Source organism: Microcebus murinus, unplaced genomic scaffold (assembly GCF_040939455.1).
Source record: "Microcebus murinus isolate Inina unplaced genomic scaffold, M.murinus_Inina_mat1.0 scaf069_hap2_Mmur4.0, whole genome shotgun sequence".
NCBI lineage: Eukaryota > Metazoa > Chordata > Mammalia > Primates > Cheirogaleidae > Microcebus > Microcebus murinus.
This window is the reverse complement of record NW_027439015.1, coordinates 1-65,346: the sequence shown is the minus strand read 5'-3', so window position 1 is coordinate 65,346 and position 65,346 is coordinate 1. Positions and strand designations below refer to the sequence as shown.

Here is a 65,346-nt window from a genome sequence, read left to right as displayed (position 1 = left end):
AATTCACAAGCAGCTCCAGATGTTAAACCAAGGAGAAGCCAGGGAGTTCCCAACGCCCCAGGTGTCCTCAGCCCACGACTGGCTGCTGTGGGAATGCGAAGCCCGGCTCCTTGTCTCAGAGCGGGGCAACCAGGAGGTGTGATGTCCACCCCGGGGTTCCCAGGAGGATCAGACTGAAGCTGGGACTTGGCCTGAAAGTGTCCCCTCGCATGGCCACCCCCTTCCCCTTCCTGCTCCTCTACTCCTGGTGCCCCTCCATCCAGGGGCCAGACCTTAAAGAGTCACCCGCAAGAGAATCCTGGTCCCAAAGGAGCCTTCTGGGGGACCCCTGCTGAGAGAGGTTGTGGGCATGGCCCGCTGGGGCTCTGCCCGACCCAGGGCTGAGAGATGCAACCTCCCAGCTCTGGGTCCCTGCAGGAAGTGGTTGGCAAGCACAGGGCCAGTCCTCCAAAGGCCCAGGTGCAGGGAGCCCAGGCCAAGCAGCCTGTGGAAGAAGCCACATGCTGTGCCACCCCGGGGAACACGACTGCAGGCCACGGCCCTTCCCACCTCCTCCTCCTCCTCCTCCTCCTCCTCCTCCTCCTCCTCCTCCCACCCCGCCCCCGCCCCCGCCCCCACATGGCACAGGGCCCAGAGACACCTCAGACACTTGCTACCCAAAGTGCAAAGGGCATCAGTTGCTCCTCCAAACCCCCCCCCCAGCCCAGCAGACCGCGTTGTCCAGCCAGCCACCGGGCCTCCCTGGGGTGCCCAGCACAAAAGTGCAGACACCCACCGGACCCTCAATCTCAGTTTTCGGATGTTTTTGCCACTCTAAGGACCCGCAGGCCAGCTGGGCCTTCTGGCAGGACAGAGAGCCCCGGAATCCGACGTGGAGAGCTGGGTGTACGTCCCCATGAGGAGGCGGTCCCCACTCCGCGGCTATCCCTTGCGGGGAGCGGCAGCCGCGGGGCCTCAGAGAAGACACCAGGCTGGGCCCCCACGGCACAGCGGGAGCACGTCCCCCGCAGGCCACTTAGCGATGGCGGCCAGCCGGCGGACGGTTGGGTTGCGCGAGACGCTGCGGCCGCCCTGCTACCGGGTTCCTGGGAGGGCGTCCTGGAACCAGCGTCCACACCAAGCCCTTGGAAGGCCCAGGCGACGGAGGAGCCCCGTCAGGCAGGGGCCGAGGACGGTGACGGCCCGGGCGGGGAGGAGCGTGTCAGGCAGGGGCAGAGGACGGTGACAGGTGATAGGCCGGGCGGGAAGGAGTCAGTCAGGCAGGGGCCGTGGAGGAGACGGGCTGGGTAAGGGTTAGGGTTAGTGTCAGGGCACAAGTCACAATCGCAAAGACCTGGAAGCCACCCGAGTGCCCATCGACCCACGAGTGGGTAAATAAAATGTGGCGCGTGGACACCACGGAGTGCTATTCGGCTATGAGGAGCAGCGGTGAGGGGGCACCTCTCGTGGTTCTCCTGGCCAGAGCTGGAACCCGTTCCAGTAAGCCAAGTATCCCAAGAATGGACACACGAGCACCACGTGCTCGCGCTCACCAGCAAATGGGTACGAACCGATGGACACCTAAGTGGACACAGAGGAATCACCTTCTTCGGGTGGGTGTCGGGCGGGTGGGGGGAGGGGATGGGCATACACATCCATTAGGAATGGGGTGGGTACGCACCGACTGGGGGATGGGCGCACTTGAAGCTCTGACCCGAGGGGGGAGGCTGGGAGAGGGCAACGCACCCGACCTTAACATTGGTGCCCCCACAATATGCTGGAGCAACATGAGAGGTAAATGAATAAGAACACGGGGGGGGAGGGGGGCACGGGCAACACATGTCACCTTAATACTTGGACTCCCATCATCTGCTTGAAAAGAGAGAGAAAAGAAAATGCAATAATAGAGATAAGAGACACTTTTTAAAAATAATGAATCCGGCCGGGCGCTGTGGCTCACGCCTGTAATCCTAGCTCTTGGGAGGCCGAGGCGGGCGGATTGCTCAAGGTCAGGAGTTCAAAACCAGCCTGAGCAAGAGCGAGACCCCGTCTCTACTATAAATAGAAAGGAATTAATTGGCCAACTGATATATATATAAAAATTAGCGGGGCATGGTGGCGCATGCCTGCAGTCCCAGCTACCCGGGAGGCTGAGGCAGAAGGATCACTGGAGCCCAGGAGTTTGAAGTTGCTGTGAGCTAGGCTGACGCCACGGCACTCACTCTAGCCTGGGCACCAAACCGAGACTCTGTCTCAAAAAAAAAAAAAAAAAAATGAATCCGAAGAGAAAAGTAAAAGGAGGCCTGTGGAGCAGGTCTGGGTGTGACTCCGGATCCCCCAACATCAGGTGCCACCACCAAAGATTCCTACGTGTAGCCCATAGAACCCCAAAAGCAACGGGACGAGTTCTGGTCACATACTCCCTCAAAATGACATCCTGGCCTTCTTCTGGAACTCCCTCCCCTCTCAGACTCTCAAGGTTTCCTCCAGCGTGTCGGCTCCCACAGAGCAGACCTTTGGTCTGAGACCTGACTGTCCAGAAGCCACGCATGCTGCCGCGTGGCGGCGGTGTCGCGGCTCGGGACAAGAGGAGGCCCCACGGTGCGGGCTGGGGCGCGCCAGGCACCGCGGCGGACGCTGAGGGTGGGGGTCACCCCCACCCCGGGCCGCCCCCGCACTCCCAGAAACGCGACAGAACCAGAGGCAAAAAAAAAAAGAAGAAGCCTACGGCACCCGGTATTCCCGGGCGGTCTCCCATCCAAGTTCTAACCAGGCCCGAGCCTGCTTAGCTTCCGAGACCAGACGGGATCGGGCGCGTTCGGGGTGGTGTGGCCGTGGACGGCGGAGGGCGCCCCTGCCCCGCTCAAGAAGCCGAGCCTCTCTGCGCTTCCCCGCCGCCGCCTCCCGCCCCAGGCCCCGCGCCGGGTCGGGCCTGTTGAGTTCGCCGGCCGGGTCCCGCGGGCTCCGAGGGACGGGGGTGACAGGCGGGGCGGGCCGGGGTTGGGGGCTGTCTCTGTATACACACACACTCACACTCACACTCACTCACTCACTCACACTCACACAAGATGCGCCTCCACGGCTGGACCCGCCAAGGTGGAGACCTTCAAGCCCCCCTCCTCTCCTTGCCTGGCCTCCTTCACCTCCCCGCCCCCCACCCCCAGCTCGCACGGGCGGGAGGGGCGGGGCGCTCGCCCTTTGACCCCAGCCAGGGGCGGCCCTCCCCCACAACCCCTTTCAGCTGCGCCCCCCACCCTGTGGCCCGGCGGCCGCCTATTCCCCCGGGCCAGGGCTGGGGCACAGCGCACGGGGGAGGGGAGCCAGTGTATGGGGCGTCTCTCTCTCTCTCTCTCTCTCTCTCTCTCTCTCTCTCTCTCTCTCTCTCTCTCTCTCTCTCTCTCTCGGGATGTGTCCCATGGGTGGGGTGGGGTGGCGTGGTTTGTGGGGCGCTGAAGAAATCAGTCCCCTCCATCTCCTCCCTCTGGAAAACACCCAAGCCCTTGGAGAACTGCCCGCACCTCTACCTACCGTGGGGGCCGGGACCCTCCTCTTTGTCCTCCTGTGGCCCAGTCCAAGGGGCCTGGACCTGGCCGGGGCTGCACTGGACCCCAACCACCCTGGCGTGTGGACTCGCTAAAAATCGGCGATTAGATATTGGATTCCAGCGTCATTGAGGTCATTTCACTAATGAGTGCACCGCAAAGAGTTTCCTAATCCATCTGTGAGGGTGGCAACCGAAAGAGAATTTTAGAGCTGACAGAATAGGCGAGGAAAGGCATAGGAGATTTCCACACCCAGTAAGGAAGCCTTTCCCGAAGTGGAAGAAAGAAAGGAGCAAACAGAGACACCGGTAGCCCGCCCGGATCAGAGTCTGCCCCTGAGAGAAAGTACCCTGACCAGGTTCTCCCGTGGGTGGGTCGCGAGCTAGCGGCATTCAGAAGAGCGAGGCCCGCAGTCTGTGCGGAAGACACCTGCACTCGGGTGTGTGTGGCGGCACAATTCACAAGCAGCTCCAGATGTTAAACCAAGGAGAAGCCAGGGAGTTCCCAACGCCCCAGGTGTCCTCAGCCCACGACTGGCTGCTGTGGGAATGCGAAGCCCGGCTCCTTGTCTCAGAGCGGGGCAACCAGGAGGTGTGATGTCCACCCCGGGGTTCCCAGGAGGATCAGACTGAAGCTGGGACTTGGCCTGAAAGTGTCCCCTCGCATGGCCACCCCCTTCCCCTTCCTGCTCCTCTACTCCTGGTGCCCCTCCATCCAGGGGCCAGACCTTAAAGAGTCACCCGCAAGAGAATCCTGGTCCCAAAGGAGCCTTCTGGGGGACCCCTGCTGAGAGAGGTTGTGGGCATGGCCCGCTGGGGCTCTGCCCGACCCAGGGCTGAGAGATGCAACCTCCCAGCTCTGGGTCCCTGCAGGAAGTGTTGGCAAGCACAGGGCCAGTCCTCCAAAGGCCCAGGTGCAGGGAGCCCAGGCCAAGCAGCCTGTGGAAGAAGCCACATGCTGTGCCACCCCGGGGAACACGACTGCAGGCCACGGCCCTTCCCACCTCCTCCTCCTCCTCCTCCTCCTCCTCCTCCTCCTCCTCCCACCCCGCCCCCGCCCCCGCCCCCACATGGCACAGGGCCCAGAGACACCTCAGACACTTGCTACCCAAAGTGCAAAGGGCATCAGTTGCTCCTCCAAACCCCCCCCCCAGCCCAGCAGACCGCGTTGTCCAGCCAGCCACCGGGCCTCCCTGGGGTGCCCAGCACAAAAGTGCAGACACCCACCGGACCCTCAATCTCAGTTTTCGGATGTTTTTGCCACTCTAAGGACCCGCAGGCCAGCTGGGCCTTCTGGCAGGACAGAGAGCCCCGGAATCCGACGTGGAGAGCTGGGTGTACGTCCCCATGAGGAGGCGGTCCCCACCTCCGCGGCTATCCCCTTGCGGGGAGCGGCAGCCGCGGGGCCTCAGAGAAGACACCAGGCTGGGCCCCCACGGCACAGCGGGAGCACGTCCCCCGCAGGCCACTTAGCGATGGCGGCCAGCCGGCGGACGGTTGGGTTGCGCGAGACGCTGCGGCCGCCCTGCTACCGGGTTCCTGGGAGGGCGTCCTGGAACCAGCGTCCACACCAAGCCCTTGGAAGGCCCAGGCGACGGAGGAGCCCCGTCAGGCAGGGGCCGAGGACGGTGACGGCCCGGGCGGGGAGGAGCGTGTCAGGCAGGGGCAGAGGACGGTGACAGGTGATAGGCCGGGCGGGAAGGAGTCAGTCAGGCAGGGGCCGTGGAGGAGACGGGCTGGGTAAGGGTTAGGGTTAGTGTCAGGGCACAAGTCACAATCGCAAAGACCTGGAAGCCACCCGAGTGCCCATCGACCCACGAGTGGGTAAATAAAATGTGGCGCGTGGACACCACGGAGTGCTATTCGGCTATGAGGAGCAGCGGTGAGGGGGCACCTCTCGTGGTTCTCCTGGCCAGAGCTGGAACCCGTTCCAGTAAGCCAAGTATCCCAAGAATGGACACACGAGCACCACGTGCTCGCGCTCACCAGCAAATGGGTACGAACCGATGGACACCTAAGTGGACACAGAGGAATCACCTTCTTCGGGTGGGTGTCGGGCGGGTGGGGGGAGGGGATGGGCATACACATCCATTAGGAATGGGGTGGGTACGCACCGACTGGGGGATGGGCGCACTTGAAGCTCTGACCCGAGGGGGGAGGCTGGGAGAGGGCAACGCACCCGACCTTAACATTGGTGCCCCCACAATATGCTGGAGCAACATGAGAGGTAAATGAATAAGAACACGGGGGGGGAGGGGGGCACGGGCAACACATGTCACCTTAATACTTGGACTCCCATCATCTGCTTGAAAAGAGAGAGAAAAGAAAATGCAATAATAGAGATAAGAGACACTTTTTAAAAATAATGAATCCGGCCGGGCGCTGTGGCTCACGCCTGTAATCCTAGCTCTTGGGAGGCCGAGGCGGGCGGATTGCTCAAGGTCAGGAGTTCAAAACCAGCCTGAGCAAGAGCGAGACCCCGTCTCTACTATAAATAGAAAGGAATTAATTGGCCAACTGATATATATATAAAAATTAGCGGGGCATGGTGGCGCATGCCTGCAGTCCCAGCTACCCGGGAGGCTGAGGCAGAAGGATCACTGGAGCCCAGGAGTTTGAAGTTGCTGTGAGCTAGGCTGACGCCACGGCACTCACTCTAGCCTGGGCACCAAACCGAGACTCTGTCTCAAAAAAAAAAAAAAAAAAATGAATCCGAAGAGAAAAGTAAAAGGAGGCCTGTGGAGCAGGTCTGGGTGTGACTCCGGATCCCCCAACATCAGGTGCCACCACCAAAGATTCCTACGTGTAGCCCATAGAACCCCAAAAGCAACGGGACGAGTTCTGGTCACATACTCCCTCAAAATGACATCCTGGCCTTCTTCTGGAACTCCCTCCCCTCTCAGACTCTCAAGGTTTCCTCCAGCGTGTCGGCTCCCACAGAGCAGACCTTTGGTCTGAGACCTGACTGTCCAGAAGCCACGCATGCTGCCGCGTGGCGGCGGTGTCGCGGCTCGGGACAAGAGGAGGCCCCACGGTGCGGGCTGGGGCGCGCCAGGCACCGCGGCGGACGCTGAGGGTGGGGGTCACCCCCACCCCGGGCCGCCCCCGCACTCCCAGAAACGCGACAGAACCAGAGGCAAAAAAAAAAAGAAGAAGCCTACGGCACCCGGTATTCCCGGGCGGTCTCCCATCCAAGTTCTAACCAGGCCCGAGCCTGCTTAGCTTCCGAGACCAGACGGGATCGGGCGCGTTCGGGGTGGTGTGGCCGTGGACGGCGGAGGGCGCCCCTGCCCCGCTCAAGAAGCCGAGCCTCTCTGCGCTTCCCCGCCGCCGCCTCCCGCCCCAGGCCCCGCGCCGGGTCGGGCCTGTTGAGTTCGCCGGCCGGGTCCCGCGGGCTCCGAGGGACGGGGGTGACAGGCGGGGCGGGCCGGGGTTGGGGGCTGTCTCTGTATACACACACACTCACACTCACACTCACTCACTCACTCACACTCACACAAGATGCGCCTCCACGGCTGGACCCGCCAAGGTGGAGACCTTCAAGCCCCCCTCCTCTCCTTGCCTGGCCTCCTTCACCTCCCCGCCCCCCACCCCCAGCTCGCACGGGCGGGAGGGGCGGGGCGCTCGCCCTTTGACCCCAGCCAGGGGCGGCCCTCCCCCACAACCCCTTTCAGCTGCGCCCCCCACCCTGTGGCCCGGCGGCCGCCTATTCCCCCGGGCCAGGGCTGGGGCACAGCGCACGGGGGAGGGGAGCCAGTGTATGGGGCGTCTCTCTCTCTCTCTCTCTCTCTCTCTCTCTCTCTCTCTCTCTCTCTCTCTCTCTCTCTCTCTCTCTCGGGATGTGTCCCATGGGTGGGGTGGGGTGGCGTGGTTTGTGGGGCGCTGAAGAAATCAGTCCCCTCCATCTCCTCCCTCTGGAAAACACCCAAGCCCTTGGAGAACTGCCCGCACCTCTACCTACCGTGGGGGCCGGGACCCTCCTCTTTGTCCTCCTGTGGCCCAGTCCAAGGGGCCTGGACCTGGCCGGGGCTGCACTGGACCCCAACCACCCTGGCGTGTGGACTCGCTAAAAATCGGCGATTAGATATTGGATTCCAGCGTCATTGAGGTCATTTCACTAATGAGTGCACCGCAAAGAGTTTCCTAATCCATCTGTGAGGGTGGCAACCGAAAGAGAATTTTAGAGCTGACAGAATAGGCGAGGAAAGGCATAGGAGATTTCCACACCCAGTAAGGAAGCCTTTCCCGAAGTGGAAGAAAGAAAGGAGCAAACAGAGACACCGGTAGCCCGCCCGGATCAGAGTCTGCCCCTGAGAGAAAGTACCCTGACCAGGTTCTCCCGTGGGTGGGTCGCGAGCTAGCGGCATTCAGAAGAGCGAGGCCCGCAGTCTGTGCGGAAGACACCTGCACTCGGGTGTGTGTGGCGGCACAATTCACAAGCAGCTCCAGATGTTAAACCAAGGAGAAGCCAGGGAGTTCCCAACGCCCCAGGTGTCCTCAGCCCACGACTGGCTGCTGTGGGAATGCGAAGCCCGGCTCCTTGTCTCAGAGCGGGGCAACCAGGAGGTGTGATGTCCACCCCGGGGTTCCCAGGAGGATCAGACTGAAGCTGGGACTTGGCCTGAAAGTGTCCCCTCGCATGGCCACCCCCTTCCCCTTCCTGCTCCTCTACTCCTGGTGCCCCTCCATCCAGGGGCCAGACCTTAAAGAGTCACCCGCAAGAGAATCCTGGTCCCAAAGGAGCCTTCTGGGGGACCCCTGCTGAGAGAGGTTGTGGGCATGGCCCGCTGGGGCTCTGCCCGACCCAGGGCTGAGAGATGCAACCTCCCAGCTCTGGGTCCCTGCAGGAAGTGTTGGCAAGCACAGGGCCAGTCCTCCAAAGGCCCAGGTGCAGGGAGCCCAGGCCAAGCAGCCTGTGGAAGAAGCCACATGCTGTGCCACCCCGGGGAACACGACTGCAGGCCACGGCCCTTCCCACCTCCTCCTCCTCCTCCTCCTCCTCCTCCTCCTCCTCCTCCTCCCACCCCGCCCCCGCCCCCGCCCCCACATGGCACAGGGCCCAGAGACACCTCAGACACTTGCTACCCAAAGTGCAAAGGGCATCAGTTGCTCCTCCAAACCCCCCCCCCAGCCCAGCAGACCGCGTTGTCCAGCCAGCCACCGGGCCTCCCTGGGGTGCCCAGCACAAAAGTGCAGACACCCACCGGACCCTCAATCTCAGTTTTCGGATGTTTTTGCCACTCTAAGGACCCGCAGGCCAGCTGGGCCTTCTGGCAGGACAGAGAGCCCCGGAATCCGACGTGGAGAGCTGGGTGTACGTCCCCATGAGGAGGCGGTCCCCACCTCCGCGGCTATCCCCTTGCGGGGAGCGGCAGCCGCGGGGCCTCAGAGAAGACACCAGGCTGGGCCCCCACGGCACAGCGGGAGCACGTCCCCCGCAGGCCACTTAGCGATGGCGGCCAGCCGGCGGACGGTTGGGTTGCGCGAGACGCTGCGGCCGCCCTGCTACCGGGTTCCTGGGAGGGCGTCCTGGAACCAGCGTCCACACCAAGCCCTTGGAAGGCCCAGGCGACGGAGGAGCCCCGTCAGGCAGGGGCCGAGGACGGTGACGGCCCGGGCGGGGAGGAGCGTGTCAGGCAGGGGCAGAGGACGGTGACAGGTGATAGGCCGGGCGGGAAGGAGTCAGTCAGGCAGGGGCCGTGGAGGAGACGGGCTGGGTAAGGGTTAGGGTTAGTGTCAGGGCACAAGTCACAATCGCAAAGACCTGGAAGCCACCCGAGTGCCCATCGACCCACGAGTGGGTAAATAAAATGTGGCGCGTGGACACCACGGAGTGCTATTCGGCTATGAGGAGCAGCGGTGAGGGGGCACCTCTCGTGGTTCTCCTGGCCAGAGCTGGAACCCGTTCCAGTAAGCCAAGTATCCCAAGAATGGACACACGAGCACCACGTGCTCGCGCTCACCAGCAAATGGGTACGAACCGATGGACACCTAAGTGGACACAGAGGAATCACCTTCTTCGGGTGGGTGTCGGGCGGGTGGGGGGAGGGGATGGGCATACACATCCATTAGGAATGGGGTGGGTACGCACCGACTGGGGGATGGGCGCACTTGAAGCTCTGACCCGAGGGGGGAGGCTGGGAGAGGGCAACGCACCCGACCTTAACATTGGTGCCCCCACAATATGCTGGAGCAACATGAGAGGTAAATGAATAAGAACACGGGGGGGGAGGGGGGCACGGGCAACACATGTCACCTTAATACTTGGACTCCCATCATCTGCTTGAAAAGAGAGAGAAAAGAAAATGCAATAATAGAGATAAGAGACACTTTTTAAAAATAATGAATCCGGCCGGGCGCTGTGGCTCACGCCTGTAATCCTAGCTCTTGGGAGGCCGAGGCGGGCGGATTGCTCAAGGTCAGGAGTTCAAAACCAGCCTGAGCAAGAGCGAGACCCCGTCTCTACTATAAATAGAAAGGAATTAATTGGCCAACTGATATATATATAAAAATTAGCGGGGCATGGTGGCGCATGCCTGCAGTCCCAGCTACCCGGGAGGCTGAGGCAGAAGGATCACTGGAGCCCAGGAGTTTGAAGTTGCTGTGAGCTAGGCTGACGCCACGGCACTCACTCTAGCCTGGGCACCAAACCGAGACTCTGTCTCAAAAAAAAAAAAAAAAAAATGAATCCGAAGAGAAAAGTAAAAGGAGGCCTGTGGAGCAGGTCTGGGTGTGACTCCGGATCCCCCAACATCAGGTGCCACCACCAAAGATTCCTACGTGTAGCCCATAGAACCCCAAAAGCAACGGGACGAGTTCTGGTCACATACTCCCTCAAAATGACATCCTGGCCTTCTTCTGGAACTCCCTCCCCTCTCAGACTCTCAAGGTTTCCTCCAGCGTGTCGGCTCCCACAGAGCAGACCTTTGGTCTGAGACCTGACTGTCCAGAAGCCACGCATGCTGCCGCGTGGCGGCGGTGTCGCGGCTCGGGACAAGAGGAGGCCCCACGGTGCGGGCTGGGGCGCGCCAGGCACCGCGGCGGACGCTGAGGGTGGGGGTCACCCCCACCCCGGGCCGCCCCCGCACTCCCAGAAACGCGACAGAACCAGAGGCAAAAAAAAAAAGAAGAAGCCTACGGCACCCGGTATTCCCGGGCGGTCTCCCATCCAAGTTCTAACCAGGCCCGAGCCTGCTTAGCTTCCGAGACCAGACGGGATCGGGCGCGTTCGGGGTGGTGTGGCCGTGGACGGCGGAGGGCGCCCCTGCCCCGCTCAAGAAGCCGAGCCTCTCTGCGCTTCCCCGCCGCCGCCTCCCGCCCCAGGCCCCGCGCCGGGTCGGGCCTGTTGAGTTCGCCGGCCGGGTCCCGCGGGCTCCGAGGGACGGGGGTGACAGGCGGGGCGGGCCGGGGTTGGGGGCTGTCTCTGTATACACACACACTCACACTCACACTCACTCACTCACTCACACTCACACAAGATGCGCCTCCACGGCTGGACCCGCCAAGGTGGAGACCTTCAAGCCCCCCTCCTCTCCTTGCCTGGCCTCCTTCACCTCCCCGCCCCCCACCCCCAGCTCGCACGGGCGGGAGGGGCGGGGCGCTCGCCCTTTGACCCCAGCCAGGGGCGGCCCTCCCCCACAACCCCTTTCAGCTGCGCCCCCCACCCTGTGGCCCGGCGGCCGCCTATTCCCCCGGGCCAGGGCTGGGGCACAGCGCACGGGGGAGGGGAGCCAGTGTATGGGGCGTCTCTCTCTCTCTCTCTCTCTCTCTCTCTCTCTCTCTCTCTCTCTCTCTCTCTCTCTCTCTCTCGGGATGTGTCCCATGGGTGGGGTGGGGTGGCGTGGTTTGTGGGGCGCTGAAGAAATCAGTCCCCTCCATCTCCTCCCTCTGGAAAACACCCAAGCCCTTGGAGAACTGCCCGCACCTCTACCTACCGTGGGGGCCGGGACCCTCCTCTTTGTCCTCCTGTGGCCCAGTCCAAGGGGCCTGGACCTGGCCGGGGCTGCACTGGACCCCAACCACCCTGGCGTGTGGACTCGCTAAAAATCGGCGATTAGATATTGGATTCCAGCGTCATTGAGGTCATTTCACTAATGAGTGCACCGCAAAGAGTTTCCTAATCCATCTGTGAGGGTGGCAACCGAAAGAGAATTTTAGAGCTGACAGAATAGGCGAGGAAAGGCATAGGAGATTTCCACACCCAGTAAGGAAGCCTTTCCCGAAGTGGAAGAAAGAAAGGAGCAAACAGAGACACCGGTAGCCCGCCCGGATCAGAGTCTGCCCCTGAGAGAAAGTACCCTGACCAGGTTCTCCCGTGGGTGGGTCGCGAGCTAGCGGCATTCAGAAGAGCGAGGCCCGCAGTCTGTGCGGAAGACACCTGCACTCGGGTGTGTGTGGCGGCACAATTCACAAGCAGCTCCAGATGTTAAACCAAGGAGAAGCCAGGGAGTTCCCAACGCCCCAGGTGTCCTCAGCCCACGACTGGCTGCTGTGGGAATGCGAAGCCCGGCTCCTTGTCTCAGAGCGGGGCAACCAGGAGGTGTGATGTCCACCCCGGGGTTCCCAGGAGGATCAGACTGAAGCTGGGACTTGGCCTGAAAGTGTCCCCTCGCATGGCCACCCCCTTCCCCTTCCTGCTCCTCTACTCCTGGTGCCCCTCCATCCAGGGGCCAGACCTTAAAGAGTCACCCGCAAGAGAATCCTGGTCCCAAAGGAGCCTTCTGGGGGACCCCTGCTGAGAGAGGTTGTGGGCATGGCCCGCTGGGGCTCTGCCCGACCCAGGGCTGAGAGATGCAACCTCCCAGCTCTGGGTCCCTGCAGGAAGTGTTGGCAAGCACAGGGCCAGTCCTCCAAAGGCCCAGGTGCAGGGAGCCCAGGCCAAGCAGCCTGTGGAAGAAGCCACATGCTGTGCCACCCCGGGGAACACGACTGCAGGCCACGGCCCTTCCCACCTCCTCCTCCTCCTCCTCCTCCTCCTCCTCCTCCTCCTCCTCCCACCCCGCCCCCGCCCCCGCCCCCACATGGCACAGGGCCCAGAGACACCTCAGACACTTGCTACCCAAAGTGCAAAGGGCATCAGTTGCTCCTCCAAACCCCCCCCCCAGCCCAGCAGACCGCGTTGTCCAGCCAGCCACCGGGCCTCCCTGGGGTGCCCAGCACAAAAGTGCAGACACCCACCGGACCCTCAATCTCAGTTTTCGGATGTTTTTGCCACTCTAAGGACCCGCAGGCCAGCTGGGCCTTCTGGCAGGACAGAGAGCCCCGGAATCCGACGTGGAGAGCTGGGTGTACGTCCCCATGAGGAGGCGGTCCCCACCTCCGCGGCTATCCCCTTGCGGGGAGCGGCAGCCGCGGGGCCTCAGAGAAGACACCAGGCTGGGCCCCCACGGCACAGCGGGAGCACGTCCCCCGCAGGCCACTTAGCGATGGCGGCCAGCCGGCGGACGGTTGGGTTGCGCGAGACGCTGCGGCCGCCCTGCTACCGGGTTCCTGGGAGGGCGTCCTGGAACCAGCGTCCACACCAAGCCCTTGGAAGGCCCAGGCGACGGAGGAGCCCCGTCAGGCAGGGGCCGAGGACGGTGACGGCCCGGGCGGGGAGGAGCGTGTCAGGCAGGGGCAGAGGACGGTGACAGGTGATAGGCCGGGCGGGAAGGAGTCAGTCAGGCAGGGGCCGTGGAGGAGACGGGCTGGGTAAGGGTTAGGGTTAGTGTCAGGGCACAAGTCACAATCGCAAAGACCTGGAAGCCACCCGAGTGCCCATCGACCCACGAGTGGGTAAATAAAATGTGGCGCGTGGACACCACGGAGTGCTATTCGGCTATGAGGAGCAGCGGTGAGGGGGCACCTCTCGTGGTTCTCCTGGCCAGAGCTGGAACCCGTTCCAGTAAGCCAAGTATCCCAAGAATGGACACACGAGCACCACGTGCTCGCGCTCACCAGCAAATGGGTACGAACCGATGGACACCTAAGTGGACACAGAGGAATCACCTTCTTCGGGTGGGTGTCGGGCGGGTGGGGGGAGGTGATGGGCATACACATCCATTAGGAATGGGGTGGGTACGCACCGACTGGGGGATGGGCGCACTTGAAGCTCTGACCCGAGGGGGGAGGCTGGGAGAGGGCAACGCACCCGACCTTAACATTGGTGCCCCCACAATATGCTGGAGCAACATGAGAGGTAAATGAATAAGAACACGGGGGGGGAGGGGGGCACGGGCAACACATGTCACCTTAATACTTGGACTCCCATCATCTGCTTGAAAAGAGAGAGAAAAGAAAATGCAATAATAGAGATAAGAGACACTTTTTAAAAATAATGAATCCGGCCGGGCGCTGTGGCTCACGCCTGTAATCCTAGCTCTTGGGAGGCCGAGGCGGGCGGATTGCTCAAGGTCAGGAGTTCAAAACCAGCCTGAGCAAGAGCGAGACCCCGTCTCTACTATAAATAGAAAGGAATTAATTGGCCAACTGATATATATATAAAAATTAGCGGGGCATGGTGGCGCATGCCTGCAGTCCCAGCTACCCGGGAGGCTGAGGCAGAAGGATCACTGGAGCCCAGGAGTTTGAAGTTGCTGTGAGCTAGGCTGACGCCACGGCACTCACTCTAGCCTGGGCACCAAACCGAGACTCTGTCTCAAAAAAAAAAAAAAAAAATGAATCCGAAGAGAAAAGTAAAAGGAGGCCTGTGGAGCAGGTCTGGGTGTGACTCCGGATCCCCCAACATCAGGTGCCACCACCAAAGATTCCTACGTGTAGCCCATAGAACCCCAAAAGCAACGGGACGAGTTCTGGTCACATACTCCCTCAAAATGACATCCTGGCCTTCTTCTGGAACTCCCTCCCCTCTCAGACTCTCAAGGTTTCCTCCAGCGTGTCGGCTCCCACAGAGCAGACCTTTGGTCTGAGACCTGACTGTCCAGAAGCCACGCATGCTGCCGCGTGGCGGCGGTGTCGCGGCTCGGGACAAGAGGAGGCCCCACGGTGCGGGCTGGGGCGCGCCAGGCACCGCGGCGGACGCTGAGGGTGGGGGTCACCCCCACCCCGGGCCGCCCCCGCACTCCCAGAAACGCGACAGAACCAGAGGCAAAAAAAAAAAGAAGAAGCCTACGGCACCCGGTATTCCCGGGCGGTCTCCCATCCAAGTTCTAACCAGGCCCGAGCCTGCTTAGCTTCCGAGACCAGACGGGATCGGGCGCGTTCGGGGTGGTGTGGCCGTGGACGGCGGAGGGCGCCCCTGCCCCGCTCAAGAAGCCGAGCCTCTCTGCGCTTCCCCGCCGCCTCCTCCCCCCGCCCCAGGCCCCGCGCCGGGTCGGGCCTGTTGAGTTCGCCGGCCGGGTCCCGCGGGCTCCGAGGGACGGGGGTGACAGGCGGGGCGGGCCGGGGTTGGGGGCTGTCTCTGTATACACACACACTCACACTCACACTCACTCACTCACTCACACTCACACAAGATGCGCCTCCACGGCTGGACCCGCCAAGGTGGAGACCTTCAAGCCCCCCTCCTCTCCTTGCCTGGCCTCCTTCACCTCCCCGCCCCCCACCCCCAGCTCGCACGGGCGGGAGGGGCGGGGCGCTCGCCCTTTGACCCCAGCCAGGGGCGGCCCTCCCCCACAACCCCTTTCAGCTGCGCCCCCCACCCTGTGGCCCGGCGGCCGCCTATTCCCCCGGGCCAGGGCTGGGGCACAGCGCACGGGGGAGGGGAGCCAGTGTATGGGGCGTCTCTCTCTCTCTCTCTCTCTCTCTCTCTCTCTCTCTCTCTCTCTCTCTCTCTCTCTCTCTCTCTCTCGGGATGTGTCCCATGGGTGGGGTGGGGTGGCGTGGTTTGTGGGGCGCTGAAGAAATCAGTCCCCTCCATCTCCTCCCTCTGGAAAACACCCAAGCCCTTGGAGAACTGCCCGCACCTCTACCTACCGTGGGGGCCGGGACCCTCCTCTTTGTCCTCCTGTGGCCCAGTCCAAGGGGCCTGGACCTGGCCGGGGCTGCACTGGACCCCAACCACCCTGGCGTGTGGACTCGCTAAAAATCGGCGATTAGATATTGGATTCCAGCGTCATTGAGGTCATTTCACTAATGAGTGCACCGCAAAGAGTTTCCTAATCCATCTGTGAGGGTGGCAACCGAAAGAGAATTTTAGAGCTGACAGAATAGGCGAGGAAAGGCATAGGAGATTTCCACACCCAGTAAGGAAGCCTTTCCCGAAGTGGAAGAAAGAAAGGAGCAAACAGAGACACCGGTAGCCCGCCCGGATCAGAGTCTGCCCCTGAGAGAAAGTACCCTGACCAGGTTCTCCCGTGGGTGGGTCGCGAGCTAGCGGCATTCAGAAGAGCGAGGCCCGCAGTCTGTGCGGAAGACACCTGCACTCGGGTGTGTGTGGCGGCACAATTCACAAGCAGCTCCAGATGTTAAACCAAGGAGAAGCCAGGGAGTTCCCAACGCCCCAGGTGTCCTCAGCCCACGACTGGCTGCTGTGGGAATGCGAAGCCCGGCTCCTTGTCTCAGAGCGGGGCAACCAGGAGGTGTGATGTCCACCCCGGGGTTCCCAGGAGGATCAGACTGAAGCTGGGACTTGGCCTGAAAGTGTCCCCTCGCATGGCCACCCCCTTCCCCTTCCTGCTCCTCTACTCCTGGTGCCCCTCCATCCAGGGGCCAGACCTTAAAGAGTCACCCGCAAGAGAATCCTGGTCCCAAAGGAGCCTTCTGGGGGACCCCTGCTGAGAGAGGTTGTGGGCATGGCCCGCTGGGGCTCTGCCCGACCCAGGGCTGAGAGATGCAACCTCCCAGCTCTGGGTCCCTGCAGGAAGTGTTGGCAAGCACAGGGCCAGTCCTCCAAAGGCCCAGGTGCAGGGAGCCCAGGCCAAGCAGCCTGTGGAAGAAGCCACATGCTGTGCCACCCCGGGGAACACGACTGCAGGCCACGGCCCTTCCCACCTCCTCCTCCTCCTCCTCCTCCTCCTCCTCCTCCCACCCCGCCCCCGCCCCCGCCCCCACATGGCACAGGGCCCAGAGACACCTCAGACACTTGCTACCCAAAGTGCAAAGGGCATCAGTTGCTCCTCCAAACCCCCCCCCCAGCCCAGCAGACCGCGTTGTCCAGCCAGCCACCGGGCCTCCCTGGGGTGCCCAGCACAAAAGTGCAGACACCCACCGGACCCTCAATCTCAGTTTTCGGATGTTTTTGCCACTCTAAGGACCCGCAGGCCAGCTGGGCCTTCTGGCAGGACAGAGAGCCCCGGAATCCGACGTGGAGAGCTGGGTGTACGTCCCCATGAGGAGGCGGTCCCCACCTCCGCGGCTATCCCCTTGCGGGGAGCGGCAGCCGCGGGGCCTCAGAGAAGACACCAGGCTGGGCCCCCACGGCACAGCGGGAGCACGTCCCCCGCAGGCCACTTAGCGATGGCGGCCAGCCGGCGGACGGTTGGGTTGCGCGAGACGCTGCGGCCGCCCTGCTACCGGGTTCCTGGGAGGGCGTCCTGGAACCAGCGTCCACACCAAGCCCTTGGAAGGCCCAGGCGACGGAGGAGCCCCGTCAGGCAGGGGCCGAGGACGGTGACGGCCCGGGCGGGGAGGAGCGTGTCAGGCAGGGGCAGAGGACGGTGACAGGTGATAGGCCGGGCGGGAAGGAGTCAGTCAGGCAGGGGCCGTGGAGGAGACGGGCTGGGTAAGGGTTAGGGTTAGTGTCAGGGCACAAGTCACAATCGCAAAGACCTGGAAGCCACCCGAGTGCCCATCGACCCACGAGTGGGTAAATAAAATGTGGCGCGTGGACACCACGGAGTGCTATTCGGCTATGAGGAGCAGCGGTGAGGGGGCACCTCTCGTGGTTCTCCTGGCCAGAGCTGGAACCCGTTCCAGTAAGCCAAGTATCCCAAGAATGGACACACGAGCACCACGTGCTCGCGCTCACCAGCAAATGGGTACGAACCGATGGACACCTAAGTGGACACAGAGGAATCACCTTCTTCGGGTGGGTGTCGGGCGGGTGGGGGGAGGGGATGGGCATACACATCCATTAGGAATGGGGTGGGTACGCACCGACTGGGGGATGGGCGCACTTGAAGCTCTGACCCGAGGGGGGAGGCTGGGAGAGGGCAACGCACCCGACCTTAACATTGGTGCCCCCACAATATGCTGGAGCAACATGAGAGGTAAATGAATAAGAACACGGGGGGGGAGGGGGGCACGGGCAACACATGTCACCTTAATACTTGGACTCCCATCATCTGCTTGAAAAGAGAGAGAAAAGAAAATGCAATAATAGAGATAAGAGACACTTTTTAAAAATAATGAATCCGGCCGGGCGCTGTGGCTCACGCCTGTAATCCTAGCTCTTGGGAGGCCGAGGCGGGCGGATTGCTCAAGGTCAGGAGTTCAAAACCAGCCTGAGCAAGAGCGAGACCCCGTCTCTACTATAAATAGAAAGGAATTAATTGGCCAACTGATATATATATAAAAATTAGCGGGGCATGGTGGCGCATGCCTGCAGTCCCAGCTACCCGGGAGGCTGAGGCAGAAGGATCACTGGAGCCCAGGAGTTTGAAGTTGCTGTGAGCTAGGCTGACGCCACGGCACTCACTCTAGCCTGGGCACCAAACCGAGACTCTGTCTCAAAAAAAAAAAAAAAAAAATGAATCCGAAGAGAAAAGTAAAAGGAGGCCTGTGGAGCAGGTCTGGGTGTGACTCCGGATCCCCCAACATCAGGTGCCACCACCAAAGATTCCTACGTGTAGCCCATAGAACCCCAAAAGCAACGGGACGAGTTCTGGTCACATACTCCCTCAAAATGACATCCTGGCCTTCTTCTGGAACTCCCTCCCCTCTCAGACTCTCAAGGTTTCCTCCAGCGTGTCGGCTCCCACAGAGCAGACCTTTGGTCTGAGACCTGACTGTCCAGAAGCCACGCATGCTGCCGCGTGGCGGCGGTGTCGCGGCTCGGGACAAGAGGAGGCCCCACGGTGCGGGCTGGGGCGCGCCAGGCACCGCGGCGGACGCTGAGGGTGGGGGTCACCCCCACCCCGGGCCGCCCCCGCACTCCCAGAAACGCGACAGAACCAGAGGCAAAAAAAAAAAGAAGAAGCCTACGGCACCCGGTATTCCCGGGCGGTCTCCCATCCAAGTTCTAACCAGGCCCGAGCCTGCTTAGCTTCCGAGACCAGACGGGATCGGGCGCGTTCGGGGTGGTGTGGCCGTGGACGGCGGAGGGCGCCCCTGCCCCGCTCAAGAAGCCGAGCCTCTCTGCGCTTCCCCGCCGCCTCCTCCCCCCGCCCCAGGCCCCGCGCCGGGTCGGGCCTGTTGAGTTCGCCGGCCGGGTCCCGCGGGCTCCGAGGGACGGGGGTGACAGGCGGGGTGGGCCGGGGTTGGGGGCTGTCTCTGTATACACACACACTCACACTCACACTCACTCACTCACTCACACTCACACAAGATGCGCCTCCACGGCTGGACCCGCCAAGGTGGAGACCTTCAAGCCCCCCTCCTCTCCTTGCCTGGCCTCCTTCACCTCCCCGCCCCCCACCCCCAGCTCGCACGGGCGGGAGGGGCGGGGCGCTCGCCCTTTGACCCCAGCCAGGGGCGGCCCTCCCCCACAACCCCTTTCAGCTGCGCCCCCCACCCTGTGGCCCGGCGGCCGCCTATTCCCCCGGGCCAGGGCTGGGGCACAGCGCACGGGGGAGGGGAGCCAGTGTATGGGGCGTCTCTCTCTCTCTCTCTCTCTCTCTCTCTCTCTCTCTCTCTCTCTCTCTCTCTCTCTCTCTCTCTCGGGATGTGTCCCATGGGTGGGGTGGGGTGGCGTGGTTTGTGGGGCGCTGAAGAAATCAGTCCCCTCCATCTCCTCCCTCTGGAAAACACCCAAGCCCTTGGAGAACTGCCCGCACCTCTACCTACCGTGGGGGCCGGGACCCTCCTCTTTGTCCTCCTGTGGCCCAGTCCAAGGGGCCTGGACCTGGCCGGGGCTGCACTGGACCCCAACCACCCTGGCGTGTGGACTCGCTAAAAATCGGCGATTAGATATTGGATTCCAGCGTCATTGAGGTCATTTCACTAATGAGTGCACCGCAAAGAGTTTCCTAATCCATCTGTGAGGGTGGCAACCGAAAGAGAATTTTAGAGCTGACAGAATAGGCGAGGAAAGGCATAGGAGATTTCCACACCCAGTAAGGAAGCCTTTCCCGAAGTGGAAGAAAGAAAGGAGCAAACAGAGACACCGGTAGCCCGCCCGGATCAGAGTCTGCCCCTGAGAGAAAGTACCCTGACCAGGTTCTCCCGTGGGTGGGTCGCGAGCTAGCGGCATTCAGAAGAGCGAGGCCCGCAGTCTGTGCGGAAGACACCTGCACTCGGGTGTGTGTGGCGGCACAATTCACAAGCAGCTCCAGATGTTAAACCAAGGAGAAGCCAGGGAGTTCCCAACGCCCCAGGTGTCCTCAGCCCACGACTGGCTGCTGTGGGAATGCGAAGCCCGGCTCCTTGTCTCAGAGCGGGGCAACCAGGAGGTGTGATGTCCACCCCGGGGTTCCCAGGAGGATCAGACTGAAGCTGGGACTTGGCCTGAAAGTGTCCCCTCGCATGGCCACCCCCTTCCCCTTCCTGCTCCTCTACTCCTGGTGCCCCTCCATCCAGGGGCCAGACCTTAAAGAGTCACCCGCAAGAGAATCCTGGTCCCAAAGGAGCCTTCTGGGGGACCCCTGCTGAGAGAGGTTGTGGGCATGGCCCGCTGGGGCTCTGCCCGACCCAGGGCTGAGAGATGCAACCTCCCAGCTCTGGGTCCCTGCAGGAAGTGTTGGCAAGCACAGGGCCAGTCCTCCAAAGGCCCAGGTGCAGGGAGCCCAGGCCAAGCAGCCTGTGGAAGAAGCCACATGCTGTGCCACCCCGGGGAACACGACTGCAGGCCACGGCCCTTCCCACCTCCTCCTCCTCCTCCTCCTCCTCCTCCTCCTCCTCCTCCCACCCCGCCCCCGCCCCCGCCCCCACATGGCACAGGGCCCAGAGACACCTCAGACACTTGCTACCCAAAGTGCAAAGGGCATCAGTTGCTCCTCCAAACCCCCCCCCCAGCCCAGCAGACCGCGTTGTCCAGCCAGCCACCGGGCCTCCCTGGGGTGCCCAGCACAAAAGTGCAGACACCCACCGGACCCTCAATCTCAGTTTTCGGATGTTTTTGCCACTCTAAGGACCCGCAGGCCAGCTGGGCCTTCTGGCAGGACAGAGAGCCCCGGAATCCGACGTGGAGAGCTGGGTGTACGTCCCCATGAGGAGGCGGTCCCCACCTCCGCGGCTATCCCCTTGCGGGGAGCGGCAGCCGCGGGGCCTCAGAGAAGACACCAGGCTGGGCCCCCACGGCACAGCGGGAGCACGTCCCCCGCAGGCCACTTAGCGATGGCGGCCAGCCGGCGGACGGTTGGGTTGCGCGAGACGCTGCGGCCGCCCTGCTACCGGGTTCCTGGGAGGGCGTCCTGGAACCAGCGTCCACACCAAGCCCTTGGAAGGCCCAGGCGACGGAGGAGCCCCGTCAGGCAGGGGCCGAGGACGGTGACGGCCCGGGCGGGGAGGAGCGTGTCAGGCAGGGGCAGAGGACGGTGACAGGTGATAGGCCGGGCGGGAAGGAGTCAGTCAGGCAGGGGCCGTGGAGGAGACGGGCTGGGTAAGGGTTAGGGTTAGTGTCAGGGCACAAGTCACAATCGCAAAGACCTGGAAGCCACCCGAGTGCCCATCGACCCACGAGTGGGTAAATAAAATGTGGCGCGTGGACACCACGGAGTGCTATTCGGCTATGAGGAGCAGCGGTGAGGGGGCACCTCTCGTGGTTCTCCTGGCCAGAGCTGGAACCCGTTCCAGTAAGCCAAGTATCCCAAGAATGGACACACGAGCACCACGTGCTCGCGCTCACCAGCAAATGGGTACGAACCGATGGACACCTAAGTGGACACAGAGGAATCACCTTCTTCGGGTGGGTGTCGGGCGGGTGGGGGGAGGGGATGGGCATACACATCCATTAGGAATGGGGTGGGTACGCACCGACTGGGGGATGGGCGCACTTGAAGCTCTGACGCACCGACTGGGGGATGGGCGCACTTGAAGCTCTGACCCGAGGGGGGAGGCTGGGAGAGGGCAACGCACCCGACCTTAACATTGGTGCCCCCACAATATGCTGGAGCAACATGAGAGGTAAATGAATAAGAACACGGGGGGGGGGAGGGGGGCACGGGCAACACATGTCACCTTAATACTTGGACTCCCATCATCTGCTTGAAAAGAGAGAGAAAAGAAAATGCAATAATAGAGATAAGAGACACTTTTTAAAAATAATGAATCCGGCCGGGCGCTGTGGCTCACGCCTGTAATCCTAGCTCTTGGGAGGCCGAGGCGGGCGGATTGCTCAAGGTCAGGAGTTCAAAACCAGCCTGAGCAAGAGCGAGACCCCGTCTCTACTATAAATAGAAAGGAATTAATTGGCCAACTGATATATATATAAAAATTAGCGGGGCATGGTGGCGCATGCCTGCAGTCCCAGCTACCCGGGAGGCTGAGGCAGAAGGATCACTGGAGCCCAGGAGTTTGAAGTTGCTGTGAGCTAGGCTGACGCCACGGCACTCACTCTAGCCTGGGCACCAAACCGAGACTCTGTCTCAAAAAAAAAAAAAAAAAAATGAATCCGAAGAGAAAAGTAAAAGGAGGCCTGTGGAGCAGGTCTGGGTGTGACTCCGGATCCCCCAACATCAGGTGCCACCACCAAAGATTCCTACGTGTAGCCCATAGAACCCCAAAAGCAACGGGACGAGTTCTGGTCACATACTCCCTCAAAATGACATCCTGGCCTTCTTCTGGAACTCCCTCCCCTCTCAGACTCTCAAGGTTTCCTCCAGCGTGTCGGCTCCCACAGAGCAGACCTTTGGTCTGAGACCTGACTGTCCAGAAGCCACGCATGCTGCCGCGTGGCGGCGGTGTCGCGGCTCGGGACAAGAGGAGGCCCCACGGTGCGGGCTGGGGCGCGCCAGGCACCGCGGCGGACGCTGAGGGTGGGGGTCACCCCCACCCCGGGCCGCCCCCGCACTCCCAGAAACGCGACAGAACCAGAGGCAAAAAAAAAAAGAAGAAGCCTACGGCACCCGGTATTCCCGGGCGGTCTCCCATCCAAGTTCTAACCAGGCCCGAGCCTGCTTAGCTTCCGAGACCAGACGGGATCGGGCGCGTTCGGGGTGGTGTGGCCGTGGACGGCGGAGGGCGCCCCTGCCCCGCTCAAGAAGCCGAGCCTCTCTGCGCTTCCCCGCCGCCGCCTCCCGCCCCAGGCCCCGCGCCGGGTCGGGCCTGTTGAGTTCGCCGGCCGGGTCCCGCGGGCTCCGAGGGACGGGGGTGACAGGCGGGGCGGGCCGGGGTTGGGGGCTGTCTCTGTATACACACACACTCACACTCACACTCACTCACTCACTCACACTCACACAAGATGCGCCTCCACGGCTGGACCCGCCAAGGTGGAGACCTTCAAGCCCCCCTCCTCTCCTTGCCTGGCCTCCTTCACCTCCCCGCCCCCCACCCCCAGCTCGCACGGGCGGGAGGGGCGGGGCGCTCGCCCTTTGACCCCAGCCAGGGGCGGCCCTCCCCCACAACCCCTTTCAGCTGCGCCCCCCACCCTGTGGCCCGGCGGCCGCCTATTCCCCCGGGCCAGGGCTGGGGCACAGCGCACGGGGGAGGGGAGCCAGTGTATGGGGCGTCTCTCTCTCTCTCTCTCTCTCTCTCTCTCTCTCTCTCTCTCTCTCTCTCTCTCTCTCTCTCGGGATGTGTCCCATGGGTGGGGTGGGGTGGCGTGGTTTGTGGGGCGCTGAAGAAATCAGTCCCCTCCATCTCCTCCCTCTGGAAAACACCCAAGCCCTTGGAGAACTGCCCGCACCTCTACCTACCGTGGGGGCCGGGACCCTCCTCTTTGTCCTCCTGTGGCCCAGTCCAAGGGGCCTGGACCTGGCCGGGGCTGCACTGGACCCCAACCACCCTGGCGTGTGGACTCGCTAAAAATCGGCGATTAGATATTGGATTCCAGCGTCATTGAGGTCATTTCACTAATGAGTGCACCGCAAAGAGTTTCCTAATCCATCTGTGAGGGTGGCAACCGAAAGAGAATTTTAGAGCTGACAGAATAGGCGAGGAAAGGCATAGGAGATTTCCACACCCAGTAAGGAAGCCTTTCCCGAAGTGGAAGAAAGAAAGGAGCAAACAGAGACACCGGTAGCCCGCCCGGATCAGAGTCTGCCCCTGAGAGAAAGTACCCTGACCAGGTTCTCCCGTGGGTGGGTCGCGAGCTAGCGGCATTCAGAAGAGCGAGGCCCGCAGTCTGTGCGGAAGACACCTGCACTCGGGTGTGTGTGGCGGCACAATTCACAAGCAGCTCCAGATGTTAAACCAAGGAGAAGCCAGGGAGTTCCCAACGCCCCAGGTGTCCTCAGCCCACGACTGGCTGCTGTGGGAATGCGAAGCCCGGCTCCTTGTCTCAGAGCGGGGCAACCAGGAGGTGTGATGTCCACCCCGGGGTTCCCAGGAGGATCAGACTGAAGCTGGGACTTGGCCTGAAAGTGTCCCCTCGCATGGCCACCCCCTTCCCCTTCCTGCTCCTCTACTCCTGGTGCCCCTCCATCCAGGGGCCAGACCTTAAAGAGTCACCCGCAAGAGAATCCTGGTCCCAAAGGAGCCTTCTGGGGGACCCCTGCTGAGAGAGGTTGTGGGCATGGCCCGCTGGGGCTCTGCCCGACCCAGGGCTGAGAGATGCAACCTCCCAGCTCTGGGTCCCTGCAGGAAGTGTTGGCAAGCACAGGGCCAGTCCTCCAAAGGCCCAGGTGCAGGGAGCCCAGGCCAAGCAGCCTGTGGAAGAAGCCACATGCTGTGCCACCCCGGGGAACACGACTGCAGGCCACGGCCCTTCCCACCTCCTCCTCCTCCTCCTCCTCCTCCTCCTCCTCCTCCTCCCACCCCGCCCCCGCCCCCGCCCCCACATGGCACAGGGCCCAGAGACACCTCAGACACTTGCTACCCAAAGTGCAAAGGGCATCAGTTGCTCCTCCAAACCCCCCCCCCAGCCCAGCAGACCGCGTTGTCCAGCCAGCCACCGGGCCTCCCTGGGGTGCCCAGCACAAAAGTGCAGACACCCACCGGACCCTCAATCTCAGTTTTCGGATGTTTTTGCCACTCTAAGGACCCGCAGGCCAGCTGGGCCTTCTGGCAGGACAGAGAGCCCCGGAATCCGACGTGGAGAGCTGGGTGTACGTCCCCATGAGGAGGCGGTCCCCACCTCCGCGGCTATCCCCTTGCGGGGAGCGGCAGCCGCGGGGCCTCAGAGAAGACACCAGGCTGGGCCCCCACGGCACAGCGGGAGCACGTCCCCCGCAGGCCACTTAGCGATGGCGGCCAGCCGGCGGACGGTTGGGTTGCGCGAGACGCTGCGGCCGCCCTGCTACCGGGTTCCTGGGAGGGCGTCCTGGAACCAGCGTCCACACCAAGCCCTTGGAAGGCCCAGGCGACGGAGGAGCCCCGTCAGGCAGGGGCCGAGGACGGTGACGGCCCGGGCGGGGAGGAGCGTGTCAGGCAGGGGCAGAGGACGGTGACAGGTGATAGGCCGGGCGGGAAGGAGTCAGTCAGGCAGGGGCCGTGGAGGAGACGGGCTGGGTAAGGGTTAGGGTTAGTGTCAGGGCACAAGTCACAATCGCAAAGACCTGGAAGCCACCCGAGTGCCCATCGACCCACGAGTGGGTAAATAAAATGTGGCGCGTGGACACCACGGAGTGCTATTCGGCTATGAGGAGCAGCGGTGAGGGGGCACCTCTCGTGGTTCTCCTGGCCAGAGCTGGAACCCGTTCCAGTAAGCCAAGTATCCCAAGAATGGACACACGAGCACCACGTGCTCGCGCTCACCAGCAAATGGGTACGAACCGATGGACACCTAAGTGGACACAGAGGAATCACCTTCTTCGGGTGGGTGTCGGGCGGGTGGGGGGAGGGGATGGGCATACACATCCATTAGGAATGGGGTGGGTACGCACCGACTGGGGGATGGGCGCACTTGAAGCTCTGACGCACCGACTGGGGGATGGGCGCACTTGAAGCTCTGACCCGAGGGGGGAGGCTGGGAGAGGGCAACGCACCCGACCTTAACATTGGTGCCCCCACAATATGCTGGAGCAACATGAGAGGTAAATGAATAAGAACACGGGGGGGGGGAGGGGGGCACGGGCAACACATGTCACCTTAATACTTGGACTCCCATCATCTGCTTGAAAAGAGAGAGAAAAGAAAATGCAATAATAGAGATAAGAGACACTTTTTAAAAATAATGAATCCGGCCGGGCGCTGTGGCTCACGCCTGTAATCCTAGCTCTTGGGAGGCCGAGGCGGGCGGATTGCTCAAGGTCAGGAGTTCAAAACCAGCCTGAGCAAGAGCGAGACCCCGTCTCTACTATAAATAGAAAGGAATTAATTGGCCAACTGATATATATATAAAAATTAGCGGGGCATGGTGGCGCATGCCTGCAGTCCCAGCTACCCGGGAGGCTGAGGCAGAAGGATCACTGGAGCCCAGGAGTTTGAAGTTGCTGTGAGCTAGGCTGACGCCACGGCACTCACTCTAGCCTGGGCACCAAACCGAGACTCTGTCTCAAAAAAAAAAAAAAAAAATGAATCCGAAGAGAAAAGTAAAAGGAGGCCTGTGGAGCAGGTCTGGGTGTGACTCCGGATCCCCCAACATCAGGTGCCACCACCAAAGATTCCTACGTGTAGCCCATAGAACCCCAAAAGCAACGGGACGAGTTCTGGTCACATACTCCCTCAAAATGACATCCTGGCCTTCTTCTGGAACTCCCTCCCCTCTCAGACTCTCAAGGTTTCCTCCAGCGTGTCGGCTCCCACAGAGCAGACCTTTGGTCTGAGACCTGACTGTCCAGAAGCCACGCATGCTGCCGCGTGGCGGCGGTGTCGCGGCTCGGGACAAGAGGAGGCCCCACGGTGCGGGCTGGGGCGCGCCAGGCACCGCGGCGGACGCTGAGGGTGGGGGTCACCCCCACCCCGGGCCGCCCCCGCACTCCCAGAAACGCGACAGAACCAGAGGCAAAAAAAAAAAGAAGAAGCCTACGGCACCCGGTATTCCCGGGCGGTCTCCCATCCAAGTTCTAACCAGGCCCGAGCCTGCTTAGCTTCCGAGACCAGACGGGATCGGGCGCGTTCGGGGTGGTGTGGCCGTGGACGGCGGAGGGCGCCCCTGCCCCGCTCAAGAAGCCGAGCCTCTCTGCGCTTCCCCGCCGCCGCCTCCCGCCCCAGGCCCCGCGCCGGGTCGGGCCTGTTGAGTTCGCCGGCCGGGTCCCGCGGGCTCCGAGGGACGGGGGTGACAGGCGGGGCGGGCCGGGGTTGGGGGCTGTCTCTGTATACACACACACTCACACTCACACTCACTCACTCACTCACACTCACACAAGATGCGCCTCCACGGCTGGACCCGCCAAGGTGGAGACCTTCAAGCCCCCCTCCTCTCCTTGCCTGGCCTCCTTCACCTCCCCGCCCCCCACCCCCAGCTCGCACGGGCGGGAGGGGCGGGGCGCTCGCCCTTTGACCCCAGCCAGGGGCGGCCCTCCCCCACAACCCCTTTCAGCTGCGCCCCCCACCCTGTGGCCCGGCGGCCGCCTATTCGCCTATTCCCCCGGGCCAGGGCTGGGGCACAGCGCACGGGGGAGGGGAGCCAGTGTATGGGGCGTCTCTCTCTCTCTCTCTCTCTCTCTCTCTCTCTCTCTCTCTCTCTCTCTCTCTCTCTCTCTCTCTCTCGGGATGTGTCCCATGGGTGGGGTGGGGTGGCGTGGTTTGTGGGGCGCTGAAGAAATCAGTCCCCTCCATCTCCTCCCTCTGGAAAACACCCAAGCCCTTGGAGAACTGCCCGCACCTCTACCTACCGTGGGGGCCGGGACCCTCCTCTTTGTCCTCCTGTGGCCCAGTCCAAGGGGCCTGGACCTGGCCGGGGCTGCACTGGACCCCAACCACCCTGGCGTGTGGACTCGCTAAAAATCGGCGATTAGATATTGGATTCCAGCGTCATTGAGGTCATTTCACTAATGAGTGCACCGCAAAGAGTTTCCTAATCCATCTGTGAGGGTGGCAACCGAAAGAGAATTTTAGAGCTGACAGAATAGGCGAGGAAAGGCATAGGAGATTTCCACACCCAGTAAGGAAGCCTTTCCCGAAGTGGAAGAAAGAAAGGAGCAAACAGAGACACCGGTAGCCCGCCCGGATCAGAGTCTGCCCCTGAGAGAAAGTACCCTGACCAGGTTCTCCCGTGGGTGGGTCGCGAGCTAGCGGCATTCAGAAGAGCGAGGCCCGCAGTCTGTGCGGAAGACACCTGCACTCGGGTGTGTGTGGCGGCACAATTCACAAGCAGCTCCAGATGTTAAACCAAGGAGAAGCCAGGGAGTTCCCAACGCCCCAGGTGTCCTCAGCCCACGACTGGCTGCTGTGGGAATGCGAAGCCCGGCTCCTTGTCTCAGAGCGGGGCAACCAGGAGGTGTGATGTCCACCCCGGGGTTCCCAGGAGGATCAGACTGAAGCTGGGACTTGGCCTGAAAGTGTCCCCTCGCATGGCCACCCCCTTCCCCTTCCTGCTCCTCTACTCCTGGTGCCCCTCCATCCAGGGGCCAGACCTTAAAGAGTCACCCGCAAGAGAATCCTGGTCCCAAAGGAGCCTTCTGGGGGACCCCTGCTGAGAGAGGTTGTGGGCATGGCCCGCTGGGGCTCTGCCCGACCCAGGGCTGAGAGATGCAACCTCCCAGCTCTGGGTCCCTGCAGGAAGTGTTGGCAAGCACAGGGCCAGTCCTCCAAAGGCCCAGGTGCAGGGAGCCCAGGCCAAGCAGCCTGTGGAAGAAGCCACATGCTGTGCCACCCCGGGGAACACGACTGCAGGCCACGGCCCTTCCCACCTCCTCCTCCTCCTCCTCCTCCTCCTCCTCCTCCTCCTCCCACCCCGCCCCCGCCCCCGCCCCCACATGGCACAGGGCCCAGAGACACCTCAGACACTTGCTACCCAAAGTGCAAAGGGCATCAGTTGCTCCTCCAAACCCCCCCCCCAGCCCAGCAGACCGCGTTGTCCAGCCAGCCACCGGGCCTCCCTGGGGTGCCCAGCACAAAAGTGCAGACACCCACCGGACCCTCAATCTCAGTTTTCGGATGTTTTTGCCACTCTAAGGACCCGCAGGCCAGCTGGGCCTTCTGGCAGGACAGAGAGCCCCGGAATCCGACGTGGAGAGCTGGGTGTACGTCCCCATGAGGAGGCGGTCCCCACCTCCGCGGCTATCCCCTTGCGGGGAGCGGCAGCCGCGGGGCCTCAGAGAAGACACCAGGCTGGGCCCCCACGGCACAGCGGGAGCACGTCCCCCGCAGGCCACTTAGCGATGGCGGCCAGCCGGCGGACGGTTGGGTTGCGCGAGACGCTGCGGCCGCCCTGCTACCGGGTTCCTGGGAGGGCGTCCTGGAACCAGCGTCCACACCAAGCCCTTGGAAGGCCCAGGCGACGGAGGAGCCCCGTCAGGCAGGGGCCGAGGACGGTGACGGCCCGGGCGGGGAGGAGCGTGTCAGGCAGGGGCAGAGGACGGTGACAGGTGATAGGCCGGGCGGGAAGGAGTCAGTCAGGCAGGGGCCGTGGAGGAGACGGGCTGGGTAAGGGTTAGGGTTAGTGTCAGGGCACAAGTCACAATCGCAAAGACCTGGAAGCCACCCGAGTGCCCATCGACCCACGAGTGGGTAAATAAAATGTGGCGCGTGGACACCACGGAGTGCTATTCGGCTATGAGGAGCAGCGGTGAGGGGGCACCTCTCGTGGTTCTCCTGGCCAGAGCTGGAACCCGTTCCAGTAAGCCAAGTATCCCAAGAATGGACACACGAGCACCACGTGCTCGCGCTCACCAGCAAATGGGTACGAACCGATGGACACCTAAGTGGACACAGAGGAATCACCTTCTTCGGGTGGGTGTCGGGCGGGTGGGGGGAGGGGATGGGCATACACATCCATTAGGAATGGGGTGGGTACGCACCGACTGGGGGATGGGCGCACTTGAAGCTCTGACCCGAGGGGGGAGGCTGGGAGAGGGCAACGCACCCGACCTTAACATTGGTGCCCCCACAATATGCTGGAGCAACATGAGAGGTAAATGAATAAGAACACGGGGGGGGGGAGGGGGGCACGGGCAACACATGTCACCTTAATACTTGGACTCCCATCATCTGCTTGAAAAGAGAGAGAAAAGAAAATGCAATAATAGAGATAAGAGACACTTTTTAAAAATAATGAATCCGGCCGGGCGCTGTGGCTCACGCCTGTAATCCTAGCTCTTGGGAGGCCGAGGCGGGCGGATTGCTCAAGGTCAGGAGTTCAAAACCAGCCTGAGCAAGAGCGAGACCCCGTCTCTACTATAAATAGAAAGGAATTAATTGGCCAACTGATATATATATAAAAATTAGCGGGGCATGGTGGCGCATGCCTGCAGTCCCAGCTACCCGGGAGGCTGAGGCAGAAGGATCACTGGAGCCCAGGAGTTTGAAGTTGCTGTGAGCTAGGCTGACGCCACGGCACTCACTCTAGCCTGGGCACCAAACCGAGACTCTGTCTCAAAAAAAAAAAAAAAAAAATGAATCCGAAGAGAAAAGTAAAAGGAGGCCTGTGGAGCAGGTCTGGGTGTGACTCCGGATCCCCCAACATCAGGTGCCACCACCAAAGATTCCTACGTGTAGCCCATAGAACCCCAAAAGCAACGGGACGAGTTCTGGTCACATACTCCCTCAAAATGACATCCTGGCCTTCTTCTGGAACTCCCTCCCCTCTCAGACTCTCAAGGTTTCCTCCAGCGTGTCGGCTCCCACAGAGCAGACCTTTGGTCTGAGACCTGACTGTCCAGAAGCCACGCATGCTGCCGCGTGGCGGCGGTGTCGCGGCTCGGGACAAGAGGAGGCCCCACGGTGCGGGCTGGGGCGCGCCAGGCACCGCGGCGGACGCTGAGGGTGGGGGTCACCCCCACCCCGGGCCGCCCCCGCACTCCCAGAAACGCGACAGAACCAGAGGCAAAAAAAAAAAGAAGAAGCCTACGGCACCCGGTATTCCCGGGCGGTCTCCCATCCAAGTTCTAACCAGGCCCGAGCCTGCTTAGCTTCCGAGACCAGACGGGATCGGGCGCGTTCGGGGTGGTGTGGCCGTGGACGGCGGAGGGCGCCCCTGCCCCGCTCAAGAAGCCGAGCCTCTCTGCGCTTCCCCGCCGCCTCCTCCCCCCGCCCCAGGCCCCGCGCCGGGTCGGGCCTGTTGAGTTCGCCGGCCGGGTCCCGCGGGCTCCGAGGGACGGGGGTGACAGGCGGGGCGGGCCGGGGTTGGGGGCTGTCTCTGTATACACACACACTCACACTCACACTCACTCACTCACTCACACTCACACAAGATGCGCCTCCACGGCTGGACCCGCCAAGGTGGAGACCTTCAAGCCCCCCTCCTCTCCTTGCCTGGCCTCCTTCACCTCCCCGCCCCCCACCCCCAGCTCGCACGGGCGGGAGGGGCGGGGCGCTCGCCCTTTGACCCCAGCCAGGGGCGGCCCTCCCCCACAACCCCTTTCAGCTGCGCCCCCCACCCTGTGGCCCGGCGGCCGCCTATTCCCCCGGGCCAGGGCTGGGGCACAGCGCACGGGGGAGGGGAGCCAGTGTATGGGGCGTCTCTCTCTCTCTCTCTCTCTCTCTCTCTCTCTCTCTCTCTCTCTCTCTCTCTCTCTCTCTCTCTCGGGATGTGTCCCATGGGTGGGGTGGGGTGGCGTGGTTTGTGGGGCGCTGAAGAAATCAGTCCCCTCCATCTCCTCCCTCTGGAAAACACCCAAGCCCTTGGAGAACTGCCCGCACCTCTACCTACCGTGGGGGCCGGGACCCTCCTCTTTGTCCTCCTGTGGCCCAGTCCAAGGGGCCTGGACCTGGCCGGGGCTGCACTGGACCCCAACCACCCTGGCGTGTGGACTCGCTAAAAATCGGCGATTAGATATTGGATTCCAGCGTCATTGAGGTCATTTCACTAATGAGTGCACCGCAAAGAGTTTCCTAATCCATCTGTGAGGGTGGCAACCGAAAGAGAATTTTAGAGCTGACAGAATAGGCGAGGAAAGGCATAGGAGATTTCCACACCCAGTAAGGAAGCCTTTCCCGAAGTGGAAGAAAGAAAGGAGCAAACAGAGACACCGGTAGCCCGCCCGGATCAGAGTCTGCCCCTGAGAGAAAGTACCCTGACCAGGTTCTCCCGTGGGTGGGTCGCGAGCTAGCGGCATTCAGAAGAGCGAGGCCCGCAGTCTGTGCGGAAGACACCTGCACTCGGGTGTGTGTGGCGGCACAATTCACAAGCAGCTCCAGATGTTAAACCAAGGAGAAGCCAGGGAGTTCCCAACGCCCCAGGTGTCCTCAGCCCACGACTGGCTGCTGTGGGAATGCGAAGCCCGGCTCCTTGTCTCAGAGCGGGGCAACCAGGAGGTGTGATGTCCACCCCGGGGTTCCCAGGAGGATCAGACTGAAGCTGGGACTTGGCCTGAAAGTGTCCCCTCGCATGGCCACCCCCTTCCCCTTCCTGCTCCTCTACTCCTGGTGCCCCTCCATCCAGGGGCCAGACCTTAAAGAGTCACCCGCAAGAGAATCCTGGTCCCAAAGGAGCCTTCTGGGGGACCCCTGCTGAGAGAGGTTGTGGGCATGGCCCGCTGGGGCTCTGCCCGACCCAGGGCTGAGAGATGCAACCTCCCAGCTCTGGGTCCCTGCAGGAAGTGTTGGCAAGCACAGGGCCAGTCCTCCAAAGGCCCAGGTGCAGGGAGCCCAGGCCAAGCAGCCTGTGGAAGAAGCCACATGCTGTGCCACCCCGGGGAACACGACTGCAGGCCACGGCCCTTCCCACCTCCTCCTCCTCCTCCTCCTCCTCCTCCTCCTCCTCCCACCCCGCCCCCGCCCCCGCCCCCACATGGCACAGGGCCCAGAGACACCTCAGACACTTGCTACCCAAAGTGCAAAGGGCATCAGTTGCTCCTCCAAACCCCCCCCCCAGCCCAGCAGACCGCGTTGTCCAGCCAGCCACCGGGCCTCCCTGGGGTGCCCAGCACAAAAGTGCAGACACCCACCGGACCCTCAATCTCAGTTTTCGGATGTTTTTGCCACTCTAAGGACCCGCAGGCCAGCTGGGCCTTCTGGCAGGACAGAGAGCCCCGGAATCCGACGTGGAGAGCTGGGTGTACGTCCCCATGAGGAGGCGGTCCCCACCTCCGCGGCTATCCCCTTGCGGGGAGCGGCAGCCGCGGGGCCTCAGAGAAGACACCAGGCTGGGCCCCCACGGCACAGCGGGAGCACGTCCCCCGCAGGCCACTTAGCGATGGCGGCCAGCCGGCGGACGGTTGGGTTGCGCGAGACGCTGCGGCCGCCCTGCTACCGGGTTCCTGGGAGGGCGTCCTGGAACCAGCGTCCACACCAAGCCCTTGGAAGGCCCAGGCGACGGAGGAGCCCCGTCAGGCAGGGGCCGAGGACGGTGACGGCCCGGGCGGGGAGGAGCGTGTCAGGCAGGGGCAGAGGACGGTGACAGGTGATAGGCCGGGCGGGAAGGAGTCAGTCAGGCAGGGGCCGTGGAGGAGACGGGCTGGGTAAGGGTTAGGGTTAGTGTCAGGGCACAAGTCACAATCGCAAAGACCTGGAAGCCACCCGAGTGCCCATCGACCCACGAGTGGGTAAATAAAATGTGGCGCGTGGACACCACGGAGTGCTATTCGGCTATGAGGAGCAGCGGTGAGGGGGCACCTCTCGTGGTTCTCCTGGCCAGAGCTGGAACCCGTTCCAGTAAGCCAAGTATCCCAAGAATGGACACACGAGCACCACGTGCTCGCGCTCACCAGCAAATGGGTACGAACCGATGGACACCTAAGTGGACACAGAGGAATCACCTTCTTCGGGTGGGTGTCGGGCGGGTGGGGGGAGGGGATGGGCATACACATCCATTAGGAATGGGGTGGGTACGCACCGACTGGGGGATGGGCGCACTTGAAGCTCTGACGCACCGACTGGGGGATGGGCGCACTTGAAGCTCTGACCCGAGGGGGGAGGCTGGGAGAGGGCAACGCACCTGACCTTAACATTGGTGCCCCCACAATATGCTGGAGCAACATGAGAGGTAAATGAATAAGAACACGGGGGGGGGAGGGGGGCACGGGCAACACATGTCACCTTAATACTTGGACTCCCATCATCTGCTTGAAAAGAGAGAGAAAAGAAAATGCAATAATAGAGATAAGAGACACTTTTTAAAAATAATGAATCCGGCCGGGCGCTGTGGCTCACGCCTGTAATCCTAGCTCTTGGGAGGCCGAGGCGGGCGGATTGCTCAAGGTCAGGAGTTCAAAACCAGCCTGAGCAAGAGCGAGACCCCGTCTCTACTATAAATAGAAAGGAATTAATTGGCCAACTGATATATATATAAAAATTAGCGGGGCATGGTGGCGCATGCCTGCAGTCCCAGCTACCCGGGAGGCTGAGGCAGAAGGATCACTGGAGCCCAGGAGTTTGAAGTTGCTGTGAGCTAGGCTGACGCCACGGCACTCACTCTAGCCTGGGCACCAAACCGAGACTCTGTCTCAAAAAAAAAAAAAAAAAAATGAATCCGAAGAGAAAAGTAAAAGGAGGCCTGTGGAGCAGGTCTGGGTGTGACTCCGGATCCCCCAACATCAGGTGCCACCACCAAAGATTCCTACGTGTAGCCCATAGAACCCCAAAAGCAACGGGACGAGTTCTGGTCACATACTCCCTCAAAATGACATCCTGGCCTTCTTCTGGAACTCCCTCCCCTCTCAGACTCTCAAGGTTTCCTCCAGCGTGTCGGCTCCCACAGAGCAGACCTTTGGTCTGAGACCTGACTGTCCAGAAGCCACGCATGCTGCCGCGTGGCGGCGGTGTCGCGGCTCGGGACAAGAGGAGGCCCCACGGTGCGGGCTGGGGCGCGCCAGGCACCGCGGCGGACGCTGAGGGTGGGGGTCACCCCCACCCCGGGCCGCCCCCGCACTCCCAGAAACGCGACAGAACCAGAGGCAAAAAAAAAAAGAAGAAGCCTACGGCACCCGGTATTCCCGGGCGGTCTCCCATCCAAGTTCTAACCAGGCCCGAGCCTGCTTAGCTTCCGAGACCAGACGGGATCGGGCGCGTTCGGGGTGGTGTGGCCGTGGACGGCGGAGGGCGCCCCTGCCCCGCTCAAGAAGCCGAGCCTCTCTGCGCTTCCCCGCCGCCTCCTCCCCCCGCCCCAGGCCCCGCGCCGGGTCGGGCCTGTTGAGTTCGCCGGCCGGGTCCCGCGGGCTCCGAGGGACGGGGGTGACAGGCGGGGCGGGCCGGGGTTGGGGGCTGTCTCTGTATACACACACACTCACACTCACACTCACTCACTCACTCACACTCACACAAGATGCGCCTCCACGGCTGGACCCGCCAAGGTGGAGACCTTCAAGCCCCCCTCCTCTCCTTGCCTGGCCTCCTTCACCTCCCCGCCCCCCACCCCCAGCTCGCACGGGCGGGAGGGGCGGGGCGCTCGCCCTTTGACCCCAGCCAGGGGCGGCCCTCCCCCACAACCCCTTTCAGCTGCGCCCCCCACCCTGTGGCCCGGCGGCCGCCTATTCCCCCGGGCCAGGGCTGGGGCACAGCGCACGGGGGAGGGGAGCCAGTGTATGGGGCGTCTCTCTCTCTCTCTCTCTCTCTCTCTCTCTCTCTCTCTCTCTCTCTCTCTCTCTCTCTCTCTCTCGGGATGTGTCCCATGGGTGGGGTGGGGTGGCGTGGTTTGTGGGGCGCTGAAGAAATCAGTCCCCTCCATCTCCTCCCTCTGGAAAACACCCAAGCCCTTGGAGAACTGCCCGCACCTCTACCTACCGTGGGGGCCGGGACCCTCCTCTTTGTCCTCCTGTGGCCCAGTCCAAGGGGCCTGGACCTGGCCGGGGCTGCACTGGACCCCAACCACCCTGGCGTGTGGACTCGCTAAAAATCGGCGATTAGATATTGGATTCCAGCGTCATTGAGGTCATTTCACTAATGAGTGCACCGCAAAGAGTTTCCTAATCCATCTGTGAGGGTGGCAACCGAAAGAGAATTTTAGAGCTGACAGAATAGGCGAGGAAAGGCATAGGAGATTTCCACACCCAGTAAGGAAGCCTTTCCCGAAGTGGAAGAAAGAAAGGAGCAAACAGAGACACCGGTAGCCCGCCCGGATCAGAGTCTGCCCCTGAGAGAAAGTACCCTGACCAGGTTCTCCCGTGGGTGGGTCGCGAGCTAGCGGCATTCAGAAGAGCGAGGCCCGCAGTCTGTGCGGAAGACACCTGCACTCGGGTGTGTGTGGCGGCACAATTCACAAGCAGCTCCAGATGTTAAACCAAGGAGAAGCCAGGGAGTTCCCAACGCCCCAGGTGTCCTCAGCCCACGACTGGCTGCTGTGGGAATGCGAAGCCCGGCTCCTTGTCTCAGAGCGGGGCAACCAGGAGGTGTGATGTCCACCCCGGGGTTCCCAGGAGGATCAGACTGAAGCTGGGACTTGGCCTGAAAGTGTCCCCTCGCATGGCCACCCCCTTCCCCTTCCTGCTCCTCTACTCCTGGTGCCCCTCCATCCAGGGGCCAGACCTTAAAGAGTCACCCGCAAGAGAATCCTGGTCCCAAAGGAGCCTTCTGGGGGACCCCTGCTGAGAGAGGTTGTGGGCATGGCCCGCTGGGGCTCTGCCCGACCCAGGGCTGAGAGATGCAACCTCCCAGCTCTGGGTCCCTGCAGGAAGTGTTGGCAAGCACAGGGCCAGTCCTCCAAAGGCCCAGGTGCAGGGAGCCCAGGCCAAGCAGCCTGTGGAAGAAGCCACATGCTGTGCCACCCCGGGGAACACGACTGCAGGCCACGGCCCTTCCCACCTCCTCCTCCTCCTCCTCCTCCTCCTCCTCCTCCTCCTCCCACCCCGCCCCCGCCCCCGCCCCCACATGGCACAGGGCCCAGAGACACCTCAGACACTTGCTACCCAAAGTGCAAAGGGCATCAGTTGCTCCTCCAAACCCCCCCCCCAGCCCAGCAGACCGCGTTGTCCAGCCAGCCACCGGGCCTCCCTGGGGTGCCCAGCACAAAAGTGCAGACACCCACCGGACCCTCAATCTCAGTTTTCGGATGTTTTTGCCACTCTAAGGACCCGCAGGCCAGCTGGGCCTTCTGGCAGGACAGAGAGCCCCGGAATCCGACGTGGAGAGCTGGGTGTACGTCCCCATGAGGAGGCGGTCCCCACCTCCGCGGCTATCCCCTTGCGGGGAGCGGCAGCCGCGGGGCCTCAGAGAAGACACCAGGCTGGGCCCCCACGGCACAGCGGGAGCACGTCCCCCGCAGGCCACTTAGCGATGGCGGCCAGCCGGCGGACGGTTGGGTTGCGCGAGACGCTGCGGCCGCCCTGCTACCGGGTTCCTGGGAGGGCGTCCTGGAACCAGCGTCCACACCAAGCCCTTGGAAGGCCCAGGCGACGGAGGAGCCCCGTCAGGCAGGGGCCGAGGACGGTGACGGCCCGGGCGGGGAGGAGCGTGTCAGGCAGGGGCAGAGGACGGTGACAGGTGATAGGCCGGGCGGGAAGGAGTCAGTCAGGCAGGGGCCGTGGAGGAGACGGGCTGGGTAAGGGTTAGGGTTAGTGTCAGGGCACAAGTCACAATCGCAAAGACCTGGAAGCCACCCGAGTGCCCATCGACCCACGAGTGGGTAAATAAAATGTGGCGCGTGGACACCACGGAGTGCTATTCGGCTATGAGGAGCAGCGGTGAGGGGGCACCTCTCGTGGTTCTCCTGGCCAGAGCTGGAACCCGTTCCAGTAAGCCAAGTATCCCAAGAATGGACACACGAGCACCACGTGCTCGCGCTCACCAGCAAATGGGTACGAACCGATGGACACCTAAGTGGACACAGAGGAATCACCTTCTTCGGGTGGGTGTCGGGCGGGTGGGGGGAGGGGATGGGCATACACATCCATTAGGAATGGGGTGGGTACGCACCGACTGGGGGATGGGCGCACTTGAAGCTCTGACCCGAGGGGGGAGGCTGGGAGAGGGCAACGCACCCGACCTTAACATTGGTGCCCCCACAATATGCTGGAGCAACATGAGAGGTAAATGAATAAGAACACGGGGGGGGAGGGGGGCACGGGCAACACATGTCACCTTAATACTTGGACTCCCATCATCTGCTTGAAAAGAGAGAGAAAAGAAAATGCAATAATAGAGATAAGAGACACTTTTTAAAAATAATGAATCCGGCCGGGCGCTGTGGCTCACGCCTGTAATCCTAGCTCTTGGGAGGCCGAGGCGGGCGGATTGCTCAAGGTCAGGAGTTCAAAACCAGCCTGAGCAAGAGCGAGACCCCGTCTCTACTATAAATAGAAAGGAATTAATTGGCCAACTGATATATATATAAAAATTAGCGGGGCATGGTGGCGCATGCCTGCAGTCCCAGCTACCCGGGAGGCTGAGGCAGAAGGATCACTGGAGCCCAGGAGTTTGAAGTTGCTGTGAGCTAGGCTGACGCCACGGCACTCACTCTAGCCTGGGCACCAAACCGAGACTCTGTCTCAAAAAAAAAAAAAAAAAAATGAATCCGAAGAGAAAAGTAAAAGGAGGCCTGTGGAGCAGGTCTGGGTGTGACTCCGGATCCCCCAACATCAGGTGCCACCACCAAAGATTCCTACGTGTAGCCCATAGAACCCCAAAAGCAACGGGACGAGTTCTGGTCACATACTCCCTCAAAATGACATCCTGGCCTTCTTCTGGAACTCCCTCCCCTCTCAGACTCTCAAGGTTTCCTCCAGCGTGTCGGCTCCCACAGAGCAGACCTTTGGTCTGAGACCTGACTGTCCAGAAGCCACGCATGCTGCCGCGTGGCGGCGGTGTCGCGGCTCGGGACAAGAGGAGGCCCCACGGTGCGGGCTGGGGCGCGCCAGGCACCGCGGCGGACGCTGAGGGTGGGGGTCACCCCCACCCCGGGCCGCCCCCGCACTCCCAGAAACGCGACAGAACCAGAGGCAAAAAAAAAAAGAAGAAGCCTACGGCACCCGGTATTCCCGGGCGGTCTCCCATCCAAGTTCTAACCAGGCCCGAGCCTGCTTAGCTTCCGAGACCAGACGGGATCGGGCGCGTTCGGGGTGGTGTGGCCGTGGACGGCGGAGGGCGCCCCTGCCCCGCTCAAGAAGCCGAGCCTCTCTGCGCTTCCCCGCCGCCTCCTCCCCCCGCCCCAGGCCCCGCGCCGGGTCGGGCCTGTTGAGTTCGCCGGCCGGGTCCCGCGGGCTCCGAGGGACGGGGGTGACAGGCGGGGCGGGCCGGGGTTGGGGGCTGTCTCTGTATACACACACACTCACACTCACACTCACTCACTCACTCACACTCACACAAGATGCGCCTCCACGGCTGGACCCGCCAAGGTGGAGACCTTCAAGCCCCCCTCCTCTCCTTGCCTGGCCTCCTTCACCTCCCCGCCCCCCACCCCCAGCTCGCACGGGCGGGAGGGGCGGGGCGCTCGCCCTTTGACCCCAGCCAGGGGCGGCCCTCCCCCACAACCCCTTTCAGCTGCGCCCCCCACCCTGTGGCCCGGCGGCCGCCTATTCCCCCGGGCCAGGGCTGGGGCACAGCGCACGGGGGAGGGGAGCCAGTGTATGGGGCGTCTCTCTCTCTCTCTCTCTCTCTCTCTCTCTCTCTCTCTCTCTCTCTCTCTCTCTCTCTCTCTCTCGGGATGTGTCCCATGGGTGGGGTGGGGTGGCGTGGTTTGTGGGGCGCTGAAGAAATCAGTCCCCTCCATCTCCTCCCTCTGGAAAACACCCAAGCCCTTGGAGAACTGCCCGCACCTCTACCTACCGTGGGGGCCGGGACCCTCCTCTTTGTCCTCCTGTGGCCCAGTCCAAGGGGCCTGGACCTGGCCGGGGCTGCACTGGACCCCAACCACCCTGGCGTGTGGACTCGCTAAAAATCGGCGATTAGATATTGGATTCCAGCGTCATTGAGGTCATTTCACTAATGAGTGCACCGCAAAGAGTTTCCTAATCCATCTGTGAGGGTGGCAACCGAAAGAGAATTTTAGAGCTGACAGAATAGGCGAGGAAAGGCATAGGAGATTTCCACACCCAGTAAGGAAGCCTTTCCCGAAGTGGAAGAAAGAAAGGAGCAAACAGAGACACCGGTAGCCCGCCCGGATCAGAGTCTGCCCCTGAGAGAAAGTACCCTGACCAGGTTCTCCCGTGGGTGGGTCGCGAGCTAGCGGCATTCAGAAGAGCGAGGCCCGCAGTCTGTGCGGAAGACACCTGCACTCGGGTGTGTGTGGCGGCACAATTCACAAGCAGCTCCAGATGTTAAACCAAGGAGAAGCCAGGGAGTTCCCAACGCCCCAGGTGTCCTCAGCCCACGACTGGCTGCTGTGGGAATGCGAAGCCCGGCTCCTTGTCTCAGAGCGGGGCAACCAGGAGGTGTGATGTCCACCCCGGGGTTCCCAGGAGGATCAGACTGAAGCTGGGACTTGGCCTGAAAGTGTCCCCTCGCATGGCCACCCCCTTCCCCTTCCTGCTCCTCTACTCCTGGTGCCCCTCCATCCAGGGGCCAGACCTTAAAGAGTCACCCGCAAGAGAATCCTGGTCCCAAAGGAGCCTTCTGGGGGACCCCTGCTGAGAGAGGTTGTGGGCATGGCCCGCTGGGGCTCTGCCCGACCCAGGGCTGAGAGATGCAACCTCCCAGCTCTGGGTCCCTGCAGGAAGTGTTGGCAAGCACAGGGCCAGTCCTCCAAAGGCCCAGGTGCAGGGAGCCCAGGCCAAGCAGCCTGTGGAAGAAGCCACATGCTGTGCCACCCCGGGGAACACGACTGCAGGCCACGGCCCTTCCCACCTCCTCCTCCTCCTCCTCCTCCTCCTCCTCCTCCTCCTCCTCCCACCCCGCCCCCGCCCCCGCCCCCACATGGCACAGGGCCCAGAGACACCTCAGACACTTGCTACCCAAAGTGCAAAGGGCATCAGTTGCTCCTCCAAACCCCCCCCCCAGCCCAGCAGACCGCGTTGTCCAGCCAGCCACCGGGCCTCCCTGGGGTGCCCAGCACAAAAGTGCAGACACCCACCGGACCCTCAATCTCAGTTTTCGGATGTTTTTGCCACTCTAAGGACCCGCAGGCCAGCTGGGCCTTCTGGCAGGACAGAGAGCCCCGGAATCCGACGTGGAGAGCTGGGTGTACGTCCCCATGAGGAGGCGGTCCCCACCTCCGCGGCTATCCCCTTGCGGGGAGCGGCAGCCGCGGGGCCTCAGAGAAGACACCAGGCTGGGCCCCCACGGCACAGCGGGAGCACGTCCCCCGCAGGCCACTTAGCGATGGCGGCCAGCCGGCGGACGGTTGGGTTGCGCGAGACGCTGCGGCCGCCCTGCTACCGGGTTCCTGGGAGGGCGTCCTGGAACCAGCGTCCACACCAAGCCCTTGGAAGGCCCAGGCGACGGAGGAGCCCCGTCAGGCAGGGGCCGAGGACGGTGACGGCCCGGGCGGGGAGGAGCGTGTCAGGCAGGGGCAGAGGACGGTGACAGGTGATAGGCCGGGCGGGAAGGAGTCAGTCAGGCAGGGGCCGTGGAGGAGACGGGCTGGGTAAGGGTTAGGGTTAGTGTCAGGGCACAAGTCACAATCGCAAAGACCTGGAAGCCACCCGAGTGCCCATCGACCCACGAGTGGGTAAATAAAATGTGGCGCGTGGACACCACGGAGTGCTATTCGGCTATGAGGAGCAGCGGTGAGGGGGCACCTCTCGTGGTTCTCCTGGCCAGAGCTGGAACCCGTTCCAGTAAGCCAAGTATCCCAAGAATGGACACACGAGCACCACGTGCTCGCGCTCACCAGCAAATGGGTACGAACCGATGGACACCTAAGTGGACACAGAGGAATCACCTTCTTCGGGTGGGTGTCGGGCGGGTGGGGGGAGGGGATGGGCATACACATCCATTAGGAATGGGGTGGGTACGCACCGACTGGGGGATGGGCGCACTTGAAGCTCTGACCCGAGGGGGGAGGCTGGGAGAGGGCAACGCACCCGACCTTAACATTGGTGCCCCCACAATATGCTGGAGCAACATGAGAGGTAAATGAATAAGAACACGGGGGGGGAGGGGGGCACGGGCAACACATGTCACCTTAATACTTGGACTCCCATCATCTGCTTGAAAAGAGAGAGAAAAGAAAATGCAATAATAGAGATAAGAGACACTTTTTAAAAATAATGAATCCGGCCGGGCGCTGTGGCTCACGCCTGTAATCCTAGCTCTTGGGAGGCCGAGGCGGGCGGATTGCTCAAGGTCAGGAGTTCAAAACCAGCCTGAGCAAGAGCGAGACCCCGTCTCTACTATAAATAGAAAGGAATTAATTGGCCAACTGATATATATATAAAAATTAGCGGGGCATGGTGGCGCATGCCTGCAGTCCCAGCTACCCGGGAGGCTGAGGCAGAAGGATCACTGGAGCCCAGGAGTTTGAAGTTGCTGTGAGCTAGGCTGACGCCACGGCACTCACTCTAGCCTGGGCACCAAACCGAGACTCTGTCTCAAAAAAAAAAAAAAAAAAATGAATCCGAAGAGAAAAGTAAAAGGAGGCCTGTGGAGCAGGTCTGGGTGTGACTCCGGATCCCCCAACATCAGGTGCCACCACCAAAGATTCCTACGTGTAGCCCATAGAACCCCAAAAGCAACGGGACGAGTTCTGGTCACATACTCCCTCAAAATGACATCCTGGCCTTCTTCTGGAACTCCCTCCCCTCTCAGACTCTCAAGGTTTCCTCCAGCGTGTCGGCTCCCACAGAGCAGACCTTTGGTCTGAGACCTGACTGTCCAGAAGCCACGCATGCTGCCGCGTGGCGGCGGTGTCGCGGCTCGGGACAAGAGGAGGCCCCACGGTGCGGGCTGGGGCGCGCCAGGCACCGCGGCGGACGCTGAGGGTGGGGGTCACCCCCACCCCGGGCCGCCCCCGCACTCCCAGAAACGCGACAGAACCAGAGGCAAAAAAAAAAAGAAGAAGCCTACGGCACCCGGTATTCCCGGGCGGTCTCCCATCCAAGTTCTAACCAGGCCCGAGCCTGCTTAGCTTCCGAGACCAGACGGGATCGGGCGCGTTCGGGGTGGTGTGGCCGTGGACGGCGGAGGGCGCCCCTGCCCCGCTCAAGAAGCCGAGCCTCTCTGCGCTTCCCCGCCGCCTCCTCCCCCCGCCCCAGGCCCCGCGCCGGGTCGGGCCTGTTGAGTTCGCCGGCCGGGTCCCGCGGGCTCCGAGGGACGGGGGTGACAGGCGGGGCGGGCCGGGGTTGGGGGCTGTCTCTGTATACACACACACTCACACTCACACTCACTCACTCACTCACACTCACACAAGATGCGCCTCCACGGCTGGACCCGCCAAGGTGGAGACCTTCAAGCCCCCCTCCTCTCCTTGCCTGGCCTCCTTCACCTCCCCGCCCCCCACCCCCAGCTCGCACGGGCGGGAGGGGCGGGGCGCTCGCCCTTTGACCCCAGCCAGGGGCGGCCCTCCCCCACAACCCCTTTCAGCTGCGCCCCCCACCCTGTGGCCCGGCGGCCGCCTATTCCCCCGGGCCAGGGCTGGGGCACAGCGCACGGGGGAGGGGAGCCAGTGTATGGGGCGTCTCTCTCTCTCTCTCTCTCTCTCTCTCTCTCTCTCTCTCTCTCTCTCTCTCTCTCTCTCTCTCTCGGGATGTGTCCCATGGGTGGGGTGGGGTGGCGTGGTTTGTGGGGCGCTGAAGAAATCAGTCCCCTCCATCTCCTCCCTCTGGAAAACACCCAAGCCCTTGGAGAACTGCCCGCACCTCTACCTACCGTGGGGGCCGGGACCCTCCTCTTTGTCCTCCTGTGGCCCAGTCCAAGGGGCCTGGACCTGGCCGGGGCTGCACTGGACCCCAACCACCCTGGCGTGTGGACTCGCTAAAAATCGGCGATTAGATATTGGATTCCAGCGTCATTGAGGTCATTTCACTAATGAGTGCACCGCAAAGAGTTTCCTAATCCATCTGTGAGGGTGGCAACCGAAAGAGAATTTTAGAGCTGACAGAATAGGCGAGGAAAGGCATAGGAGATTTCCACACCCAGTAAGGAAGCCTTTCCCGAAGTGGAAGAAAGAAAGGAGCAAACAGAGACACCGGTAGCCCGCCCGGATCAGAGTCTGCCCCTGAGAGAAAGTACCCTGACCAGGTTCTCCCGTGGGTGGGTCGCGAGCTAGCGGCATTCAGAAGAGCGAGGCCCGCAGTCTGTGCGGAAGACACCTGCACTCGGGTGTGTGTGGCGGCACAATTCACAAGCAGCTCCAGATGTTAAACCAAGGAGAAGCCAGGGAGTTCCCAACGCCCCAGGTGTCCTCAGCCCACGACTGGCTGCTGTGGGAATGCGAAGCCCGGCTCCTTGTCTCAGAGCGGGGCAACCAGGAGGTGTGATGTCCACCCCGGGGTTCCCAGGAGGATCAGACTGAAGCTGGGACTTGGCCTGAAAGTGTCCCCTCGCATGGCCACCCCCTTCCCCTTCCTGCTCCTCTACTCCTGGTGCCCCTCCATCCAGGGGCCAGACCTTAAAGAGTCACCCGCAAGAGAATCCTGGTCCCAAAGGAGCCTTCTGGGGGACCCCTGCTGAGAGAGGTTGTGGGCATGGCCCGCTGGGGCTCTGCCCGACCCAGGGCTGAGAGATGCAACCTCCCAGCTCTGGGTCCCTGCAGGAAGTGTTGGCAAGCACAGGGCCAGTCCTCCAAAGGCCCAGGTGCAGGGAGCCCAGGCCAAGCAGCCTGTGGAAGAAGCCACATGCTGTGCCACCCCGGGGAACACGACTGCAGGCCACGGCCCTTCCCACCTCCTCCTCCTCCTCCTCCTCCTCCTCCTCCTCCTCCTCCTCCCACCCCGCCCCCGCCCCCGCCCCCACATGGCACAGGGCCCAGAGACACCTCAGACACTTGCTACCCAAAGTGCAAAGGGCATCAGTTGCTCCTCCAAACCCCCCCCCCAGCCCAGCAGACCGCGTTGTCCAGCCAGCCACCGGGCCTCCCTGGGGTGCCCAGCACAAAAGTGCAGACACCCACCGGACCCTCAATCTCAGTTTTCGGATGTTTTTGCCACTCTAAGGACCCGCAGGCCAGCTGGGCCTTCTGGCAGGACAGAGAGCCCCGGAATCCGACGTGGAGAGCTGGGTGTACGTCCCCATGAGGAGGCGGTCCCCACCTCCGCGGCTATCCCCTTGCGGGGAGCGGCAGCCGCGGGGCCTCAGAGAAGACACCAGGCTGGGCCCCCACGGCACAGCGGGAGCACGTCCCCCGCAGGCCACTTAGCGATGGCGGCCAGCCGGCGGACGGTTGGGTTGCGCGAGACGCTGCGGCCGCCCTGCTACCGGGTTCCTGGGAGGGCGTCCTGGAACCAGCGTCCACACCAAGCCCTTGGAAGGCCCAGGCGACGGAGGAGCCCCGTCAGGCAGGGGCCGAGGACGGTGACGGCCCGGGCGGGGAGGAGCGTGTCAGGCAGGGGCAGAGGACGGTGACAGGTGATAGGCCGGGCGGGAAGGAGTCAGTCAGGCAGGGGCCGTGGAGGAGACGGGCTGGGTAAGGGTTAGGGTTAGTGTCAGGGCACAAGTCACAATCGCAAAGACCTGGAAGCCACCCGAGTGCCCATCGACCCACGAGTGGGTAAATAAAATGTGGCGCGTGGACACCACGGAGTGCTATTCGGCTATGAGGAGCAGCGGTGAGGGGGCACCTCTCGTGGTTCTCCTGGCCAGAGCTGGAACCCGTTCCAGTAAGCCAAGTATCCCAAGAATGGACACACGAGCACCACGTGCTCGCGCTCACCAGCAAATGGGTACGAACCGATGGACACCTAAGTGGACACAGAGGAATCACCTTCTTCGGGTGGGTGTCGGGCGGGTGGGGGGAGGGGATGGGCATACACATCCATTAGGAATGGGGTGGGTACGCACCGACTGGGGGATGGGCGCACTTGAAGCTCTGACCCGAGGGGGGAGGCTGGGAGAGGGCAACGCACCCGACCTTAACATTGGTGCCCCCACAATATGCTGGAGCAACATGAGAGGTAAATGAATAAGAACACGGGGGGGGAGGGGGGCACGGGCAACACATGTCACCTTAATACTTGGACTCCCATCATCTGCTTGAAAAGAGAGAGAAAAGAAAATGCAATAATAGAGATAAGAGACACTTTTTAAAAATAATGAATCCGGCCGGGCGCTGTGGCTCACGCCTGTAATCCTAGCTCTTGGGAGGCCGAGGCGGGCGGATTGCTCAAGGTCAGGAGTTCAAAACCAGCCTGAGCAAGAGCGAGACCCCGTCTCTACTATAAATAGAAAGGAATTAATTGGCCAACTGATATATATATAAAAATTAGCGGGGCATGGTGGCGCATGCCTGCAGTCCCAGCTACCCGGGAGGCTGAGGCAGAAGGATCACTGGAGCCCAGGAGTTTGAAGTTGCTGTGAGCTAGGCTGACGCCACGGCACTCACTCTAGCCTGGGCACCAAACCGAGACTCTGTCTCAAAAAAAAAAAAAAAAAAATGAATCCGAAGAGAAAAGTAAAAGGAGGCCTGTGGAGCAGGTCTGGGTGTGACTCCGGATCCCCCAACATCAGGTGCCACCACCAAAGATTCCTACGTGTAGCCCATAGAACCCCAAAAGCAACGGGACGAGTTCTGGTCACATACTCCCTCAAAATGACATCCTGGCCTTCTTCTGGAACTCCCTCCCCTCTCAGACTCTCAAGGTTTCCTCCAGCGTGTCGGCTCCCACAGAGCAGACCTTTGGTCTGAGACCTGACTGTCCAGAAGCCACGCATGCTGCCGCGTGGCGGCGGTGTCGCGGCTCGGGACAAGAGGAGGCCCCACGGTGCGGGCTGGGGCGCGCCAGGCACCGCGGCGGACGCTGAGGGTGGGGGTCACCCCCACCCCGGGCCGCCCCCGCACTCCCAGAAACGCGACAGAACCAGAGGCAAAAAAAAAAAGAAGAAGCCTACGGCACCCGGTATTCCCGGGCGGTCTCCCATCCAAGTTCTAACCAGGCCCGAGCCTGCTTAGCTTCCGAGACCAGACGGGATCGGGCGCGTTCGGGGTGGTGTGGCCGTGGACGGCGGAGGGCGCCCCTGCCCCGCTCAAGAAGCCGAGCCTCTCTGCGCTTCCCCGCCGCCTCCTCCCCCCGCCCCAGGCCCCGCGCCGGGTCGGGCCTGTTGAGTTCGCCGGCCGGGTCCCGCGGGCTCCGAGGGACGGGGGTGACAGGCGGGGCGGGCCGGGGTTGGGGGCTGTCTCTGTATACACACACACTCACACTCACACTCACTCACTCACTCACACTCACACAAGATGCGCCTCCACGGCTGGACCCGCCAAGGTGGAGACCTTCAAGCCCCCCTCCTCTCCTTGCCTGGCCTCCTTCACCTCCCCGCCCCCCACCCCCAGCTCGCACGGGCGGGAGGGGCGGGGCGCTCGCCCTTTGACCCCAGCCAGGGGCGGCCCTCCCCCACAACCCCTTTCAGCTGCGCCCCCCACCCTGTGGCCCGGCGGCCGCCTATTCCCCCGGGCCAGGGCTGGGGCACAGCGCACGGGGGAGGGGAGCCAGTGTATGGGGCGTCTCTCTCTCTCTCTCTCTCTCTCTCTCTCTCTCTCTCTCTCTCTCTCTCTCTCTCTCTCTCTCTCGGGATGTGTCCCATGGGTGGGGTGGGGTGGCGTGGTTTGTGGGGCGCTGAAGAAATCAGTCCCCTCCATCTCCTCCCTCTGGAAAACACCCAAGCCCTTGGAGAACTGCCCGCACCTCTACCTACCGTGGGGGCCGGGACCCTCCTCTTTGTCCTCCTGTGGCCCAGTCCAAGGGGCCTGGACCTGGCCGGGGCTGCACTGGACCCCAACCACCCTGGCGTGTGGACTCGCTAAAAATCGGCGATTAGATATTGGATTCCAGCGTCATTGAGGTCATTTCACTAATGAGTGCACCGCAAAGAGTTTCCTAATCCATCTGTGAGGGTGGCAACCGAAAGAGAATTTTAGAGCTGACAGAATAGGCGAGGAAAGGCATAGGAGATTTCCACACCCAGTAAGGAAGCCTTTCCCGAAGTGGAAGAAAGAAAGGAGCAAACAGAGACACCGGTAGCCCGCCCGGATCAGAGTCTGCCCCTGAGAGAAAGTACCCTGACCAGGTTCTCCCGTGGGTGGGTCGCGAGCTAGCGGCATTCAGAAGAGCGAGGCCCGCAGTCTGTGCGGAAGACACCTGCACTCGGGTGTGTGTGGCGGCACAATTCACAAGCAGCTCCAGATGTTAAACCAAGGAGAAGCCAGGGAGTTCCCAACGCCCCAGGTGTCCTCAGCCCACGACTGGCTGCTGTGGGAATGCGAAGCCCGGCTCCTTGTCTCAGAGCGGGGCAACCAGGAGGTGTGATGTCCACCCCGGGGTTCCCAGGAGGATCAGACTGAAGCTGGGACTTGGCCTGAAAGTGTCCCCTCGCATGGCCACCCCCTTCCCCTTCCTGCTCCTCTACTCCTGGTGCCCCTCCATCCAGGGGCCAGACCTTAAAGAGTCACCCGCAAGAGAATCCTGGTCCCAAAGGAGCCTTCTGGGGGACCCCTGCTGAGAGAGGTTGTGGGCATGGCCCGCTGGGGCTCTGCCCGACCCAGGGCTGAGAGATGCAACCTCCCAGCTCTGGGTCCCTGCAGGAAGTGTTGGCAAGCACAGGGCCAGTCCTCCAAAGGCCCAGGTGCAGGGAGCCCAGGCCAAGCAGCCTGTGGAAGAAGCCACATGCTGTGCCACCCCGGGGAACACGACTGCAGGCCACGGCCCTTCCCACCTCCTCCTCCTCCTCCTCCTCCTCCTCCTCCTCCTCCTCCTCCCACCCCGCCCCCGCCCCCGCCCCCACATGGCACAGGGCCCAGAGACACCTCAGACACTTGCTACCCAAAGTGCAAAGGGCATCAGTTGCTCCTCCAAACCCCCCCCCCAGCCCAGCAGACCGCGTTGTCCAGCCAGCCACCGGGCCTCCCTGGGGTGCCCAGCACAAAAGTGCAGACACCCACCGGACCCTCAATCTCAGTTTTCGGATGTTTTTGCCACTCTAAGGACCCGCAGGCCAGCTGGGCCTTCTGGCAGGACAGAGAGCCCCGGAATCCGACGTGGAGAGCTGGGTGTACGTCCCCATGAGGAGGCGGTCCCCACCTCCGCGGCTATCCCCTTGCGGGGAGCGGCAGCCGCGGGGCCTCAGAGAAGACACCAGGCTGGGCCCCCACGGCACAGCGGGAGCACGTCCCCCGCAGGCCACTTAGCGATGGCGGCCAGCCGGCGGACGGTTGGGTTGCGCGAGACGCTGCGGCCGCCCTGCTACCGGGTTCCTGGGAGGGCGTCCTGGAACCAGCGTCCACACCAAGCCCTTGGAAGGCCCAGGCGACGGAGGAGCCCCGTCAGGCAGGGGCCGAGGACGGTGACGGCCCGGGCGGGGAGGAGCGTGTCAGGCAGGGGCAGAGGACGGTGACAGGTGATAGGCCGGGCGGGAAGGAGTCAGTCAGGCAGGGGCCGTGGAGGAGACGGGCTGGGTAAGGGTTAGGGTTAGTGTCAGGGCACAAGTCACAATCGCAAAGACCTGGAAGCCACCCGAGTGCCCATCGACCCACGAGTGGGTAAATAAAATGTGGCGCGTGGACACCACGGAGTGCTATTCGGCTATGAGGAGCAGCGGTGAGGGGGCACCTCTCGTGGTTCTCCTGGCCAGAGCTGGAACCCGTTCCAGTAAGCCAAGTATCCCAAGAATGGACACACGAGCACCACGTGCTCGCGCTCACCAGCAAATGGGTACGAACCGATGGACACCTAAGTGGACACAGAGGAATCACCTTCTTCGGGTGGGTGTCGGGCGGGTGGGGGGAGGTGATGGGCATACACATCCATTAGGAATGGGGTGGGTACGCACCGACTGGGGGATGGGCGCACTTGAAGCTCTGACCCGAGGGGGGAGGCTGGGAGAGGGCAACGCACCCGACCTTAACATTGGTGCCCCCACAATATGCTGGAGCAACATGAGAGGTAAATGAATAAGAACACGGGGGGGGAGGGGGGCACGGGCAACACATGTCACCTTAATACTTGGACTCCCATCATCTGCTTGAAAAGAGAGAGAAAAGAAAATGCAATAATAGAGATAAGAGACACTTTTTAAAAATAATGAATCCGGCCGGGCGCTGTGGCTCACGCCTGTAATCCTAGCTCTTGGGAGGCCGAGGCGGGCGGATTGCTCAAGGTCAGGAGTTCAAAACCAGCCTGAGCAAGAGCGAGACCCCGTCTCTACTATAAATAGAAAGGAATTAATTGGCCAACTGATATATATATAAAAATTAGCGGGGCATGGTGGCGCATGCCTGCAGTCCCAGCTACCCGGGAGGCTGAGGCAGAAGGATCACTGGAGCCCAGGAGTTTGAAGTTGCTGTGAGCTAGGCTGACGCCACGGCACTCACTCTAGCCTGGGCACCAAACCGAGACTCTGTCTCAAAAAAAAAAAAAAAAAAATGAATCCGAAGAGAAAAGTAAAAGGAGGCCTGTGGAGCAGGTCTGGGTGTGACTCCGGATCCCCCAACATCAGGTGCCACCACCAAAGATTCCTACGTGTAGCCCATAGAACCCCAAAAGCAACGGGACGAGTTCTGGTCACATACTCCCTCAAAATGACATCCTGGCCTTCTTCTGGAACTCCCTCCCCTCTCAGACTCTCAAGGTTTCCTCCAGCGTGTCGGCTCCCACAGAGCAGACCTTTGGTCTGAGACCTGACTGTCCAGAAGCCACGCATGCTGCCGCGTGGCGGCGGTGTCGCGGCTCGGGACAAGAGGAGGCCCCACGGTGCGGGCTGGGGCGCGCCAGGCACCGCGGCGGACGCTGAGGGTGGGGGTCACCCCCACCCCGGGCCGCCCCCGCACTCCCAGAAACGCGACAGAACCAGAGGCAAAAAAAAAAAGAAGAAGCCTACGGCACCCGGTATTCCCGGGCGGTCTCCCATCCAAGTTCTAACCAGGCCCGAGCCTGCTTAGCTTCCGAGACCAGACGGGATCGGGCGCGTTCGGGGTGGTGTGGCCGTGGACGGCGGAGGGCGCCCCTGCCCCGCTCAAGAAGCCGAGCCTCTCTGCGCTTCCCCGCCGCCGCCTCCCGCCCCAGGCCCCGCGCCGGGTCGGGCCTGTTGAGTTCGCCGGCCGGGTCCCGCGGGCTCCGAGGGACGGGGGTGACAGGCGGGGCGGGCCGGGGTTGGGGGCTGTCTCTGTATACACACACACTCACACTCACACTCACTCACTCACTCACACTCACACAAGATGCGCCTCCACGGCTGGACCCGCCAAGGTGGAGACCTTCAAGCCCCCCTCCTCTCCTTGCCTGGCCTCCTTCACCTCCCCGCCCCCCACCCCCAGCTCGCACGGGCGGGAGGGGCGGGGCGCTCGCCCTTTGACCCCAGCCAGGGGCGGCCCTCCCCCACAACCCCTTTCAGCTGCGCCCCCCACCCTGTGGCCCGGCGGCCGCCTATTCCCCCGGGCCAGGGCTGGGGCACAGCGCACGGGGGAGGGGAGCCAGTGTATGGGGCGTCTCTCTCTCTCTCTCTCTCTCTCTCTCTCTCTCTCTCTCTCTCTCTCTCTCTCTCTCTCTCTCTCTCTCTCTCGGGATGTGTCCCATGGGTGGGGTGGGGTGGCGTGGTTTGTGGGGCGCTGAAGAAATCAGTCCCCTCCATCTCCTCCCTCTGGAAAACACCCAAGCCCTTGGAGAACTGCCCGCACCTCTACCTACCGTGGGGGCCGGGACCCTCCTCTTTGTCCTCCTGTGGCCCAGTCCAAGGGGCCTGGACCTGGCCGGGGCTGCACTGGACCCCAACCACCCTGGCGTGTGGACTCGCTAAAAATCGGCGATTAGATATTGGATTCCAGCGTCATTGAGGTCATTTCACTAATGAGTGCACCGCAAAGAGTTTCCTAATCCATCTGTGAGGGTGGCAACCGAAAGAGAATTTTAGAGCTGACAGAATAGGCGAGGAAAGGCATAGGAGATTTCCACACCCAGTAAGGAAGCCTTTCCCGAAGTGGAAGAAAGAAAGGAGCAAACAGAGACACCGGTAGCCCGCCCGGATCAGAGTCTGCCCCTGAGAGAAAGTACCCTGACCAGGTTCTCCCGTGGGTGGGTCGCGAGCTAGCGGCATTCAGAAGAGCGAGGCCCGCAGTCTGTGCGGAAGACACCTGCACTCGGGTGTGTGTGGCGGCACAATTCACAAGCAGCTCCAGATGTTAAACCAAGGAGAAGCCAGGGAGTTCCCAACGCCCCAGGTGTCCTCAGCCCACGACTGGCTGCTGTGGGAATGCGAAGCCCGGCTCCTTGTCTCAGAGCGGGGCAACCAGGAGGTGTGATGTCCACCCCGGGGTTCCCAGGAGGATCAGACTGAAGCTGGGACTTGGCCTGAAAGTGTCCCCTCGCATGGCCACCCCCTTCCCCTTCCTGCTCCTCTACTCCTGGTGCCCCTCCATCCAGGGGCCAGACCTTAAAGAGTCACCCGCAAGAGAATCCTGGTCCCAAAGGAGCCTTCTGGGGGACCCCTGCTGAGAGAGGTTGTGGGCATGGCCCGCTGGGGCTCTGCCCGACCCAGGGCTGAGAGATGCAACCTCCCAGCTCTGGGTCCCTGCAGGAAGTGTTGGCAAGCACAGGGCCAGTCCTCCAAAGGCCCAGGTGCAGGGAGCCCAGGCCAAGCAGCCTGTGGAAGAAGCCACATGCTGTGCCACCCCGGGGAACACGACTGCAGGCCACGGCCCTTCCCACCTCCTCCTCCTCCTCCTCCTCCTCCTCCTCCTCCTCCTCCTCCCACCCCGCCCCCGCCCCCGCCCCCACATGGCACAGGGCCCAGAGACACCTCAGACACTTGCTACCCAAAGTGCAAAGGGCATCAGTTGCTCCTCCAAACCCCCCCCCCAGCCCAGCAGACCGCGTTGTCCAGCCAGCCACCGGGCCTCCCTGGGGTGCCCAGCACAAAAGTGCAGACACCCACCGGACCCTCAATCTCAGTTTTCGGATGTTTTTGCCACTCTAAGGACCCGCAGGCCAGCTGGGCCTTCTGGCAGGACAGAGAGCCCCGGAATCCGACGTGGAGAGCTGGGTGTACGTCCCCATGAGGAGGCGGTCCCCACCTCCGCGGCTATCCCCTTGCGGGGAGCGGCAGCCGCGGGGCCTCAGAGAAGACACCAGGCTGGGCCCCCACGGCACAGCGGGAGCACGTCCCCCGCAGGCCACTTAGCGATGGCGGCCAGCCGGCGGACGGTTGGGTTGCGCGAGACGCTGCGGCCGCCCTGCTACCGGGTTCCTGGGAGGGCGTCCTGGAACCAGCGTCCACACCAAGCCCTTGGAAGGCCCAGGCGACGGAGGAGCCCCGTCAGGCAGGGGCCGAGGACGGTGACGGCCCGGGCGGGGAGGAGCGTGTCAGGCAGGGGCAGAGGACGGTGACAGGTGATAGGCCGGGCGGGAAGGAGTCAGTCAGGCAGGGGCCGTGGAGGAGACGGGCTGGGTAAGGGTTAGGGTTAGTGTCAGGGCACAAGTCACAATCGCAAAGACCTGGAAGCCACCCGAGTGCCCATCGACCCACGAGTGGGTAAATAAAATGTGGCGCGTGGACACCACGGAGTGCTATTCGGCTATGAGGAGCAGCGGTGAGGGGGCACCTCTCGTGGTTCTCCTGGCCAGAGCTGGAACCCGTTCCAGTAAGCCAAGTATCCCAAGAATGGACACACGAGCACCACGTGCTCACGCTCACCAGCAAATGGGTACGAACCGATGGACACCTAAGTGGACACAGAGGAATCACCTTCTTCGGGTGGGTGTCGGGCGGGTGGGGGGAGGTGATGGGCATACACATCCATTAGGAATGGGGTGGGTACGCACCGACTGGGGGATGGGCGCACTTGAAGCTCTGACCCGAGGGGGGAGGCTGGGAGAGGGCAACGCACCCGACCTTAACATTGGTGCCCCCACAATATGCTGGAGCAACATGAGAGGTAAATGAATAAGAACACGGGGGGGGAGGGGGGCACGGGCAACACATGTCACCTTAATACTTGGACTCCCATCATCTGCTTGAAAAGAGAGAGAAAAGAAAATGCAATAATAGAGATAAGAGACACTTTTTAAAAATAATGAATCCGGCCGGGCGCTGTGGCTCACGCCTGTAATCCTAGCTCTTGGGAGGCCGAGGCGGGCGGATTGCTCAAGGTCAGGAGTTCAAAACCAGCCTGAGCAAGAGCGAGACCCCGTCTCTACTATAAATAGAAAGGAATTAATTGGCCAACTGATATATATATAAAAATTAGCGGGGCATGGTGGCGCATGCCTGCAGTCCCAGCTACCCGGGAGGCTGAGGCAGAAGGATCACTGGAGCCCAGGAGTTTGAAGTTGCTGTGAGCTAGGCTGACGCCACGGCACTCACTCTAGCCTGGGCACCAAACCGAGACTCTGTCTCAAAAAAAAAAAAAAAAAAATGAATCCGAAGAGAAAAGTAAAAGGAGGCCTGTGGAGCAGGTCTGGGTGTGACTCCGGATCCCCCAACATCAGGTGCCACCACCAAAGATTCCTACGTGTAGCCCATAGAACCCCAAAAGCAACGGGACGAGTTCTGGTCACATACTCCCTCAAAATGACATCCTGGCCTTCTTCTGGAACTCCCTCCCCTCTCAGACTCTCAAGGTTTCCTCCAGCGTGTCGGCTCCCACAGAGCAGACCTTTGGTCTGAGACCTGACTGTCCAGAAGCCACGCATGCTGCCGCGTGGCGGCGGTGTCGCGGCTCGGGACAAGAGGAGGCCCCACGGTGCGGGCTGGGGCGCGCCAGGCACCGCGGCGGACGCTGAGGGTGGGGGTCACCCCCACCCCGGGCCGCCCCCGCACTCCCAGAAACGCGACAGAACCAGAGGCAAAAAAAAAAAGAAGAAGCCTACGGCACCCGGTATTCCCGGGCGGTCTCCCATCCAAGTTCTAACCAGGCCCGAGCCTGCTTAGCTTCCGAGACCAGACGGGATCGGGCGCGTTCGGGGTGGTGTGGCCGTGGACGGCGGAGGGCGCCCCTGCCCCGCTCAAGAAGCCGAGCCTCTCTGCGCTTCCCCGCCGCCGCCTCCCGCCCCAGGCCCCGCGCCGGGTCGGGCCTGTTGAGTTCGCCGGCCGGGTCCCGCGGGCTCCGAGGGACGGGGGTGACAGGCGGGGCGGGCCGGGGTTGGGGGCTGTCTCTGTATACACACACACTCACACTCACACTCACTCACTCACTCACACTCACACAAGATGCGCCTCCACGGCTGGACCCGCCAAGGTGGAGACCTTCAAGCCCCCCTCCTCTCCTTGCCTGGCCTCCTTCACCTCCCCGCCCCCCACCCCCAGCTCGCACGGGCGGGAGGGGCGGGGCGCTCGCCCTTTGACCCCAGCCAGGGGCGGCCCTCCCCCACAACCCCTTTCAGCTGCGCCCCCCACCCTGTGGCCCGGCGGCCGCCTATTCCCCCGGGCCAGGGCTGGGGCACAGCGCACGGGGGAGGGGAGCCAGTGTATGGGGCGTCTCTCTCTCTCTCTCTCTCTCTCTCTCTCTCTCTCTCTCTCTCTCTCTCTCTCTCTCTCTCTCTCTCTCTCTCGGGATGTGTCCCATGGGTGGGGTGGGGTGGCGTGGTTTGTGGGGCGCTGAAGAAATCAGTCCCCTCCATCTCCTCCCTCTGGAAAACACCCAAGCCCTTGGAGAACTGCCCGCACCTCTACCTACCGTGGGGGCCGGGACCCTCCTCTTTGTCCTCCTGTGGCCCAGTCCAAGGGGCCTGGACCTGGCCGGGGCTGCACTGGACCCCAACCACCCTGGCGTGTGGACTCGCTAAAAATCGGCGATTAGATATTGGATTCCAGCGTCATTGAGGTCATTTCACTAATGAGTGCACCGCAAAGAGTTTCCTAATCCATCTGTGAGGGTGGCAACCGAAAGAGAATTTTAGAGCTGACAGAATAGGCGAGGAAAGGCATAGGAGATTTCCACACCCAGTAAGGAAGCCTTTCCCGAAGTGGAAGAAAGAAAGGAGCAAACAGAGACACCGGTAGCCCGCCCGGATCAGAGTCTGCCCCTGAGAGAAAGTACCCTGACCAGGTTCTCCCGTGGGTGGGTCGCGAGCTAGCGGCATTCAGAAGAGCGAGGCCCGCAGTCTGTGCGGAAGACACCTGCACTCGGGTGTGTGTGGCGGCACAATTCACAAGCAGCTCCAGATGTTAAACCAAGGAGAAGCCAGGGAGTTCCCAACGCCCCAGGTGTCCTCAGCCCACGACTGGCTGCTGTGGGAATGCGAAGCCCGGCTCCTTGTCTCAGAGCGGGGCAACCAGGAGGTGTGATGTCCACCCCGGGGTTCCCAGGAGGATCAGACTGAAGCTGGGACTTGGCCTGAAAGTGTCCCCTCGCATGGCCACCCCCTTCCCCTTCCTGCTCCTCTACTCCTGGTGCCCCTCCATCCAGGGGCCAGACCTTAAAGAGTCACCCGCAAGAGAATCCTGGTCCCAAAGGAGCCTTCTGGGGGACCCCTGCTGAGAGAGGTTGTGGGCATGGCCCGCTGGGGCTCTGCCCGACCCAGGGCTGAGAGATGCAACCTCCCAGCTCTGGGTCCCTGCAGGAAGTGTTGGCAAGCACAGGGCCAGTCCTCCAAAGGCCCAGGTGCAGGGAGCCCAGGCCAAGCAGCCTGTGGAAGAAGCCACATGCTGTGCCACCCCGGGGAACACGACTGCAGGCCACGGCCCTTCCCACCTCCTCCTCCTCCTCCTCCTCCTCCTCCTCCTCCTCCTCCTCCCACCCCGCCCCCGCCCCCGCCCCCACATGGCACAGGGCCCAGAGACACCTCAGACACTTGCTACCCAAAGTGCAAAGGGCATCAGTTGCTCCTCCAAACCCCCCCCCCAGCCCAGCAGACCGCGTTGTCCAGCCAGCCACCGGGCCTCCCTGGGGTGCCCAGCACAAAAGTGCAGACACCCACCGGACCCTCAATCTCAGTTTTCGGATGTTTTTGCCACTCTAAGGACCCGCAGGCCAGCTGGGCCTTCTGGCAGGACAGAGAGCCCCGGAATCCGACGTGGAGAGCTGGGTGTACGTCCCCATGAGGAGGCGGTCCCCACCTCCGCGGCTATCCCCTTGCGGGGAGCGGCAGCCGCGGGGCCTCAGAGAAGACACCAGGCTGGGCCCCCACGGCACAGCGGGAGCACGTCCCCCGCAGGCCACTTAGCGATGGCGGCCAGCCGGCGGACGGTTGGGTTGCGCGAGACGCTGCGGCCGCCCTGCTACCGGGTTCCTGGGAGGGCGTCCTGGAACCAGCGTCCACACCAAGCCCTTGGAAGGCCCAGGCGACGGAGGAGCCCCGTCAGGCAGGGGCCGAGGACGGTGACGGCCCGGGCGGGGAGGAGCGTGTCAGGCAGGGGCAGAGGACGGTGACAGGTGATAGGCCGGGCGGGAAGGAGTCAGTCAGGCAGGGGCCGTGGAGGAGACGGGCTGGGTAAGGGTTAGGGTTAGTGTCAGGGCACAAGTCACAATCGCAAAGACCTGGAAGCCACCCGAGTGCCCATCGACCCACGAGTGGGTAAATAAAATGTGGCGCGTGGACACCACGGAGTGCTATTCGGCTATGAGGAGCAGCGGTGAGGGGGCACCTCTCGTGGTTCTCCTGGCCAGAGCTGGAACCCGTTCCAGTAAGCCAAGTATCCCAAGAATGGACACACGAGCACCACGTGCTCGCGCTCACCAGCAAATGGGTACGAACCGATGGACACCTAAGTGGACACAGAGGAATCACCTTCTTCGGGTGGGTGTCGGGCGGGTGGGGGGAGGGGATGGGCATACACATCCATTAGGAATGGGGTGGGTACGCACCGACTGGGGGATGGGCGCACTTGAAGCTCTGACCCGAGGGGGGAGGCTGGGAGAGGGCAACGCACCCGACCTTAACATTGGTGCCCCCACAATATGCTGGAGCAACATGAGAGGTAAATGAATAAGAACACGGGGGGTGAGGGGGGCACGGGCAACACATGTCACCTTAATACTTGGACTCCCATCATCTGCTTGAAAAGAGAGAGAAAAGAAAATGCAATAATAGAGATAAGAGACACTTTTTAAAAATAATGAATCCGGCCGGGCGCTGTGGCTCACGCCTGTAATCCTAGCTCTTGGGAGGCCGAGGCGGGCGGATTGCTCAAGGTCAGGAGTTCAAAACCAGCCTGAGCAAGAGCGAGACCCCGTCTCTACTATAAATAGAAAGGAATTAATTGGCCAACTGATATATATATAAAAATTAGCGGGGCATGGTGGCGCATGCCTGCAGTCCCAGCTACCCGGGAGGCTGAGGCAGAAGGATCACTGGAGCCCAGGAGTTTGAAGTTGCTGTGAGCTAGGCTGACGCCACGGCACTCACTCTAGCCTGGGCACCAAACCGAGACTCTGTCTCAAAAAAAAAAAAAAAAAAATGAATCCGAAGAGAAAAGTAAAAGGAGGCCTGTGGAGCAGGTCTGGGTGTGACTCCGGATCCCCCAACATCAGGTGCCACCACCAAAGATTCCTACGTGTAGCCCATAGAACCCCAAAAGCAACGGGACGAGTTCTGGTCACATACTCCCTCAAAATGACATCCTGGCCTTCTTCTGGAACTCCCTCCCCTCTCAGACTCTCAAGGTTTCCTCCAGCGTGTCGGCTCCCACAGAGCAGACCTTTGGTCTGAGACCTGACTGTCCAGAAGCCACGCATGCTGCCGCGTGGCGGCGGTGTCGCGGCTCGGGACAAGAGGAGGCCCCACGGTGCGGGCTGGGGCGCGCCAGGCACCGCGGCGGACGCTGAGGGTGGGGGTCACCCCCACCCCGGGCCGCCCCCGCACTCCCAGAAACGCGACAGAACCAGAGGCAAAAAAAAAAAGAAGAAGCCTACGGCACCCGGTATTCCCGGGCGGTCTCCCATCCAAGTTCTAACCAGGCCCGAGCCTGCTTAGCTTCCGAGACCAGACGGGATCGGGCGCGTTCGGGGTGGTGTGGCCGTGGACGGCGGAGGGCGCCCCTGCCCCGCTCAAGAAGCCGAGCCTCTCTGCGCTTCCCCGCCGCCTCCTCCCCCCGCCCCAGGCCCCGCGCCGGGTCGGGCCTGTTGAGTTCGCCGGCCGGGTCCCGCGGGCTCCGAGGGACGGGGGTGACAGGCGGGGCGGGCCGGGGTTGGGGGCTGTCTCTGTATACACACACACTCACACTCACACTCACTCACTCACTCACACTCACACAAGATGCGCCTCCACGGCTGGACCCGCCAAGGTGGAGACCTTCAAGCCCCCCTCCTCTCCTTGCCTGGCCTCCTTCACCTCCCCGCCCCCCACCCCCAGCTCGCACGGGCGGGAGGGGCGGGGCGCTCGCCCTTTGACCCCAGCCAGGGGCGGCCCTCCCCCACAACCCCTTTCAGCTGCGCCCCCCACCCTGTGGCCCGGCGGCCGCCTATTCCCCCGGGCCAGGGCTGGGGCACAGCGCACGGGGGAGGGGAGCCAGTGTATGGGGCGTCTCTCTCTCTCTCTCTCTCTCTCTCTCTCTCTCTCTCTCTCTCTCTCTCTCTCTCTCTCTCTCTCGGGATGTGTCCCATGGGTGGGGTGGGGTGGCGTGGTTTGTGGGGCGCTGAAGAAATCAGTCCCCTCCATCTCCTCCCTCTGGAAAACACCCAAGCCCTTGGAGAACTGCCCGCACCTCTACCTACCGTGGGGGCCGGGACCCTCCTCTTTGTCCTCCTGTGGCCCAGTCCAAGGGGCCTGGACCTGGCCGGGGCTGCACTGGACCCCAACCACCCTGGCGTGTGGACTCGCTAAAAATCGGCGATTAGATATTGGATTCCAGCGTCATTGAGGTCATTTCACTAATGAGTGCACCGCAAAGAGTTTCCTAATCCATCTGTGAGGGTGGCAACCGAAAGAGAATTTTAGAGCTGACAGAATAGGCGAGGAAAGGCATAGGAGATTTCCACACCCAGTAAGGAAGCCTTTCCCGAAGTGGAAGAAAGAAAGGAGCAAACAGAGACACCGGTAGCCCGCCCGGATCAGAGTCTGCCCCTGAGAGAAAGTACCCTGACCAGGTTCTCCCGTGGGTGGGTCGCGAGCTAGCGGCATTCAGAAGAGCGAGGCCCGCAGTCTGTGCGGAAGACACCTGCACTCGGGTGTGTGTGGCGGCACAATTCACAAGCAGCTCCAGATGTTAAACCAAGGAGAAGCCAGGGAGTTCCCAACGCCCCAGGTGTCCTCAGCCCACGACTGGCTGCTGTGGGAATGCGAAGCCCGGCTCCTTGTCTCAGAGCGGGGCAACCAGGAGGTGTGATGTCCACCCCGGGGTTCCCAGGAGGATCAGACTGAAGCTGGGACTTGGCCTGAAAGTGTCCCCTCGCATGGCCACCCCCTTCCCCTTCCTGCTCCTCTACTCCTGGTGCCCCTCCATCCAGGGGCCAGACCTTAAAGAGTCACCCGCAAGAGAATCCTGGTCCCAAAGGAGCCTTCTGGGGGACCCCTGCTGAGAGAGGTTGTGGGCATGGCCCGCTGGGGCTCTGCCCGACCCAGGGCTGAGAGATGCAACCTCCCAGCTCTGGGTCCCTGCAGGAAGTGTTGGCAAGCACAGGGCCAGTCCTCCAAAGGCCCAGGTGCAGGGAGCCCAGGCCAAGCAGCCTGTGGAAGAAGCCACATGCTGTGCCACCCCGGGGAACACGACTGCAGGCCACGGCCCTTCCCACCTCCTCCTCCTCCTCCTCCTCCTCCTCCTCCTCCTCCTCCCACCCCGCCCCCGCCCCCGCCCCCACATGGCACAGGGCCCAGAGACACCTCAGACACTTGCTACCCAAAGTGCAAAGGGCATCAGTTGCTCCTCCAAACCCCCCCCCCAGCCCAGCAGACCGCGTTGTCCAGCCAGCCACCGGGCCTCCCTGGGGTGCCCAGCACAAAAGTGCAGACACCCACCGGACCCTCAATCTCAGTTTTCGGATGTTTTTGCCACTCTAAGGACCCGCAGGCCAGCTGGGCCTTCTGGCAGGACAGAGAGCCCCGGAATCCGACGTGGAGAGCTGGGTGTACGTCCCCATGAGGAGGCGGTCCCCACCTCCGCGGCTATCCCCTTGCGGGGAGCGGCAGCCGCGGGGCCTCAGAGAAGACACCAGGCTGGGCCCCCACGGCACAGCGGGAGCACGTCCCCCGCAGGCCACTTAGCGATGGCGGCCAGCCGGCGGACGGTTGGGTTGCGCGAGACGCTGCGGCCGCCCTGCTACCGGGTTCCTGGGAGGGCGTCCTGGAACCAGCGTCCACACCAAGCCCTTGGAAGGCCCAGGCGACGGAGGAGCCCCGTCAGGCAGGGGCCGAGGACGGTGACGGCCCGGGCGGGGAGGAGCGTGTCAGGCAGGGGCAGAGGACGGTGACAGGTGATAGGCCGGGCGGGAAGGAGTCAGTCAGGCAGGGGCCGTGGAGGAGACGGGCTGGGTAAGGGTTAGGGTTAGTGTCAGGGCACAAGTCACAATCGCAAAGACCTGGAAGCCACCCGAGTGCCCATCGACCCACGAGTGGGTAAATAAAATGTGGCGCGTGGACACCACGGAGTGCTATTCGGCTATGAGGAGCAGCGGTGAGGGGGCACCTCTCGTGGTTCTCCTGGCCAGAGCTGGAACCCGTTCCAGTAAGCCAAGTATCCCAAGAATGGACACACGAGCACCACGTGCTCGCGCTCACCAGCAAATGGGTACGAACCGATGGACACCTAAGTGGACACAGAGGAATCACCTTCTTCGGGTGGGTGTCGGGCGGGTGGGGGGAGGGGATGGGCATACACATCCATTAGGAATGGGGTGGGTACGCACCGACTGGGGGATGGGCGCACTTGAAGCTCTGACCCGAGGGGGGAGGCTGGGAGAGGGCAACGCACCCGACCTTAACATTGGTGCCCCCACAATATGCTGGAGCAACATGAGAGGTAAATGAATAAGAACACGGGGGGGGGGAGGGGGGCACGGGCAACACATGTCACCTTAATACTTGGACTCCCATCATCTGCTTGAAAAGAGAGAGAAAAGAAAATGCAATAATAGAGATAAGAGACACTTTTTAAAAATAATGAATCCGGCCGGGCGCTGTGGCTCACGCCTGTAATCCTAGCTCTTGGGAGGCCGAGGCGGGCGGATTGCTCAAGGTCAGGAGTTCAAAACCAGCCTGAGCAAGAGCGAGACCCCGTCTCTACTATAAATAGAAAGGAATTAATTGGCCAACTGATATATATATAAAAATTAGCGGGGCATGGTGGCGCATGCCTGCAGTCCCAGCTACCCGGGAGGCTGAGGCAGAAGGATCACTGGAGCCCAGGAGTTTGAAGTTGCTGTGAGCTAGGCTGACGCCACGGCACTCACTCTAGCCTGGGCACCAAACCGAGACTCTGTCTCAAAAAAAAAAAAAAAAAAATGAATCCGAAGAGAAAAGTAAAAGGAGGCCTGTGGAGCAGGTCTGGGTGTGACTCCGGATCCCCCAACATCAGGTGCCACCACCAAAGATTCCTACGTGTAGCCCATAGAACCCCAAAAGCAACGGGACGAGTTCTGGTCACATACTCCCTCAAAATGACATCCTGGCCTTCTTCTGGAACTCCCTCCCCTCTCAGACTCTCAAGGTTTCCTCCAGCGTGTCGGCTCCCACAGAGCAGACCTTTGGTCTGAGACCTGACTGTCCAGAAGCCACGCATGCTGCCGCGTGGCGGCGGTGTCGCGGCTCGGGACAAGAGGAGGCCCCACGGTGCGGGCTGGGGCGCGCCAGGCACCGCGGCGGACGCTGAGGGTGGGGGTCACCCCCACCCCGGGCCGCCCCCGCACTCCCAGAAACGCGACAGAACCAGAGGCAAAAAAAAAAAGAAGAAGCCTACGGCACCCGGTATTCCCGGGCGGTCTCCCATCCAAGTTCTAACCAGGCCCGAGCCTGCTTAGCTTCCGAGACCAGACGGGATCGGGCGCGTTCGGGGTGGTGTGGCCGTGGACGGCGGAGGGCGCCCCTGCCCCGCTCAAGAAGCCGAGCCTCTCTGCGCTTCCCCGCCGCCTCCTCCCCCCGCCCCAGGCCCCGCGCCGGGTCGGGCCTGTTGAGTTCGCCGGCCGGGTCCCGCGGGCTCCGAGGGACGGGGGTGACAGGCGGGGTGGGCCGGGGTTGGGGGCTGTCTCTGTATACACACACACTCACACTCACACTCACTCACTCACTCACACTCACACAAGATGCGCCTCCACGGCTGGACCCGCCAAGGTGGAGACCTTCAAGCCCCCCTCCTCTCCTTGCCTGGCCTCCTTCACCTCCCCGCCCCCCACCCCCAGCTCGCACGGGCGGGAGGGGCGGGGCGCTCGCCCTTTGACCCCAGCCAGGGGCGGCCCTCCCCCACAACCCCTTTCAGCTGCGCCCCCCACCCTGTGGCCCGGCGGCCGCCTATTCCCCCGGGCCAGGGCTGGGGCACAGCGCACGGGGGAGGGGAGCCAGTGTATGGGGTGTCTCTCTCTCTCTCTCTCTCTCTCTCTCTCTCTCTCTCTCTCTCTCTCTCTCTCTCTCTCTCTCTCTCTCTCTCGGGATGTGTCCCATGGGTGGGGTGGGGTGGCGTGGTTTGTGGGGCGCTGAAGAAATCAGTCCCCTCCATCTCCTCCCTCTGGAAAACACCCAAGCCCTTGGAGAACTGCCCGCACCTCTACCTACCGTGGGGGCCGGGACCCTCCTCTTTGTCCTCCTGTGGCCCAGTCCAAGGGGCCTGGACCTGGCCGGGGCTGCACTGGACCCCAACCACCCTGGCGTGTGGACTCGCTAAAAATCGGCGATTAGATATTGGATTCCAGCGTCATTGAGGTCATTTCACTAATGAGTGCACCGCAAAGAGTTTCCTAATCCATCTGTGAGGGTGGCAACCGAAAGAGAATTTTAGAGCTGACAGAATAGGCGAGGAAAGGCATAGGAGATTTCCACACCCAGTAAGGAAGCCTTTCCCGAAGTGGAAGAAAGAAAGGAGCAAACAGAGACACCGGTAGCCCGCCCGGATCAGAGTCTGCCCCTGAGAGAAAGTACCCTGACCAGGTTCTCCCGTGGGTGGGTCGCGAGCTAGCGGCATTCAGAAGAGCGAGGCCCGCAGTCTGTGCGGAAGACACCTGCACTCGGGTTGTGTGTGGCGGCACAATTCACAAGCAGCTCCAGATGTTAAACCAAGGAGAAGCCAGGGAGTTCCCAACGCCCCAGGTGTCCTCAGCCCACGACTGGCTGCTGTGGGAATGCGAAGCCCGGCTCCTTGTCTCAGAGCGGGGCAACCAGGAGGTGTGATGTCCACCCCGGGGTTCCCAGGAGGATCAGACTGAAGCTGGGACTTGGCCTGAAAGTGTCCCCTCGCATGGCCACCCCCTTCCCCTTCCTGCTCCTCTACTCCTGGTGCCCCTCCATCCAGGGGCCAGACCTTAAAGAGTCACCCGCAAGAGAATCCTGGTCCCAAAGGAGCCTTCTGGGGGACCCCTGCTGAGAGAGGTTGTGGGCATGGCCCGCTGGGGCTCTGCCCGACCCAGGGCTGAGAGATGCAACCTCCCAGCTCTGGGTCCCTGCAGGAAGTGTTGGCAAGCACAGGGCCAGTCCTCCAAAGGCCCAGGTGCAGGGAGCCCAGGCCAAGCAGCCTGTGGAAGAAGCCACATGCTGTGCCACCCCGGGGAACACGACTGCAGGCCACGGCCCTTCCCACCTCCTCCTCCTCCTCCTCCTCCTCCTCCTCCTCCTCCTCCCACCCCGCCCCCGCCCCCGCCCCCACATGGCACAGGGCCCAGAGACACCTCAGACACTTGCTACCCAAAGTGCAAAGGGCATCAGTTGCTCCTCCAAACCCCCCCCCCAGCCCAGCAGACCGCGTTGTCCAGCCAGCCACCGGGCCTCCCTGGGGTGCCCAGCACAAAAGTGCAGACACCCACCGGACCCTCAATCTCAGTTTTCGGATGTTTTTGCCACTCTAAGGACCCGCAGGCCAGCTGGGCCTTCTGGCAGGACAGAGAGCCCCGGAATCCGACGTGGAGAGCTGGGTGTACGTCCCCATGAGGAGGCGGTCCCCACCTCCGCGGCTATCCCCTTGCGGGGAGCGGCAGCCGCGGGGCCTCAGAGAAGACACCAGGCTGGGCCCCCACGGCACAGCGGGAGCACGTCCCCCGCAGGCCACTTAGCGATGGCGGCCAGCCGGCGGACGGTTGGGTTGCGCGAGACGCTGCGGCCGCCCTGCTACCGGGTTCCTGGGAGGGCGTCCTGGAACCAGCGTCCACACCAAGCCCTTGGAAGGCCCAGGCGACGGAGGAGCCCCGTCAGGCAGGGGCCGAGGACGGTGACGGCCCGGGCGGGGAGGAGCGTGTCAGGCAGGGGCAGAGGACGGTGACAGGTGATAGGCCGGGCGGGAAGGAGTCAGTCAGGCAGGGGCCGTGGAGGAGACGGGCTGGGTAAGGGTTAGGGTTAGTGTCAGGGCACAAGTCACAATCGCAAAGACCTGGAAGCCACCCGAGTGCCCATCGACCCACGAGTGGGTAAATAAAATGTGGCGCGTGGACACCACGGAGTGCTATTCGGCTATGAGGAGCAGCGGTGAGGGGGCACCTCTCGTGGTTCTCCTGGCCAGAGCTGGAACCCGTTCCAGTAAGCCAAGTATCCCAAGAATGGACACACGAGCACCACGTGCTCGCGCTCACCAGCAAATGGGTACGAACCGATGGACACCTAAGTGGACACAGAGGAATCACCTTCTTCGGGTGGGTGTCG

At 62.3% G+C, this 65,346-nt stretch overlaps 16 pseudogenes; all 16 read right to left on the bottom strand.

Moving 5' to 3' along the window:
* Window positions 1-2,700: 2,700 nt before the first annotated feature.
* LOC142869324 (uncharacterized) lies at window positions 2,701-2,819 on the bottom strand (annotated as a pseudogene).
* Window positions 2,820-6,674: 3,855 nt separating this feature from the next.
* LOC142869322 (uncharacterized) lies at window positions 6,675-6,793 on the bottom strand (annotated as a pseudogene).
* Window positions 6,794-10,651: 3,858 nt separating this feature from the next.
* LOC142869321 (uncharacterized) lies at window positions 10,652-10,770 on the bottom strand (annotated as a pseudogene).
* Window positions 10,771-14,623: 3,853 nt separating this feature from the next.
* Window positions 14,624-14,742, bottom strand: LOC142869320 (uncharacterized; annotated as a pseudogene).
* A 3,852-nt stretch (window positions 14,743-18,594) lies between these two features.
* On the bottom strand, window positions 18,595-18,713 carry LOC142869319 (uncharacterized; annotated as a pseudogene).
* Window positions 18,714-22,608: 3,895 nt separating this feature from the next.
* On the bottom strand, window positions 22,609-22,727 carry LOC142869318 (uncharacterized; annotated as a pseudogene).
* A 3,887-nt stretch (window positions 22,728-26,614) lies between these two features.
* On the bottom strand, window positions 26,615-26,733 carry LOC142869317 (uncharacterized; annotated as a pseudogene).
* Window positions 26,734-30,598: 3,865 nt separating this feature from the next.
* On the bottom strand, window positions 30,599-30,717 carry LOC142869316 (uncharacterized; annotated as a pseudogene).
* A 3,891-nt stretch (window positions 30,718-34,608) lies between these two features.
* On the bottom strand, window positions 34,609-34,727 carry LOC142869315 (uncharacterized; annotated as a pseudogene).
* A 3,856-nt stretch (window positions 34,728-38,583) lies between these two features.
* On the bottom strand, window positions 38,584-38,702 carry LOC142869314 (uncharacterized; annotated as a pseudogene).
* A 3,859-nt stretch (window positions 38,703-42,561) lies between these two features.
* On the bottom strand, window positions 42,562-42,680 carry LOC142869313 (uncharacterized; annotated as a pseudogene).
* A 3,859-nt stretch (window positions 42,681-46,539) lies between these two features.
* Window positions 46,540-46,658, bottom strand: LOC142869327 (uncharacterized; annotated as a pseudogene).
* A 3,859-nt stretch (window positions 46,659-50,517) lies between these two features.
* On the bottom strand, window positions 50,518-50,636 carry LOC142869326 (uncharacterized; annotated as a pseudogene).
* Window positions 50,637-54,500: 3,864 nt separating this feature from the next.
* LOC142869325 (uncharacterized) lies at window positions 54,501-54,619 on the bottom strand (annotated as a pseudogene).
* Window positions 54,620-58,483: 3,864 nt separating this feature from the next.
* LOC142869323 (uncharacterized) lies at window positions 58,484-58,602 on the bottom strand (annotated as a pseudogene).
* Window positions 58,603-62,460: 3,858 nt separating this feature from the next.
* Window positions 62,461-62,579, bottom strand: LOC142869312 (uncharacterized; annotated as a pseudogene).
* Window positions 62,580-65,346: the final 2,767 nt, after the last annotated feature.